The 71,665-nt window shown below is 43.8% G+C and overlaps 2 protein-coding genes across 3 annotated transcripts in view; one reads left to right on the forward strand and one right to left on the reverse strand.

The window, feature by feature from the left end:
- The first annotated feature begins 2,442 nt into the window (after positions 1 to 2,442).
- Positions 2,443 to 45,486, forward strand: RAB4A (RAB4A, member RAS oncogene family). The gene is made up of 8 exons (XM_064487856.1): positions 2,443 to 2,652; positions 25,916 to 25,996; positions 28,260 to 28,374; positions 32,293 to 32,355; positions 33,869 to 34,023; positions 35,768 to 35,863; positions 39,581 to 39,715; positions 44,044 to 45,486. Exons 1-7 carry the CDS (start codon positions 2,622 to 2,624, stop codon positions 39,694 to 39,696), a joined length of 657 nt encoding a protein of 218 aa, XP_064343926.1. The 5' UTR covers positions 2,443 to 2,621; the 3' UTR covers positions 39,697 to 39,715; positions 44,044 to 45,486.
- Positions 45,487 to 57,079: 11,593 nt separating this feature from the next.
- Positions 57,080 to 71,665, reverse strand: part of CCSAP (centriole, cilia and spindle associated protein) — a 20,697-nt gene continuing 6,111 nt past the window's right edge. For both annotated transcript variants that reach the window (XM_064487857.1, XM_031460840.2), the window contains 2 exons: positions 62,074 to 62,333; positions 57,080 to 60,842 (listed from right to left, as the gene is read on the reverse strand). In XM_064487857.1, coding sequence (XP_064343927.1) covers positions 60,666 to 60,842; positions 62,074 to 62,333 — 437 coding nt within the window. In that variant the 3' untranslated portion in view covers positions 57,080 to 60,665. The remainder of the gene's footprint in view (positions 60,843 to 62,073; positions 62,334 to 71,665) is intronic.

A 71,665-nucleotide genomic window follows, 5' to 3' on the forward strand; every position in this document is an offset into this window, starting at 1 on the left:
CAGTTATACTTCAATTAAGTTGTTTAAAATAAAAGCAGAATGAGCTGCCTGGACAGGCGAGAGCTCCTGTGGTCGCTGTGTTGGTCACGGGCGTTTCTGTTACTACAGCTAACTTAGCCCGTCCTGACTAAACATTCCCTAACAACACACATGTCCAATGACAGAGGTAGTTCTGTTTGGTACTAGAAGGCAAACTGGTCCAGCGGCCGCTGAGGGCTTTTCTACCTTGCAGATGTGAGTTATACGTCACAGGTGTCACCAGGCTGGGTGTTTAACTAAGGTACCTCCTGTGCCTAGGAGTCTAGATGGATGGATGCCCAGTGCCCTTCAGCCACTGTCCTTCTGCCCCACTGGTCCCTCCAGAGACAGCACTGTCCCCACCCATGTGGTTCTCTGCCCGTCCCAGTGTGCAGGAATCTCTGTGAGTCTCGCAGCTGCTGAGGCTCCTAATTGGTCGTTAAATGTGAGGCACTGCCAGGGAGCAGAAAGGAAAACACCAGGTGCTCCCAGGTCTCACTGACCTGAGGAGGAGTGGGCGGGATCTATTCTGGAAGAAATAGATCCTCATTTCCCTTAGACAAATCTCCAACGTGCTTGGGCTTTTGGAAACCACCCTGAAGAGAAAGGAGAAAATAATTGGAGAAAATACAAATTAATTTTGCAATAAATTTTCCTTCCATACAATCAATAGTACCTCAGAATCAAAGCAGGCTTCAAGAATATTTAGGAGAAATTTATTTTCCCCCAAAGATCCAAAGTTACTGAGAAGCAAATAATCTTTCACATCATGATTCAAGGAAGTTTGGCTCCTCAAACCTCAGTTCTTGAGTATTTCCTTTTCCAGTTGTGATATGTGGCTTTATATTTACAAACTGAATGGGTTCTTTGGGTGGTTTTTCCAAAGCAAATTGTCTTTCCCAAAGGCCTATCTAAGCATTCGTTTTCCTCAGAAAAGAAAACTGTTCTCAGCTTTGAAATAGTTGCTTAATTTTTATTTCTATCACCCTATCCATGTTTCACAAATTATGAGGTCCAGTATCCATCAAGAACCCACTTATTCTTTTCTTATCCACAGTAGTTTCTGACAGGAAGAAAACAAGACGTACAGAAGAGGATCTTTATTCTGAAATAGTTCTAACCAGAGTCAGTCTGCTACACTCAGGAGTGTAAATCAAATCTGACTTGCAGAAAGCCAGACAAGAAAGCAACAACGTATCCGAGCCATTGAACAAGGGATATGCACAAAATAATCCTAGGAAATTACAGGTCTCATCGTGTTTCAGCATGGGGCCTTCTCTGTGATTTAGAAGCAAGGTTATCTATTTTCTATTAGAATCAGAGAGGAGAGTAAAATGTAGAGCCAAATAGCCATAGGGGAGGAGTGGGAAAGGCCTCAGAAAAGGTCAGATGCCAATTTGGAGGACAGAGCCAAATTGACTTGGAAAAAAATGTATTTACTGGCATTTACCCCACAGTCCAAGTCACCTGGGAGCTTAGCCAAGGCATATTTTTAGTATTCCACTATGTCTTTTGAACAAGGTTGGGTCTTTTAAGATACCACATTGCCCTGATCATGTTCCAATGGAGCAAAATCCCTACCAAAATTCTCTTCCCAGTAAACGTTTATCTTCACAAGTGCAACAGGAAATTCTGAATTCAGCTGCGCTCTTTAAGTCAAAATATTCAACCAATGACTCCTACCCTTAGAAATGCATCCGCAGCCGAACGCCAAGAGATGCTTCCTGCCCACTGGCCACATTTCCCCAAGGTGGGGGGCAGAGGGGCCGATGTCTACAGGCTTCTGTCAGGTTTCCCCAGGCACCAGCTCCGCGCCACCGGAGGGCCTGGCAGGTTCAGGGTGGAAGCTCAGTCTCCCGGCAGGTAAGCCTGCCTCCCCGCCCGCAGGGCTGGCCTCTGCCTGCACACCTGGGGCCACTGCCTTCTGGTTACACATTGACCGCGTTCCTGGGTTGGTCATTACAGCTTAAAGGAGTCCTTTCCTGGCTGAGAGCCCCAAACAATGACGACCAAGTCTTTACTGAGTCGGACCAACTTGGCAAAGGACTGTCTTCCTCCCCAGTGCAGGCACTTTGCCTCCTCTGCCCGAGAGCTGGACCCCACTGCCCCAGCCCTCCGTCACCCGCCAGCCTTTGGACCGCCCGCCCCTCCCCGGCCCTGCAACCCGGGCTGGGCCAGCCGCACCCCTCCGCCCGCCCGGGTCTCCGCACCCGCCCGCATCCCGCCACGCCCTCCTCGCGCGCCCGCTCGGGCGTCCCTGCGCCCCCTGGTCCGACCCGCCCGGCCCCAGCGCGCAAGCGCGACCACCGGCGGGGGCCGGGCCTCGGGCCCCCTCCTCTCCTCCTCCCCCTCCCCTCCCCCGCGTCCTGACCGGCGGGGGGGGGGGGCGGCGGCCGTGCGCCTGCGCGGAGCCGGCAGTCCGGCAGGGCCGCAGCCGCTGGGTGGCCGGCAGTTGCCGTGGCGACCGCGGGCCCCTCCCTCCTCGGGTCCCCTGCCCCTCGCCGTTCCGCACCGAGGCGCGGCGGACGACCCTGGCCTCCCCTGCCGCCAGCCCGGCCACAGCTGCAGCCGGTGCGCCGGCGAGAGGCGGTGCCGCTCCCAAGATGTCGCAGACGGCCATGTCCGAGACCTACGGTACGAGGGCGGGCGGGAGGGCGGGGGCCGGGGCCGGGGGATCGGGGCGCGGGGCGCGGGCGGGGCGGGGGGGCTCGGGGCGCGGGGGGCGCGGGCCGCGCTCTGTGTAGCCCGCGTACGTGATCTGCTGCTCCAAGTTTCCTCTTGATTTTTCTTTACGCCCGTACGGTTTTCCTTTCTTAGTCTGATTTCAGTAGCTCAGGGCTTGGGAAGCCAATTCGACTTTCATCTGCGATATTGTCCCCAGCGAGGGATGTGAAGGACTTAGGGCGACGCCTGCATTTCAGTGTGCTCCTCGACTGTTGCAGTTTGGAATTCTGTTCTTTGCACTGGGATTACAGACGAGCAGTTATCGATAGGCGGTTTAACCCATTTCTTCCTCCGGAGACCTTTCCAGGTTGCATTATGGCTGTTTTCAAACATGGCTTTTTAAGATCATAAACACCTGGGAAGCAAAGCCCGGGCTGCTTAACCTTTGCTTCCTCTGTAGCACCCACACCGGGAGGTGCTCCACAGAGATTTTTTTTTTTTGAATAAACGAAAAAGCCTCCCCAATTCATAAACTGTGTGTTTTGTTTTTGCTTTAGTCCTACATGGTAAAAAAAAAAAAATAAACAATACAGTACACCTCTGCTCTGTCTCAGGGTGGAGGAGGTGTTTGCCAGTCTGGAATCACCCTTTCAGATGTGTGCAGTCTCTGATTAGGTCTGATTTGGATTTTTCCAGTCCCAAGGGGAGGCTCAAGTTCAAAACTGTGTACTTCTTGTCAGATCAGTCATGTCTCCGTTTGTCCTGGCGTGCTGCTCCTTGCCGGTCAACAGAGAGGTGTGAATGGCTTTCTGGGCCGGCATGGTGCTCTGACAAGTCGGGGTATACGACAGGCACTGCTCTGGATGGACTCAGGGAGCTTACAGTCCGGTGGGGGATACAGTGTTAATCCAGTTACGACAGTAATGACTGATTAAAAACCCAGGCAGAGTTCTGAAGGAATGTGGTCTCTGAAGGTATGTTGGAAAGAAACCTGACCCAGACCTGGCCTGGGGAGGCATTAACCAGTCAGCACCTGCCCAGGCCCTGAGGAGTTCAGAGTTCCTTTCTTGGAAGGGGAGTGTGGTTTAGACCCACAGCCCCTGGGAGAGGGTCCTTCTCCTCAGAGGGGCGCATTTGCTCCACCTTCAGCCATTCCTGGGTCTGGTACCTGCCTCTTGGTGACCCTGGGAACAGGACACCTGTTCCTGGAACGCTTAGGAAACCCTACAAAAAGTCCCTGGCCTGTAAGGGTCAGCGCTGTCAGAGCTAAAGCTATAGCGGGTTGCATCCACGTGCTCTCTCTCTGTGGAGACCACAGTCAGATTTTGTAAAGAAAACCCATTTCTCCAGCAGATTTTCACTCTGCTTTTGCTTTTTCTTTATTTTCAATAGCTCCTTACCCCATGCTTTTTTTTTTTTTTTTTTTTTTTCTCTGACCCGGATCAGGAGCACAAGGAGAGGTGGAAAGTTCAAGTAAGAAACCAAGCCTTGGGGCTGGGGAGGTAGAGCTCAGTGGTAGGGCACATACTTAGCATGCACGAGGTCCTGGGTTCAATCCCCAGTCCCTCCAGCAAAAATAATGATAAATAAACAGATAAACCTACTTACCTCCTCCTCCCCCACCATTTTTTGAAAGAAACCAAGTAGGGTTTCTAAATTAGTGAGAAGGACTGGAAAACAGAGCTTTTATGTTTCTTTTGTCTTATATGAAACGATAGCCTTGATGCAATATGGCATCTCCACTTCAGATGGAGTTCACGGAGCATCATGGATTGACTGATTCAATTCTGTTCCTCAGACTTTGGCCTTTAGTATGCTTATTTCATGATACCTTCCAAATATATTTTTACCTTTTACTAACTGAATTTAATCCTTTCCTCTAATAGAGGAAATTAAACAGAATTAGTAAAAAAAATTAGTTTTAGAAAGAGCAAGTGTGGTACTTTGAAAGTGCCAACCCAAAATAAGTCACCCCAAACCAAGTCCTAAGCTGTCACCTTCACTTACCATTGACATATTTGCACAATATTGTTTCCACAAAGTAAAACAGTCCAGTTCCCTCCTCCTGGGCGTTTGCCTGTTAGTAGCTGGTGAAGGAATGTTTGCCTAATCTTTAAACTCCTTTGTGCCCTGTGCTTATGTTCTCTCTTCCGGAAAAGGAGTCTCTGTAGCTTGACAGGGACATGATGAAAAATAAAGAACCAATGTTGACAGTGTACTGTAACGTGCTGGATCAACACTGCTTTTCAGCATTTAAAGCAGTATTTCACCTTCCATTGACTGATTAGTGTTCCACATTTTGCTGCTCTGAAACCGTGAGCCATGTGAATACTGTATGTTATGTAATACTTTATATAATATTGTAATACAAAAAGTGAAATCTTGAACATATAGGTTCCTGATTGAAAATCGTCAGTCCGAATATCCCTAAACTGAAACAGTGTTTCCCAAATCTTGTTTGATTCAGAACTTTCTCAAAGCCCCGGCCAGTTAGAATGGCTTGGGGCTTCCCGAGGGGCTCCAGCCATCTGAGACTTGGGAGATCACAGATTGGCCCTAAAGAATTTGTGATTACAAGATGTGAGAGAGAAAACTAACAAATCAAGTAGGTGATAGCAAGCAGGGACGTTCAGAAAAGAGCTAAAAAGTATAAGTGATGTAGAAGATGCTGGCAGTTGAAGAGTGAGGAAAAATCTCAGACAAATCTCTGTGCCCATTGGAATCGATGCCTTCTACAGTGACAGCAGTTTATGAAGTAAGAACACAAATTGTAGCTTTGATTACAATATACTCTTAATATTTTTATTTTGTGCTTTATTTTGAAAGTATCATAGCGCTTACCACATCATTTTGAGAACTATCAGGATATTTTCTTTTAAAAATGTATCACTGTAGGCTGCTGGGGGTTGAGTTGTGTCCTCCAAAAGGTACATTCAGGTCTAACCCCACGTAACCTGTGGATGTGACCTTATTTGGAAATAGGGCCTTTACAGATGTAATCACATTAAGATGAAGTCATATTGGATTAGGGTGAGCTCTCATTCAGTGGGGTCCTTATAAGATGAGAGATATTTGGACTTAGACACACGCAGGGAAAGTGAAATGTGAAGACAGGCTGAGGTTGAAGTAATGTAGCTGCAAGCCAGGGGTCACCAAGGATGACTGACAGCCGCCAGAAGCTAGGAAGAGGCAAGGAGGGGTCCTTCCCTGGAGTCTTCAGAGAACATGGCCCTGCTGACACCTTGACTTTGGACTTCTAGCCTAGATCCGTTGAGACAATAAATTTCTTTTTTAAGCCACCCGGTTTGTGGTATTTCGTTACAGCAGTCATAGGAAACTAATGTGTAAGCTTCTGTAGTCAAAATATGATTCAGGGAGAAATGGAGGCTTGGTAAGGCAAGGTGGAGTGAGGAGGGTATTCCAGGCAAAGGAGATGACATCTTCAGAGTCACCTGGTTCCAGTAAAGTGTAAAAACCTTGCTGTTAGGGAGTCACCTAAAGTGCCATTACTTAATTTCTTTGGACAGGGCATGTAAAAAACATCAGCAAAGGAAGCATACCGTATCAGAATAAAGGACATTTCTCTGGGTTGAATGAATGTGTCGTTTTAAATGATTGTACTCGTTTTTTTCCCATTCATTGAAAATTGGTGAAACAAGGACCAAAGTTTGGGGAACACTACAACTGTGCTTCTCCAGTGACTGTGCCCCGAGCCCCCTGGCGTGCAGATTCCGGTTCAGCACGGTCGGTTCCGCACCCGACCAGCTCCCAGGCCATGTGGGTGCTATTGTTCCAGGGACCACGATTGCATTCAAGACACTATACGTGGGGGGAGGATACAGCTCAGTGGTAGAGCACATGCTCAGCACACACAAGGTCCTGGGTTCAATCCCTAGTCCCTCCTCTAAATAAATAAGCAAAACCCAGTTACCTCCGCCTCCAAAAACAAATAAACAACAACAAAACAACAGCAACAACAAGAAAGACACTATACTATATTAATGCCTCCATGCCATAGAACTAGGAAAACGTTGTTCTTTGGAAAATCAAAAGTTTATGATCATTTCTCTTGAGCATTTGAACTACAAAGCCTTCCAGTCCTTGCCTGTCACTTGCCTTTCTCTGAAGTCTCCTAAATATGTTAGTCATGTCAGTTCCTCAAGATAAATATCTTGTCTTCAGCTTCCTCACTATTCGTTTTGGATGGCCTAGGGGTATCCTAATATATGTCCCAAACCTAGCTGATTACCCACTGCTGCTTTCTGATCTCCTGTTGTTCTCATGTGCCCATTGCCTGAGAGAGGATCTCTTTTCTAGTGAAGTATAGTTGATTTACAATGTTGCGTTAGTTTCAAATGTACAACAAAGTGATTCAATTATACACATATATATACTCCCTCAGATTCTTTTCCATGATAGGTTATTACAAGATATTGACTACAGTTCCCTGTGCTATATGGTAGGGCCTTGTTGTTTGTCTATTTTACGTATAGTAGTATGTGTATGTTAATCCCAAACTCCCAATTTATGCCTTCTCCCCTCCCTTTTCCCCTTTGGTAACCGTAGTCTGTTTTCTACGTCTGTGAGTCTGTTTCTGGTTTGTAAATAGGTTCATTTGTGTCATTTTTTTTTTAAAGATTCCACATATAAGAGATATCGTATCTTTACTCTGAATATTTCTTTGGAGTGAGAAGGGAGCTGCTGCTGTTTCTCTCATTTCTTCTCTTAAACCATCCTTTAGAGATTAGTCAGACTGATGTAATTAGGGTTTATTTCCCATTCTAATAACTCCATTAGAATATTTGCCAGTAAAAATAATTTGAGGGAAAACCTTTGGCTCTTCTGCATCCTGTAACTTGCCTTTGGACGTCACTGCTTTCTCTGCCAGCCTAATCTTGGGAACAGACTGAATTCCGTTTGTCTGAAGAACACTTGACTTCTGCTTCTCTGCAGCTGTGAATATGGATCAAAAGCTAGAATGACGTGCAGGGTATTATCATTTAAAGGCTGGGTAAAGTAAGGCAGATGTAAAGGGTAGCTCACTGCAACGCAACACGTCAGTCAAATTAACGCTGTCTGCAAATCACCTTCCCTTGTAATCCCTGCTAAGCTTTCTAAGCAAACGTAAGTTCATGTTGAGAGAGATTTGGCCAATATAAATAAATCCCTGATAGTGCCGATATGATACGTGGAGGACTCATCCTTTGTTATTCTGCCACAGCCAAATGCAACCCTCCTCGACTCAGATTGGTGAATGCTTGTATGACAACACTTAGTAATCTTTGTCTTTTAATACTTTCTTTCTCATGGGCTGTGTTTCTGGCATTTAAGAAGTCTTAAAAAGCAGCTGATGATAGTTAGATATGGGGGAGGATACTATTCATAAAGTGCTAATAAATTATGAATAAGAGGATGAGGTGGGGGAGGATATAGCTCAAATGGTAGAACGTCTGCTTTAGCATGCACAAGGTCCTGGGTTCAATCTCCAGTCAATCCTCCAAAAAAATAAATAAATAAATAAACCTAATTACCACTCCCTAACAAAAAAAAAATATGAAAACGAATATATGTATGTGTATGCAAGACTGGGACATAGTGCTGCACACCAGAAACTGACACACAGTAAGTGACTGTACTTCAATAAAAAATGAAAATAAAAAAGAGGGTATATTTTAGAGGGAGGTTTATCATTTTTCAAATATGAATGTTTAATCTTCCAGAAAAGAAACTGGGAACTTAAAAACACAGCCTCTCTCCCTCTTTTGTTGTAATTAAAAATATTATGTAATTAAGACTATTACTAAGGTGTGCTCACTCAGTTACAGTACTGTGGCTTTAGTTCACTTGCTTACACTGGTTATTACAGGAGTCCTCATAAAATAAACACCCCATCTTTGCTGCAGGGACTTGGCAGATCTGTTTTGCACTTCAGTCAACTCCCGATTGTGACAAAGCACATCTCTTTCAAGCCTAGACCGCAAGCTCTTTGAAAGCAGGGGACCGCTCACGTGGCTTCCCGACCCGTTCCTGACTACAGCCATCAGGGAGTGCTGGGCAAGCCTTTGGTCTGATTCTGCTTGGGAGGGGGTGTATTATCCTCTCAGTTACAGAATATGAAGCAAAAAGCCAGGATGAAAAGGACACCCAACTTGAGGATGTACTTTAATTCTTGTCTTTATGGTAGAAGTCGAACAGTTTTTTATATTGTGTGTTATATAAATGCAAATCTAATGAACACCTCTCCACAGACTGTGCTGTCTGAACTAAAGCGGTCACATGAGCGTCCTTTATGAAAATGGACAGCCCTCTGAGAAGTCACATCTGAGACCAGCCCCCAGCGCAGGGCAGAGGTGCCTTTGCTCCGCTCCGGGGGCTGCAGCCCTTGACCGCTGCCTGGTTGAATGTAGCTCTGTACCTACCGAGAGAGCTGGTTGATGGAAGCTGGTCGGTCTGGGGGTACAAGAGCCCAGAGGCGAGTGTGCCCGTCAGGCACTTTGGGGAGCTGAGCGCCCTGCCCTGGGGGCAGACATCAGGCAACCTGAATCTGCTTACCAAACATTCAGATGCCCAGTAGTTATTGGTAGTTATTAAGTAAATATTTGTTGAATGAGCTCTTCTAGTTCTAAATCCATGTTTACTAAACCACCTTCTGACTATAAACTGACTCTATGTGACCAAAAATAAAATATTTTTAAAATTATGCTTCAAGGAGATTTCTGTTTGATAGATACTACATGGTTAGTTCTTGCGGTCATTTTATCAGGTGGAGGGTTTCCAGCTGCAGGTGACAGGAAACCCAACTCAAATGCTGTGGGGGAGGGCAGAGCTCAGTGGTGAGCGTGTGCTAGGCATGCACAAGGTCCTGGCTTCAATCCCCAGTACCCTCTCCAAAAATGAATGAGTAAGTAAACCTAATTACCTCTGACCCCCCAGTTTTTTTTTAATTCCGCCCACCGTAGGGGATAGCTGTAGACGAGGTTCCAGGGCTCGTTGGTGCAGAAGCTCAGCTGTGCCAGCAGGGACCTGAGGTCTTCCCGCCTCTCTCCTCTGGCAGCATTAGCCTCATCCCTCACCCTCTCCGAGTCATAAAACAGCTACTGTTTGTCAGCTGGGTGCCCTTCCTTGTTTATGAAATAAAGTCCTCCCTCCCCGTCTGTTCGGGCCGTGTTAGGTCAGATGCCCGCCCTGGGGCAGTTACGGGCCGGAGGAATGCCTCGCACTGATTAGGCCGATCCTGTGTTTCTTTCTGATCCAGGGAGGAGGGGGCTGGGAATGACCATAATTGGTTTACAGTAACCAGCACCTGTCCCGGAGCGCCGGGGGTCATGTCCCCCTAGATACTTAGGCCTCTTGGGAGAATGGCTGTTGGGCAGACAACTTCTGCAATAACATCTCCTCTAGTCTCCAAAAATGTCGGCCGCACTGCGGTTTGAACGTGTCAGCACCAGCTGGTGGTCTTCCTGGAGTAGGTGACGGACTTCGGCGGTCCTCCTCACCCCCTCCTGCAGCGAGGACGCGGTCAGCGCGGCACAGCTGCGGGCTCTCCGCCTCGGGCACGTACCGGTTAGAGTCCCTCGTCTTCTCGGAAAGATCAAAATCTCTCTTGTTATCTTGCAGACACAGTATACTTGCATTTGATCTTAGCTCTTACTGTCTTGTGAATCTGATAAAAAATATTGGGTGCTTTGAAGACTGCCATTCACAGAACCGCTTTGACCGCGATGCTGCTTTGGAGGGAAAATGGAAGCTGGTTATTTGGTGACCATTGCTCTTTCCCCACTTTTCATAAGTTAGCACCTTGAGTAGTTTTGTCATGAGTATGTACGTAAACTAGGATGCTCTACCTGTATGAGAACGAAGCCCTTATTTTGGATTCCCTTTTAATATTAAAATGCAGAGACCTTAGTCTAGATGTTGACTGATCAAACGTTATTGGTAAAATTGATATTAAAACCAGTTCCTTTAATTGTTCACAACTGTGAAAGCATGAGCTAAAAGTGACCCATCTCTGTATTTCTTCCGGTATGCATTATTGAGTAATAAAGTTAATTTTCCCTCGTTGAGCAGGGTTATTTCATGTGACTAAAGGAGCTTTCAGATCAGTATCTCTGAGTAAGAGTCTTCTGATATTTACCTATTATTCTGTTTCCGTTGTACCTGGAAATCTTCCCTTATTGAGAAACCATTGGTGTGTTGGCCTGAATTACAATGCTAATCTCTCGGTAGAGGGGGAAGTTAGAATAATCCACACTAAGTACTTGGCACCATGTTGTCCCCACAAGAGCCCCCCACTCCCCTTTTCAGGCCATGAGCTGCTCCCTCTCCGGGTGTGACACCCGCCGCCTCTCCGTCCACCTCTTCCTCCTCCTTCAGCTGCACACGCTCTGCAGATCCTGACCCCGGCCTCCCAGCCGCCCGCCTTGCCTGCCGCTGTGCAGACAAAGCTCCCTTTAGATGGCGGTCGCTGTGGATTCCTGGTCTCTGCGGCACACAGTAATACTTAGCAGTCCTTTTTCCTATCCTGGCCATCTCACTTTTTCTCCATGTCTGCTGTTTTATACTTTCACTAATCTCTTCAAGCCTTTTGTCTCACCTCCAGGACATGCCCCTTCCTCCCCTCCCCTTCTCCAACCTGTATTTACCTCCAGGCTTAACCTTAACCCTTTTCCTGTTGTCTCAGAAGAAATGATAGCGGATACAAGGACCCTGAAATTAGGAAGAGGCCCACCAAAGTGTGGGTCCTTGCCGCCAGATGTGAAAGGGCTCACAGCAGAGGCAGAGGGACAAAGTGAATGACTGCTTTATTGCTTCAGAAGAGGAAAAGGAAAGAAAACGTTGGAGCAGGGAAGAGGAAAGCGCTGGAGCGGGGAGCCGGCAGCCGAGATGGCCCGTCGAGACAGCTCCAGGCTGGGCCATGTGGACTTTCATGGGAGGCTTCTGTCCTCATGTCTTCCTTCTGGGTGTGATGGAGCCAATTGCCCTGTCTTCCATGCTTGTATGGGCTTTTCCTGTTGCTGTCATGGCGCTGGTGGGTGTGTCGTTTAGCAGCTCATACACTGCAGTGTGCTTGAGGCTCCACTGGAAGTCAGATCCTCTGCCATCTTGGGCTCAGTTGGTTCTAACCAGTTCTTGTTTCTTCTCTTTGCAGCAGCTTCCTGAGACTTAGATAAGAGTAATTGGTTTCTATTCAAAGGAGGGGTAGGGGTATAATCCTGGGGACAGCAGCCTTGGTAACAAAAAAGAAAGTTACTTTGCATCAGCATGCTGGCAATCTGGTGGACCCAGTGTCTCCCCTGCCCTCTCCAAAAAACCATCTCCAAAGATTCTGCCCAGCCAGAAACAAGAAGCAGGGGTTGGGGGCCAGAGAGGGGTGGGGCCTTAAGGAGGACCTGGACCTTGCCCCAAGGCTGCACTGCTCCTCCCCTGTCTCTGCACTCCCTCCCTTCCCAGATTAGCTCCTGTTTGAGTCTGCCCTTCGGAACTCAGGGAAGATGAAGGAGGCGGAATGAAGCCTATTTCCTACAAACAGGAAACAGGGAACACAGAACGATCTGTACCAGGGAGGACCCCTCGGGGTCCCGCTCAGTATGAGAAAGGAGGTCTCTCTTCGTTTCTGAGACTAAGGTCTACCTTCCGCCTCAGACCTCATCTCTCAAGTCTCAGAAACTCCTGTCCCCAAGCATCCCTTTCTTTTTCTGCTGGTACCTTCCTGTCTGCTGGCCGTCCGCACCACACCCTCCGTTCCGGCCCCATCTCCTTCCATCACAGCCAGGGTCCTGCTGAGAGTCGGCAGTGCTTTTTACCTGCGGCGTGTCACTTCCTCAGCTCTTGGGCTGACCGCTCTCGGCCCCCCTCGCGTGGACCTGGTTGTACTCGGGGCGCCAATGGGTGCAGCCAAGGCCTTTGCAGCCTCTGTAACTTAACCGCTCTTCACAGCCAGCCCTTATAGGAACTGCTTCCCGATCTCCCCCGTGGGTCACAGGTGTTTGATCTTTCATCTCTCTGGATCTGCGCTCAGTATCTTGTCACAAAATGGACATGTCCTCAGAACCCTCAGTATTTCTTATCTCAGTTAGCAGTGTCACGAAGGAGCTGCTTCCCTAAGCCAGAAACCAAGGAACCTTCTCAGATGGCTCCACTGTCCCTGCACCGTTTCTGCCAGGAAGTGAACTGCGTGGAATGAATCCTGCAGTCAAGGCCATCTGCCTTTGCTCCTTCTCTGACCTTTGGGAATCTTGTGGGAGAAGCTACAAAGGCAAAGGTCATCTGGTGTACTCCCTCGGACTGAGCTTCCCTCAAGGCTGAAGGTCATCGCTGACTGTCAGTTGTTGAGCAAACATACTGTGCTCTTCAACGCACTTTCTGGCCGGGTTCCCACTGTCGGCGGTTGTCGTTGTGGCTGGAGCTCAGTCTGACTTTAGCACATGCCACCACTCAGCTGGGGTCTGGGAAACTCAGCGTGGCTTGAAATGAGTGTGAAAACAAGTCAGTAAGTTTCAAATGAGGTTTCTCCCCTGGAGTTAATGCTTCGGCTTTGTGTTACCTATTTCAATGGAAGCCATTTTTTCCAGACCTATATTTTTTGTCTGTATTCCTGAATGGCTGACTTTTGCCCAAGACTGATTTCTAATTATTTGATACCATTTCTTTTGTCTCATTTAACATTTCTCATGCAGAATGAAAAATAGCGTAGTAGCGTGTAGCTGGTTTAGATTTTCTATTTGGGGATATGCTCTTTCCCCCGCCCTGAAGCTGCATTCCTTCCGAGGACACCCTCGTCAGGTGAATGTAATTATCATAATTTGGTTGCAAAAAATTTCTTGGTGATTTTGAGCAAATTAACATCCGCTATAATGAAACAACATCAAAACCAATTAAAGTAGACACAATTGTTTAAGTAGTTCATACTTAAACTATCTTATACAACCTAGCAATGTATCTTGCACAGCCCTCCATTCATTGCTCTGTCGTATGACTGTGTACCTGCTCCTCTGAAGACTTTTTGTAGCTGTTAAGCACTGTACACGTGACATATATACATGATGTGCAATGTGTATGTCATTTCAACTTCAAGAAAGGAAAGAGAAAAAGAAAGAAAAAATCCCACAGATTTTAAAAACAAAATAAGTCAGTATAACTGGTGCATTTTGTACCGGAATCACAGATGTGGGCGTGGTGTGTGAGAGCCTCACTGCTGTAAAAAACCAGCGAGCCTCACACCCCGAGGAGAGAACGTCAGGTTTTGTAGATCCGTCTCCTGGCTCTCGGTTCCAAGGAGGGCTGTGAAATCCAAATTCCCTCATCAGCAGGAGGAGTTTAACTGAACCTCTTCATAAAGTTGGATCCTTGTCACCTACGGGGAATGTGATTGCCCACTGGGGTGCTTGGTTTTATTTGTGTCAGCCAAGCTCAGATATTTCCAGACAGAAAAATACCAGGATGCACAGCCTGGTGCCTCACCTGCTGCTCCTTCCTTCTGGGTACCGTTTCCCCCTTGAAGCACATCCTTTGGTAATCCTTTCTGTTTGAATGTGTGTAGTAAACTTACAGTCATTGTCTGATAACATCACCTATTCTTCTAATTTTTGTAAAACTTTCTGAGATCATCATGGATTCACAGGAAGTTTTAAGAACAGAGATCTCATGTGCCCTTTACTCTGTTTTCCCCAGTGGTCACACTGCAGAACTGTCATGACATCACAACCAGGATACTGATGCTGCCCCGGCTACTGACACAGATCACTTCTATCAGCACAAAGATCTCTCCTGTGCCCTTTTGGAGACACATACTCTTCCTCCCTGCTCCCCCCACCTCCTTAGCCCCGGGCAACCACTGATCTGTTCATCATTTCTGTAATTCCTTTGTTTCAGGAGTGTTCTGTAAATGGCCTCACGCAGTGCGTAATCTTTCAGGATTGACTTTTCCACGCAGCGTGATTCTCTGCAGAGCCATCTGGCTTACTGCTTGTATCAGCAGTTCACTCCCTACTCACTTATTGCCGAGTATTATCATTCTTTGGTATGAACGTACTCATTTGTTTAACCAGTCACCTGTTGCAGAACATCTGGGTGGTTTGCAGTTCGGGGCTATGACAAATAAAGCTACTGCAGACGTTCATGGGCAGGGTTTTGTGTGATCGTTAAGTCTTCAGTTTTCTGGGATAAACGCCTAGGGGTGCAGTTGCTCAGTCATGGTGGTTGCATGTTTAGTTTTTTTTGAGAAACTGTCAATTTTCCAGATTAGCTATACCATGTTATATTTCTACCAGCAGTGTAGGAGTGATCTAATTTCTGTGCATCCTCGCCAGGATTTGGTGTTGTCACTACTTTTTATTTTAGCCTTTCTGATAGGTGTGTAGTGACACCTCATTATGGTTTTAAATTACATTTCCCTAATTTATTGGCTAACATTTTTTTTAGTTGGCTAACGATCTTAAACATATTTTCACATGCTCATTTGCCACATGTGTTATCTTTTTCAGTGAAATGTCTCTTCATGTCTTATGCCCATTTTCTACTTGGGTTGTTTGATTTTGTAATTAATTTTTTTGTTGAATTACAGTTGATTTACAATATTTTGTTAGTTTCAGTTGTATAGCAAAGTGATTCAGTTATATATATATTTCAGATTATTTTCCAGTGTAGGTTATTACATGATATTGAATATAGTTCCCTGTGCTTTACAGTAAATCCTTGTTGCTTTTCTATTTTACATATAGTAGTTTATATCTACTAATTCCATACTCCTAATTTATCCCTCCCCCTCTCCGTTTCCCCTTTGGTAAACATAAGTTTGTTTCCTATGTCTGTGAGTCTGTTTCTGTTTGGTATATACATTCATTATATAATTTTTTAGATTCCATATATAAGTGATATCACATAATATTTGTGTTTCTCCATCTGACTTAATATTCTCTATGTTGCTGCAGTGGCATTATTTCATTCTTTTTTATGGCTGAGTAATATTCCTCTGTGTGTGTGTGTGTGTGTGTGTGTGTGTGTGTGTGTGTGTGTGTGTATCCCACATCTTCTTAATCCAGTCATCTATTGATGGGCACTTGGGTTATTTCCATGTCTGGGCTCTTGTAAATAGTGCTGCTGTGAACATTGGGATGCATGTGTCTTTTCAAATTAGAGGCTTTTTTCATCTTTTCTGTATATATGCCCAGGATTGGGATGGTTGGATCATATCATAGCCCTATTTTTAGTTTTTTGAGGAACCTCCATACTCTTCTCCATAGTGGCTGCACTAATTTACATTCCCACCAGCAGTGTAAGAGGGTTCCCTTTTCTCCACACCCTCTCCAGCATTTGTTATTTGTAGACTTTTTTGATGATGGCCATTCTGACCAGTGTCAGGTGGTACCTCACTGTGGTTCTGATTTGCATTTTCCTGATGATCAGTGATGCTGAGCATCTTTTTGTGTGCCTGTGGGCCATCTGTATGTCTTCTTTGGAGAAATGTCTATTTAGGTCTTCTGCCTATTTTTGATTATGTTGTTTGCTTTCTTGTTATTGAGTTGTATGAGCTGTTTGTGCATTTTGGAAATTAAGCCCTTGTTGGTCACATCATTTGCAAATATTTTCTCCCATTCCATAGGTTGTCTCTTCATTTTGTTGATGGTTCCCTTTGCTGTGCAAAAGCTTTAAGATTGATTAGGTCCCATTTGTTTGTTTTTATTTCTCTGCCTGGGGAGACTGCTCTAAGGGAATATTGCTGTCATTTGTGTCAGAGAGTGTTTTATCTATGTTCTCTTCTAGGAGATTTATGGTGTCATGTCGTGTGGTTTTGATTTGCATTTTCCTGATGAGCAGTGATGCTGAGCATCTTTTCATGTGCCTGTTGGCCATTTGCAGGTCTTCAAACCATTCTGAGTTTATTTTTGTATGTGGTGGGAAGGCGTCTAATTTCATTGATTTACTTGTAGCTGTCCAGCTCTTCCAACCCTACTTGTTCAAGAGACTGTCTTTTCTCCATTGTATATTCTTGCCTCCCTTGTCATAGATTGATTGACTGTAGGTTTATTTCTAGTCCACTGATCGATATGTCTGTTTTTGTGCCAATACCATGCTCTTTTGATTACTATAGCTTTATAGTATAGTCTGAAGTCTGGGAGGGTCATGTCTCCAGCTTTGTTCTTTTTCCTCGGGATTGCTTTGGCAATTCTGCGTCTTTTGTGGTTCCATATAAATTTTAGGATAATTGTTCTAGTTCTGTGAAAAATGTCCTAAGTAATTTGATAGAGATTGCATTAATCTGTAGATTGGATAGTATGGTCGTTTTAACAATATTAATTCTTCCAGTCCAAGAGCATGAGATATCTTTCCATTTCTTGTTATCACCTTCAATTTCCTTTCCAATTTTTTGTGTTTTTCAGTGTATAGGTCTTTCACCTCTTTGGTTAAGTTTATACCTTGGTATTTTTTTGGATGCAATTTTAAGTGGGATTTGTTTTTTAACTTTCTGATATTTCATTATTATTGTGAAGAAATGCAACAGATTTCTGTATGTTAATCTTGTATCCTGCTACCTTGTTGAATTCATTTATTTGTTCTAGAAATGGGTTGTTTAATTTTTTTTTACTGTGTTTTGAGAGGTTTTTTTTAAAATTAATTTATATATATTCTAGATGCTAGTCCTACATTGGATATTTTGCAGATTTTTCACTCAGTCTGTAGCTTGTCTTTTCATTCTCTTAACAAAGTTTTCTATAAAGCAAATGTTTTCTATTTTGATGAAGTCCAATTTATCAATTTTTCCTTTTATAGATTTTGGGGGTGGGGGGCATCCAATCCAGTCTCAGACCTCTTTACTTTGTCCTGAGGATCTTCTCCTATTTTTCCTAAAAGTTTTATATTAATGTTGTACCTTTTAAGTCTGTGGTCTATTTTCAGTTAATTCTGCATAAGATATGAGGCTTAGGTCAAGGCCCTTTTTCTTCCCCCTTGTGGATGTCCAGTTGCTTCAGCACCATTTGTTGAAAAGGCTAACTTTCTTCTATTAAATGGTTTTTGCACCTTCAAAAGCAGCTGGACATATTAATGTGGGTCTGTTTCTTAGTTCTCTGTGCTGTTCCGTTGATGAATGTGTCTCTCCCCCTGCTCACCCCTCACAGTTGTGATTACTGTGTCAGATGAAGTGATTCCTTCCACTGTTTCTTTTTCAAAGTTGTTTTTGCTATGCTAGTTCCTTTGTCTTTCCATATAAATTTTAGAATCATCTTATCTGTATCTACCAAAAAGTCTCTTGCTAGAAATAGGAAATTTTCTTAAACATAGGCATCAATTTGGAGAGAATTAGCATCTTTGCTTTGTCCAGTCTTTAATCTATGGACACAGTGTGTCTTTCTATTTATTTAGAGGGTTTTTTTTTGTTTCTTTCATCAGCATTATGTCGTTTTTAGCATAGAAATCCTTCCCATGTTTTGTTAGATTTATGCCATTTTTTTCAGTGATTATAAGTGGTATTATATTTTAAATCTTGATGCTGATGTGTTTGTTGTTAGTATATAGAAATACGATTGATTTTTATATCCTACAGTCTTGACCTTGCTTAACTCACTTACCAGTGATAGGAGGTTTTATTTTTTTTTTAAGAGTCCTTCAATTTTTCTTTGTAGACAATCATTATCTGCCAATAGGAACAATTTTATTTCTTCCTTTTTGATCTGTGTACCTTTGTTTCCTTACTTTGTATGCCTTACTCTTATTTAATATCAAACAGGGATATTAAATAAGAGTGGTGGGATACGATCCAGCAATCCCATTCCTGGGCACATATCTGGAGGGAACTCTAATTCAGAAAGATACATGCACCCCAGTGTTCACAGCAGCACTGTATACAACAGCCAAGACATGGAGACAACCTAAATGTCCATCGATAGATGACTGGATAAAGAAGTTGCCTATATTTATACAATGGTACTCAGCAATAAAAAAGAATAAAATAATGCCATTTACAGTGACATGGATGGATCTGGAGATTGTCATTCTAAGTGAAGTAAGCCAGAAAGAGAAAGAAATATACCATATGGTATCACTCATATGGGGAATCTAAAAAAAGAGGAAAAAAAGAAAGAAAAAGGATACTAATGAATTCCTCTACAAAACAGAAACAGACTCACAGACATAGTAAATGATCTTATGGTTACTGGGGTGGGGAAGGGGTTGGGAAGGCATAAATTTGGGGGGTTGAGATTTGCACATGTTAACCACTATATATAAAAACAGATTTAAAAGAAAAACAGAGTGGTGAGAGCAGATAGTCTTACTTTGTTTCTGGTCTTAGGGAGAAAGCAGTCTTTTCACCATTCAGTGTAAGGTTAGCTGTAGAAATTTCTAAATGATCATTATCAAGTTGAGGAAGTTCCTTTCTGGTTTTTTGTTTCTGTTTTTGAGAGTTTTTATCATGAATGAGTGTTGATTTCTGTGAAATGCTTCTTCTGCATCAGTTGATAGGACCATGTGATTTTTCTTTTTAGCCTGTCAATAGAGTAATTGCATTGATTGATTTTTCAGATATTGAACCAGCCTTTCATCTCTGAAACAAAGCCCACTTGGTCATAGTGTCTAATTTATATGTATATATAAAACTGAATTCTGTTTGCTAATATTTTGTTAAGTGTTCATGAGAGATACTGTTCTGTGGTTGGTGTTGCTTTAATACTGTCCTTTTCTGGCTTTGGTATCAGGGAAATACTAACTTCAGAAAATGACTAGGGAAGGGTTCCCTCCTTTTCAGTTTTCTCAAAGACGTGGTATAGAATTGGTGTTGGTTCTTTCTTAAATGTCTGTAGAATTCTCTAGTAAAACCATCCTGGCCTGAACGTTTCTTTTGTGTGAGTTTTAGAATTACAAATTCAGTTTCCTTTATAGTTATAGGACTATTTAAGCGATCTGTTTTATGCTGGGTGAGTTGTAGGACTTTGCGTTTTCAAAAAATGGGTCCATCTCTTGTAAGTTGTCAAATTAAAGTGTGTGGAGCTGTTCTTCCTCCTCCTTTGTCATCCTGTTGGGTCTGTAGTGCTGCACCTTGACATTGGCTATTTGTGTCCTCACTTGCTGTCTTTTTTTTTTTTTTTTTTTTCCGGTCAGTGTTTGTTACATCGCTGAGTTAACAGTGGCCCCTGCACATTGGCGCCTCTGTGGTTTTCTTCTCCCCAACAAGCTGAGACGTTAGTTCAAAGCCTGCCAGCGCCAGATTCAAATTCTTACATACTCAGTTGCTTTAAATACGGCCCAGAGAAGCACATCATCATTTTTAGCCATAAGTGGCTGCCTGCTTTGAATACCCGGTGAAGCCGCGCTCACCGTCTGCTCACCTCTGATCAGGCAAGCTCTGGGGCTGTCACAGACCTCCAGCAGATGCTGCCGAGCGACGTCACCTGGACACGTTAAGCCCCCTTGGAGGGGGTGCTCTTCTCCCCAGGTGTCCCCTTGCCCTGTTGCCCGCCGGGCACCTTGTCGGCAAGGCCTCCTGCCGTGAGGGACTCCCCTCCCACGCAGCCTGTCTAAGTTGTCACGGTGCTACCCGGACGAAGGTAGGTGTGTGCCGTGACCGTCTCAAGGTCATGCCCTTTTCCTTGATCAGCCCCCACATCCTTCAACTCACCAGTTTTGCTAGAGTTTGTCAATTTTATTGATCTTTTCAAGGAATCAGCTCTTTGTTTTTCTGTTTTCAGTTTCATTGATTTCTGCTCTTGGTTTCCTTCTTTCTGCTTGTTTTATGTTTATTTTGCTCTTCCTATGCTAGGTTTTGAGGTGCTTCGATAATTGAGACTTTTCCTCTTTTCTAATATATGCATGTAGTCGTGTAGTGCTCTGAACTTTCTTTTCAGCACTGCTTTAGTTGTAACCCACAAATCTTGATAAGTTATATTTTCATTTCCATTCAGTTCAGTGTAGTTTTCGATTTCCCAGGAGACCCTCTTTAAATCATGGGTTGTTTAGAAGTGTCCTGGTTAGTATCCGAGTAGTTGGAGATTTTCCTTTTGTCTTTATGTTACTGATTTCTAGCTTGATGCCATTGTGGTTGGAGAACACATTCTTTGTGATTGCAATCATTTTAAATTTGTTAAAGTTTATTTTATGGCCCAGGGTGTGGTCTACCTTGATACACGTTCCATGGGACCTTGAAAAGAATATGTACCCTGCTCTTGTTGGGCGGAGTGTTCTATAAACGTTGACTCAAACCTGTTTGTTGACTGTGCTGAGTTCTTCTGTATCTTTGCTGATTTCTGTCTAGTTCTGTCAGTTGTTGAGAGAGAGGTGTTGACGTTTACAGCCATAATGGTGGGCTTGTCTGTTTCTCCTTTCGGTTCTGTCAGGTTTTAGTTTGACTTATTTTATAGCTCCATTTTTTAGTGCACACATTGAGGATTCCTATATCCTATTGGGGGATTTACCCTTTTATCATTATACAGTGACCCTCTCTGTCTCTGGTCATTTTCTTTGCCCTAAAGCATGTTTTATCTGATAATGATAATGATTGACTTTGATTAAAATTTGCGTGATATTATTTTTTTTCATTCTTTCATTTTCAACCTGCCTGAAATCATAATTGAAGTGAGTTTCTTGGAGGCAGCATGTAGTCAGGTCATGTTTTTCCATCTGACCTGCCAATCTTTGTCTTTTAATTGGTATATTTATATGGTTTATGTTTAATGTAAGTATTGAGCTATTAAATTTGTTTTTTCCATTTTATATTTTTACTTTCTATTCTGTTTTTTTATTTCCCTCTTTTCTTTTTCTAATCTTTCTGTGGTTTATGAGAATATTTTTTAGAATTCCATTTGATTTACCTATTTTTTTATTGAAGTACAGTCAGTTACAATGTGTCAATCTCTGGTGCACAGCACAATGTCCCAGGCATGCATATACATACATATATTCATTTTCATATTCTTTTTCATTACAAGACATTGACTATAGTCCCCTGTGCTATACAGAAGAAACTTAGGTTTTTAAATATATTTTTATATACAGTGGCTAACATTTGCAAATTTCAAACTCCCAAATTTATCCCTTCCCACCCTCTTTCCCCCATAACCATAAGATTGTTTACTAAGTCTGTTATCTGTTTCTGTTTTGTAGATGAGTTCATTAGTGTCCTCTTTTTTTTCTTTTTTTTCCGATTCCATATATGAGTGATACCATATGGATTTACCTGTTTCTGAGTATGACCTGTTTCCCTGATGTTCTGGGGTCTGTCTCTTCGCATAGTTGTTTTAGTGGTCGCTCTGGGCATTAGACTGTATATACATACCACAGTCTACTGGTATCATCATTTTACCAGTTTGAGTGAAATATAAAACCCTTACATCCGTTGACAGCCATGCCTTGTGCTTCACAGAGTGCATTTTTCACAAATTGAAGGTTCACGGCAACTCTACATTGAACAAGTCTGCTGGCACCATCTTTCCAACAGCATTTGCTCACTTCACGTCTCCGGGTCATGTTCTGGTAATCCTTGCAACATTTTAAACTTTTTCATTATTATTATAGTTGTTATGGTGATCAGTGATCTTTAATGTTACTGTGGCCGAAAGATTATGACTTGCTGAGGGTTCAGATGATGGTTAGCGTTTTTTACCAATGAAGTATTTTTTAATTAAAGTATGTACATTGGTTTTTAAGACATAATACTACTGCACACTTAACAGACTACAACGTAGTGTGAACATAACATTTATATGCACTGGGAAGCCAAATCCAATCCTCCATGTTACTTAAACTCTCATATTTTGTTTCTCTTCAATTCTCTGTTCTGCCTCCTTGTAATGTTCTTCATTCTCTATTCCAGTTCACTAATTTTCTCCTTAGTCATGTTAATTCTGTTCTTTAACTCATTTATTGACTTCTTAAAATTTATAATTCAGTGATACCTAAGATTCATAACGTCAGCATTTGTTAAAGGATGAGACAGATTTGTGGAACAACCTCAAAGCGCACGTTTTGCTTGTGGTGTTTGTGTTTTGTTTTGTGTTGTTTTAATGAGGAGGAGGTAATTAGGTTTCTTCATTGATTTCTGCTTGGAGGACGTACTGGGGATTGAACCCAGGACCTCTTGTGTGTTGAGCATGGGCTCTACCACTTGAGCTACACCCTGCCCCCTATTGACTGTTTATTTTTAAAGACTGCAGTTTTTATTTCTAGACACATTCTAGAAATCTACCTCTTTTTATATCACTTTATTCTTTTCTTATGGATTCAATTCTTTTTTACAGTATTAATCAGCTTGAGTATAGTTTCTTAGGTTCTTTTTTTAATCAGATTCTTGAAAGTTTAATGTTTTGGGATTGCTGACTCATTCAAGATGGAATGTTCCCTTGAGTGTTTTTTAATTTTAGATTGTGAGCTCATCTTCAGAGGAGCTGTAAGTGTGGGAATCCTCTATACCTCGGGCTGAGGGTGTTTCTTTCCAGAGTGATCTGCATTTGCTTCTTCCAGGCATCCCATTATTTTAAATTTCTTGACTTGAAGATTCATTTTCCACATTTTTTTAAACATTTTTTATTGATTTATAATCATTTTACTCCACATGTTTTTTAAATTTGAACTTCAGACTCACATGATAAACCTTCAAAGTGGAATGTTTTTCTGCTGAGAGGCCAGGCAGAGTCAGAGAGGGCTCCTTGTCTTCCTGCGCTGGGGAGAGGATTTTTCCCCAGCCTGTCCTTTCACTTCTGGCTGAGCCCTGAAGAGAGTTCCAGTTCAGCTCACTACTCCTTCCTTCACATGGGCACATAAGAAACATTCCAATTTGTGTACACAAATAATTTTTTCTCTCAAGGCTTACTTTTGCCTACATAGTGACAGCATCTTCACCTGATTTTCATCTTTCTTTTATATATTATATATATATTTTATATATTATATATATATATTGATTGAAGTATAGTCAGTTTACAATGTTGTCAATTTCTAGTGTACAGCACAATGCTTCATATAGGAACATACATATATTCATTTTCATATATTCACCATAAGTTACTGCAAGGTATTGAATATAGTTCCCTGTGCTATACCATATAAACTTGTTGTTTATTGGATTTTGTGAGAATCCTCCTGTACTTCAAAGCGAGAGACACTCTGCCACAGTTCAGTAGGCATCTGTGTGATTCAGTTGGTTTATAGATGTAATTCTTGGTGTATTCATGGGAGATGGTGAGCTATGAGTCTCTCTACTCTGCCATCTTGGTTCAACCTCTGATTTTCATCTTTTTTTTATGCAATGTTTTGGGCTTTATTTCTTAAATAGAAGGAGATATGGAACCAGAGTGAGAAATTCCAATATTTCCATTTTAACCTGACCATCTTAACCAGCTTCCCTTCAATTTCTTGGTTTGTAAAAGCTGTTTGATGAAAATAATTAGACTTGGCACATTTTATTTTGTGTGTGTAGTGAAACATACATTACATAAGATCTGCCATTTTAACCCTTTTTAACTCTACAGTTCAGTGGCATTAAGTACATTCACATTGTTGTACAACCATTACCACCACCATCCATCTCCAGAACTTTCTCATCTTTCGTATCTACTGAATGCAAACTCTCCATTTCCTCTCCCCCATCCCCTCCCCAACAATCACCCTTCTACTTTCTGTCCCTATGAGTTTGATGACTCTGAGTACCTCATGTCCTGGAAGTGGAATCTTCTGGTATTTGTCCTTTTGTGCCTGGCTTATTTCACTTAGCACAATTTTCTCAGAGTTTATCCATGTTGTAGCATGTGCCAGAAAGTTCTTCCTTTTTAATGTTGAATAATATCCCAATGTATGTATATACTATATTTTGTTTATCCATCTATCCATCAATGGATATTTGAGTTGGTTCCATCTTTTGGCTACCGTGAGTAATACTGTTATGAACACTGATAGACTTGCTTTTAAAACGGGCAGTGGGAAGCATAAAACTGTTGACATTTTTAAATGCTGACAATTCGAATAGCACTGCCCTATAAGTTTAATTGCCTACAACCATTTGAAAATCATGAGAGGCTGACAGCTTAATCTTGGAGTGATAATGAATGTAGTTCTTAGGAAACAGGGCTAGCCCAGGCACCAGCAAAGAAATAGACTATTTGGGCTTAACTGGGGGAGGGAAGGAGCCAGGGCCAGCAGTGCTTGGTCTGGGCTGGACACAGGAGTGCAGAGGTGACACCTGCAGGGGTGCACACAAGGGAACCAGGAATGTGGAGCAGGGCCTGCAGGGCCAGGGGATGAGCCTGGCAGCCAGGGGTGAGCAGTGGTGGGTCAGGATCAAAGGGTGATCGTGGGAGACGGGGTGGGTGCTCTGCAGGGCCTGGACTGAGCAGAACGAGAGTTCTTTCCTAATAAAAAGCAAAAATGAATCTCCAGGGCCGTATGAGGCTCCTAATGCTACATCACTCTAATTTACAGACTCCGTGCTGGAAAGCCTCTTTTTCCGGTTATAGAAAGTAGGATCCCAAATTAAATGCATTCCAAGTGGGGGAGGGTGTAGCTCAAGCGGTAGAGCACATGCTTAGCGTGCAGGAGGGCCTGGGGTCAGTCCCCAGTACCTCCTCTAAAAATAAGTAAATGAATAAACCTAATTGCCTCCCTCCCTGCCCCCCCAAAATAAAATAATAAAAATAAATAAATAAATTCCAACATGTAAAGAAGAAATGAAGAGCTTTATCTACACTGAATGAGACAGACTTCTCACGTGGAATACTGACCCCAGCTGGGCTTAAGCCAGCCTTCCCACAGGTCACAGATGAGGGGACAGAGGCAAGGCCACAGAAGTCTGCAAGTACGGGGAAAACTGACACCTATTGTTTTTTTTTAAAAAAAAAAAAAAAAAAAAGGAAAGCGACTTCTCAAAGCCTCAAAGTCTACCAGGTTTTTTCTTTTCTACAGAAAACACTTGAAATTTCTAGGCGACTTTCGCTCGTCATTGTGTGTGTGTGTTTTTTTTGAATAGTGTAGCAGAGAGACAGATTTTAGTCATTATAAGAAGTTTTCCAACTTTTAATATCAAAACAAATTGTCCCCAGTTTGAAATGGCGCTGAGTTAGCACGCAAGCCAGATACAGAAAAGGTGGGAAGGTAAGTCAATGTGTTTATTGCCGTTTTCACAAAATACTGTTACCTCTTTTTTTCTGTTATATTAGCAACTAATATTTCATTAAATTTTTATGATTGTAGCGTAAGAATAAATTCATAGCACCTGTTTTAAAGTTGCTTTTCACAATCTCTTTTTGTCTTTCAGATTTTTTGTTTAAATTCTTGGTTATTGGCAATGCAGGAACCGGCAAGTCTTGCTTGCTTCACCAGTTTATTGAAAAAAAATGTAAGTGATGCCATGTGGTCTGTGTTCACACACGTCTCCTTCTGAGAGCACACTCCTGCTCGGATTTGTTTACAGCTGGACTTATGAATAGTTTTTTCAGGAAAAAACTCGTAGTTTAAAAATATTTTTAAATGACATTTAAAGTCTGTTATTAAACTTTTAGTAATCTGATTTTTATTTAGCAGTTCAGCCTTATAATGGTTCATAGTTCATTACGTAGTGTACCGTCTGTACATTTTCCAGATACTGAAATACAGTGGGATAATGTGGAATTTCATTTCCCAGCAGGCTCGTTGTGCATTTTGAATGAAATAACATCTGTCCTCGGCAGCCTTGTATTGTCATTAAGGCAGTTGTAATCTTCAATTCTATTTTGCAAGTAAAGAAACAGAGGTTCAGAGAAGTGAGTGTGTACCTCTTCATGGTGACCTCATAATTGGTGAGACTCAAACCCAGACATTTTGACCAGAGGAAATAACTTTTGCAATTGACTCACACTCTTGGTAAAGGGGATTGAATTTTGTATTCCAAACTATTGTAAAAGGTGGTAGGTTTGAAAGGCCCTTAAAATAAGTAGTGCTTTTATAATAATGGAAAGAATTGTGGAGAATGGCCTGTCTGTTTGGTAGTCAGATGAAGGAACGGAAACAGAATTAATTTCATTTAATGAAGTGCATCTCGGGGGGAGGGTATAGCTCAAACGGCAGGGCACATGCTTAGCATTTGCAGGGTCCTGGGATCAATCCCCAGTACCTCCTCCAAAAATAAATAAATAAGTAAACCTAACTACCTCTGCCCTGCCCCCAAAATTTTTTTAAATTTTTTAAAAAATGAAGTGCATCTTAAATATGTATGAGATACGTCAGGTGGTAGGTAAAATGGGAAAAGAGGCAGCATAGTGTGTCTTGGAAAAGAGCTTGAAGAATAAAATTCTAGAAGTGCATTTTGCTCATTGCATTTTCATCAGCCAAGAGCTTGCTGGAACCTCTGTATAGCGACACGGACCCAGCATGGCTCAGTCACGGAGCCAGTCCTTACTGAATTGAACACGTCTTCACTCACCGGGCGGTCCAGGCTTCTTTGCCAGTTACCAAGGCTTTTCCTTGCTCCGTCTCAGAAGCGAGCATCCGGACAACAGTGGACCAAGCGCCCAGCCTGCTGCTCTCCCCCTCCTCTGTGGGGATCTCCCCCTTGGTCGCCCTCCCTGTCACTCCTCACTGTCACAGTAATGTTGTCACAAGGTTTCACTTTATCTCTCGTGTAGCCATGACCTAGTCAGGATGCCCTTGGCCTTCGGTTATGGCCCTCTGAAGGCTTTTACTCCAAGGTGTGCGCAGTGGCTCGGTCTAGCAGGATGTCCAGTTCTGCACTGTCCAGGCGTGAGACAGGCTGCTGGGGTCCCTGTTCCCCTCCCCAACCCCCACGCTCCCAGGCAGCAATAAACATAGCTGTCAAGTGGCATTCCTGACTTCTGGTACAATTAAATTTTATCCTGTGGTTATAAAATATAAGCCAGCTAGTGGACCATATGCCCACGATATCCATCACAGAAATTTTCTTTTATAGACGGCTTATTCCAGTTGAGTTTAGCAGGCTACTTCGCCCGCCTCCCTGCCCATTCAAACAGTATTGATTTCTCCAGAGGATTCATTCCAGATTAGCGCCACGCAGTGCTAAAATTCATGAAATCCCAGCAGCTGTAGATGCATAGAGTTTTTGTTTTTTGGGTTTGTTTGTTTTGTTTTTCACACTATCTTTTCCTCGTTTCCCCTTAATCTTTGATGTCCATTAAGTTTCTTTGTTTCTTTCTTGGGCTTCAGTGCCTTTCCTTCCCTTTACTTTTATTTCTTTAGGAGATTTGGCCGAATAGTTAAAACCATTACTGGCCAAGTTGCAGGTCTGCCCCTGGGTGGTGAGGCCTCCACGTGGTGCCCAGGCTTCCGTGCAGCCGCCATTCATGAGAACCTTAACAGTGGACGGGGAGACACCATCTCCTGTGGTGTGGCCTCGTCCAAGCCCCGGCTTTAAAATACATGGTTTGTTTAGGATTTTTGAGGAAAGCTTTTATTGTCTCTTTAAGAACAGGGATTGTATGTGCTCTCTTTAAAAGAACAAGTACCTGTTATCATCTGACTGTTGGAGAAATGAATGGCTGAAGTAAATTGCATTTTCCATTGACTTAACTCTTGATTTTAATGTTACTCGTTTAAATCTGAGCCTGTTTCCTTAGTGTTCTAAAATGAAATTTCTTTCTCTTTTTCAGTCAAAGATGACTCAAATCATACAATAGGAGTGGAATTTGGTTCAAAGATAATAAACGTTGGTGGTAAATATGTCAAGTTACAGATATGGGACACAGCCGGCCAAGAACGATTCAGGTAGCTTTTTCTCTAAATTAAGAAAAATATTTGAAAATTGGGTTTGAAATAATCAGTTATATTCTCCTAATATATATATAGTCCTCCCCAACTCCCTCCCCTAGATTTTAGAAATTTTGCCTCTGGAAGCTATAAGACAAGCTAGAAGTCAGTTTTTCTCCATGCAGCACTGATTTATGAAAGAATGCATTAGAACCTCTTCCAAGTGAATGCGCCCTAATTTGGAGGCTAATTTATTCTTCGAGACTAGTGAGTGCATTAGGAGGGTGTGGCGTTGCCTGTTCCACACTGTACTTTTAGATTCAAATCAAAGCAAAATAGTAGCACAAACAATTCTTCTCTGCATTTTACTTTAAAAGGAGAATTTTTTAAAACTTCTTTGGGGGCTGGTTTTGTTTTACATTAAAACATTCCACAAAATATTCTCTCTTCTCTCCTCAACACTTTCATTGCACTATAGTCACCATCGATGTTTGCAATGATGGCCCCAGATCACTGCGGATAAGGTTACAGGTTTAATATTCTGTAAGTACTAAAGCAAGAAAGTAGATTAATATTTCAGTTGTGCTTTTTGAACAGATACCCAAAGTCAAGCAGAACAGATAGTCACAATTTCAAAATTCAGTTAAATAAAATTTAATCCCAGTGCAGGCATTTCATTTAAAGTCAGGTATATATTCTCTGCAGAAAGATGAATAGCCCCAAAGGAAAGGCTTAAGGATGCTAATATTTTGGTTTCCCCAGTGGAATAGCCCAATCTCTGTCTAGCCATTTCACGGTAAAGCCTCCAGCCCACACATAAAGGGGTGGGGTTTTTTTTAAGACTTTTATAATTCCTTGTTCTTGAATATAATTGATCAACCAAGGATCACCAGACACTTGAAGGAAGTTTTTAAAATAAAAGAAAGAGCCCAAAATAAAGAAAATAGAAACTTCCAGGGAATAGGAGAAAACTAAAACTACAAAAGAGCGATCAAATAATATATTAAGTAGAGTAATGATCTTCCTGAAAGTTAAACAGCAAACTTGAGATGGGAAGGGGAGGAAACAACAAAGAATCATCCAGAACTAATTCAGGAGGTCCAATGCCTGACTAATTAGGCATTCCCGAAGAAGGGAAAACAGAGGAAACACTAAAAGAAACAATTAAAGAAAATTTTCCACTGAAGGAATGAGATTCCACATTTATTGGCCCACCTTGCACCAAATACAGATGAATGGGAGAAATTCCAGACAGGGGTGTGCCATGTAAAATTTCAGAGCATTATGGATAAAGCGAAGATACGGAAAGACTCCAAGAGGCCAAAACAATCCCAATAAAGGATCAGGCATGGACTGTTCAACAGCAGCATTTGGAAGCTAGAAGATAATTGAAGCATCACCTTCAAACCTCAACATGAAAAAATTTTTTTCCAGCCTAAAATTGGAAACTTGGCCAAACTATCCATTAGGTGTGAGAAGAAGAATCAGAATATCTTCAGTTATGCAAGAACGGGAGAGAATTGTTGTATTCTTTCTTAGAAACTTCAGGAAGCCACACCTCACCAACACAGGGGAGAAAGCCAGAGAGGGAGAAAGCAGCCCTGGGACCCGGCCCTGCAGGACGGGGAGGCAGCAGGGGCAGGCGCCACAGGCCGGTGCCTCTCTGATGCTTCTTCTCTGGGAGCTGGAGCTAAAATAGAGAAGAGTTGCCTCCTACTACATGTGGAAAAGACCTGCCCCCGGGGGGTCCCTAGGGGAGAGCTGACAGCTGGCCCCCCTCACCCCGCTGCTCTGCCCTCTGCGGTAGCGTCTGTAAGGAGACGGGGGAACGCTTCGAGCCTGGGAAATTTAAGGGCTAAAAAGTAAATTTAAAAATAGCTGCCCTTTTCAAAATATCAAAGAATAATGAGCAATTCTGTTTGTTTTCTGTAAGTTCCACGGTTTTCTTTTTCCCCAGAGGTAGGCACTGTTTGTTTCTTTGGTGCCTGTTTTTCTTTTTTTTTCTTTTCTTTTTTTTACCTTTTTGTTGAAGTGTAGTTGATGGTGGTGCCTCTTATCTGACCCCAGGTGAGTGGCCTTTTTCCACACCACTCTGTGACCGACAGCCCACTTCGATGCTGACGGTACCCGGAGTGAGCACCAGACGCCGCAGGTTCAGGGCTCAGGCCCCCGACTGTCCGCCCTGCACACACCGGTCACTCTCGCGTCTGCCCAGCAGTCAGTGAATTCAGGGCTTCCACGGCCCTGCCCCCAGGCTCCCAAATTCACTGGAACGACTCACAGAGCTCAGGAAAGCACCGCATTCGATGTTACCAGTCTATTATAAAGGGTGCAAGTCACAAATGGCCAAATGGAAGAGGTGCAGACGGCATGGGTGTGGGGACCCAGCGCTGGGCTCCCCGCCCTCTCCGCACCGCCATGTGCTCACGAACTCGGAAGCTGTCTGAGCCCCACTGCCTAGGGCCTCTTACGGAGGTTTCGGACTGCAGACATGATCGATTAAAGCGGTTGAGTCACTGACCATTGCCCCATTCCGGAGCACAGGAGCCTTGTAGACCTTGAGGAGGACTTTTGTTGCTCTGGAGGTCGCAAGTGACAGCGGGGACACCAGCTGTAGGAGCCTGCAGGGGTCCAGGCAGAGAGCTGGTGGCGTGGATTAGGACAGTGCTGGTGAGGATGGAGAGACATGTACATTGTGGGGCATGAACAGTTGGTGAGACAGGTCAGGACCTGATGGACTCAGTATAGAGATGGGCATGAAGAGGCGTGGAGGCTCCGAGCAGAGATTATAAACAGATTATAAACAGAGTGGATGGTGGGACCTCCTCACCCCTCACCCCACCCCCCGCCAGGAGGGACCTGAAGGCTGGGAACCAGGGTTCTCTCTTACAGGTGTTCATCATGTGGTCACATGGAGATGCTGGGGTAGCAGCGGTTGGATCTTACAGATGTAGTCTGAGCTGAGGATTAAATCTGAGTCAGGACTGTTGGTAGACAAGAGAGCCAGAGCCCAGCCCTGGGGAAGGAACTCTGGTACCAACAGGGCAGATTCAGAGGAATGATTCAGCGTAGCTGGTGAGAGAGGAGGAGGCCGGGAGAGAGGGGGCTGCAGCAGCGGAGCGGGGCGGACAGGTGCACTGGGTCTGGACCCACAGAGCTGCGTGACCTGGACCAGCTGTGTGGGAGGAGCGGCAAGGCAGGGCGGCGGTGGGGGGAATAGGAAGGGAGGGGCACTGGTCAGGCAGCTCTGGGGAAGGTTGGGTGTCAGAAAGAGAAAGCGATGGAACAGTAGCGGGGGATCAAGCCTCCTACTTTGTTCTTTAAGGTGGGAGGTGCCGGAGCAAATTTGATTTTGCTAGTGGGAAAAATGTAATGAACCAGGGAGGGATTCGTGCTGCAGGGGAGAAAATGTGTTACTGAAAGAAAAATCCTGGAAATTGTGGACCCGGACAAGATACATTTGGGCACTGTAGAAACAGGTGAGGGGCGAGAGGAAGGTCACGCAGGGCAGCGCGGCTGTGGAGTCCGGGAGGAGGTCCCCTCTCCCCGGGGGGAAGACACAGGACCCCCGCGCCAGCAGAGGGGGACTGCCGAGCGCCCAGGGCCCACTCAGCTTCTGAGAGGGCTCCCTCTCTGCCCGCCCTGTAAGTTCTCAAAGATGCCCTTGGCTCTGCGGAAGAGCTTCATCCACCCTTTAGGGAATATCATACTTGTCCCAGCTGGACGTCCCCACCTCCCTGCCATTTCTGTGACACGATTTCAGGTGGAATAGCTCATCATGCATACTTTCAGGTGACCCTGAATCATTTCTCTGAAAGCAACGTCTGCCCCTGTACTGTGGTTTTCAAGGCAAAAACAGGTGCTTTCACACGAGCGGATGGTGCTCAGGAGTCCAGGCTCTGGCTGGTTGAAAGTAAAAGCGTGTAACTCTTCCAGGTCTGTGACGAGGAGTTACTACAGAGGTGCAGCGGGGGCCCTCCTTGTCTACGACATCACCAGGTAACAAGCCCCCGGAAGAGGCGCCGCCTCTGCTCCCTGGGTCCGCGCCTCCCTGCAGGGGATGCTTTGTGCATCAGCAGTGGGGGGGGTGGGGGGCGGCGGGCATGGCTGGGGGTCCAGAGCCCCACAGCCCTTTCACGGGGAGTCTTGGAGGTTCTTGGACCCGCCACTACTTTACCACGTAAAGAAGGATGTCCCCAAGGTTTTAGATGAAGCATCCATGGTGTTTCACTGTGTTTCTTAACATGATGTTTTGACACTGAAGGCTTGCAAAAAAACCCCAAAGAACAAACAAAAGAACTTAGAGTTTTCCTTTGTGGTAAATCATTAGAAGTAATTGCCGTCCATCAAGCACAGGCTCTAGGTCACGTCTGGTCACTGTGTGGCGTCCTCAGACAGGGCACTCTGACTGGACTTGAGCTTCCTTGTCTGTGGAGTAATGATGATCGTGTGAGACTCGTGAGGCTGCTGGGCGGTCAAGTTGGTTAGTATAAAGCTCTTGGCACACAGAAGGATCTGAGTGCACTGTCCTGTGTGTAGCCATCACCGCAGCTATCGCAAATTAAATTAAATTAAATTTTCAGCTGCCTGGTCTCACTTGCCCCATTCCCAGTGCTCAGAAGTCACCTGCGGCTGGTGGCCGCTGTATTGGACAGTGCAGGTCATAGAAGGTCCCCGTCCTCGAAGGAATCCCATCAGTCTGTGCTGATCTCAGTGTTCGCCAGCACCACCTCTGAAACGTCAACTGAACTGTGTCATCTGGGGGCTCCTTCTGGGAAGACGCTTGTGAGAGGGCGTCTGTTGCACACCCGGCCTGTATTCAGAATGAGGGGCTCTGGCGAGGAGGCGGGCAGCCCTGCCGCCCTTGCCTGGGGGTGAGGGGCTCCGCCTGCCCGCGTGTGAGGCCGCCCCGTCAGAGTGTGCCAGCAGAAGAAACTGGCCCTAGACAGATGAGGGCCGAGAACGGTCCTGAAGGCGGACGGACCTGGTCAAATCCTGGCTCTGCCACTGGCCCAACGTGTGACTTTGGGCAACTTAGTTTCTTTGGGCCTTGGGAGTCTCAGAGAAAAGGGAGATAATGAGAATCTATGCCATAGAGTCCCTTACCAAGAATCCAGGTGATAACTTCCTGGGAAACAAGGTACCAGCAGGTTGCAGGGATTCACTGAGTGGCAGAGGCGAGCTCTCAGGTGTCCCTCATCACCTTGCATGTACTGAGAGCTCCATAAATACTGTAAAATGAAGGGAGCAACTTCTGTTTCCTTTTGTACCCCGGCTGGGCAAACAACAGACCGCAAGCTGTCAGACTCCCCGTCTCATTCTCCTGGAAACAAAGTGAAACAAACGGTGTGGGTGTGGAGCACACTCGGGGCATTCCGGTTGTCTGAGTTCCCTTCAAGGTTGCTGGCGTCGCCCCACGTGTTTGAAAGTGGTGTGAGTAGTGTGAGTGCCTGGAAAGAGTTGCTAGCTTTATAAAATACATGTACTATTTCCACAATCTTATATTACGCAGCCGAGAAACCTACAATGCGCTTACTAATTGGTTAACAGATGCCAGAATGCTAGCGAGTCAGAACATCGTGATCATCCTCTGTGGGAACAAGAAGGACCTGGACGCCGATCGGGAAGTCACTTTCTTGGAAGCCTCCAGATTTGCTCAAGAGAACGGCAAGTGACCTCTCACCTGTTACCTCTACTGGAGTTTTAAGATGAAACTATATTTAGGAAATGTGGAACTTCCTCTTGTTCTTACTGTAAATTTAGACTTATTTAGTATATTTTCGCTGTATTGCATTCTGCCTACAAAAGTTACTATAATGATAAAAGCAGATGTCTTAGTGTTCTGCAATGACTTTTCAGTCTAGGATTTCTGAATGTTACAGGTCTTGGTTTCAAGTGAAATTTATCACAGTAATTTTCAAAGGCCTTAATCAGATGGTGTCATCTTTCTTTTTTAATTTTTTTTGAATGGGGAAGGTAATTTCATATTTATTTCTTTGTTTATTTTTTTAAACGGAGATACTAGGAATCGAACCCAGGACCTTGTGCATGCTAGACATGCACTTTGCCACTAAGCTGTACCCTCCCCCCAATGTCATCTTTTTAAAATGTGATTTGAAGCTAAGTTGGTGAAATACTAGATCTAAATAGAAAGGGAAGCAGTAGAAGAAATACTGGACTTACTGGCTTTATTTTACTACATTAATTTTAAGTCATTTGGCTATAGTTGCCTTTGAAACTTGTCTGAATTTCTCTATGGAATACATTAGAGTGATACATAAAATTAATAGTTGCTTATAGATAGCAGAGTAAGAATTCAGACATTTTAAAATTACTTTAATCTTTAGAACCAGTCAAGAACTAAAAATATCCTGATATCAATTTTTAACTGGACTCGGGCTGCCAAATTATACTCTCGCAGATTAACTGGTTTTCTGCTAAGAAAATTAACACGTGGGATAAAAACATGAGTTTACAGAAACAGACTCACAGACATAGTAAATAATCTTATGGTTACTGGGGGAAAAGGGGTGAGAAGGAATAAATTTGGGAGTTTGAGATTTGCAAATGTAAGCCATTATATATAAAAACAGATTTTAAAAAACCAAATTTCTTCTGTGCAGCACAAGAAAGTATATTCAATATCTTGTAATAACCTTTAATGGAAAAGAATATGGAAACGAATATATGCATGTATATATATGCATGACTGGGACATTTGTGCTGCACGCCAGAAATTGACACATTGTAACTGACTGTACTCCAGTAAATTTAAAAAAAAAGAGTTTGTAAAGAAGCTATTTAGAAGCATGCAAGCTTAGAATATTGAAGCTCAAAAGGAGTTTATCTGTCATTTAAATGAACCTGATCTTTACAAGTAAGAAACAAGCGTCTAGGGAGCTTGTGTTTGCTCACAAAAGCAAGGAGAGTGGGCTTTGTACCGGGTGAGTGACCATCTGATGGTCAGAAGAGCGTTTGTTCATACAACATTCCTTCACTGTGAGGACGTCACACGGCCACGTAGTCCCCCCAGAGTGTGAGCTCCTGTAGGTTGTATTTGTGGTGACGTGAAGGTGATTGGAGAAGGAAGTTGCTAGTTTATTTCATATCGACCCCTGGGCGGTTTCAGCCAGCTTGCTTCCTTACTCAGCGTTGCTGCCTGCTTAGTTTCTTCAAAAGCTTTAAGTGCTGGCACAAGATACTGGTTACTTTTTGGGAAAAGTTAGAATTCTTCTAATATTTAAAAACATTTTTGACATTTATTGATTTTATATTTGCAGAAATAATGGTTTTAAGTAATAATTCTATTTCGCCCGCTATTCCAGGAGAATACTAAACAGGCTGTTATTAATTGAATAGTTGTGGTTGTCTTCTAAATATGGCTTCATCTTTTGTTTGATGTCAATTTTAGAGCTGATGTTTTTGGAAACAAGTGCCCTCACAGGGGAGAATGTAGAAGAGGCCTTTGTACAATGTGCCAGAAAAATACTTAACAAAATTGAATCAGGTAAAACACTTTCCATTCATAAACTTTTCTTCAGCATCTTTCACTCCCTGGCTCAATAGTATCCATTTTCAGTATTTCCAGGAGCAATTTGGTCAAAGAATGTTCTCTCTACACCTGCCAACCTACAGTTGCCAGTTATGGGTTTGAAGGTCTTGTCCACGTGGCTGAGGGGAGAGCCCACCCCTCTCTTCCAGTGGCTTCCTCAGTCCCACTGATGCAGGGGGCGGGCCTTCAGGGTGTCAGGCTGTGTTTGCTTTTAGAACCACAGCCTTTTTTGTATCCATCACTTAAGGAAGACTGGACCTTTGTCCCCGCGCTTGCAACACCTCGCTGGCTTCGCTGGGCCAGTGGTCGTGTGTCATGGCGGGGGGGTGAGCTGTGTGATGTTAAGTGAGTTACAGGTACATTGCATGACGATGCTGGCTGTGGATGGGGCATTGTGGAGAATTTTTTTTTTCTTTGGTGGAGGTAGTTAGTTTACTTGTTTACTTATTTTTGGAGGAGGTACCAGGGATTGAACCCAGGACCTCATGCGTGCTGAGCATGCGCTCTACCACTTGAGCTATACACCCTCCCCACCGAGAATTTATTTCTGAAGCTAACCGAGCATACCTCAGTAGTACTCTGTCTCATTACTGTTGTATTTGTTGCTTCAGTAAAAATGAATTTAAAATAACCCTGATTTAGGCAGCTGACAAAATAATATGTAGTTGTCACTTATTAAAGCTGATTTTTATTTAAATATCACCAAAATTGTATGTGGACATTCAGTTTTTAATTGATTCATTCAAATATCTGAATGCGTATTCTTTATCAGGTCCAGGGATACAAAAATGAATTTAATCACAATCCTTGCCCTCAAGAAACTGTCTTTCATGGGAAACAATCAAAAGATAATTCTAATACCGTGTGGTTGATACGAAAATTGAGCAGTGCGTGGGATCTGGGGTCACACAAGGACGGGGAACCTGCCTGTCCAGGAGATGGTGTCAGGAGGGGCTTCCGGAAGGAGGTGGTGACTGAGCTCGGGCTTTTGAAGTGTGAGGAGGGGCCGGGCAAGGGGGTGAGGAGGAGGGTTAGACCCCAGAGGGCCTAGCATGAGGGCCTAGCATGAGTTGAGATTGGGATAAAAGTTGAAGGAACAGAAGGACCCGGCGGGGAATGGTGGGAAGGAGGATCGGAGAGAGGCAGCAGCCAGGCCAGTGATAGTGACCCGGGGTCTGGAACTCGACCTTGTGGGCGACTGACTCCCCACCCTGGCCAAACGCTTGAGTCATTGGGGTGCATGAAAATTTGAATTCCAGGGCCCACTTCCAAGATGCAGAGTTAATTGGGCTGACATACGGTCAAGGCATCAGCATCTTTAAAAGCTTCCTCACGTGACTGATCCTGGTGTCCATTGAAGCCTGAGAGCCCCTGCTGTGGGGGCGGGAAGCCCCAGGGGTGGTCGGCAGCGAGTGACGTGGTCAGGGTGTGACTGGAGACAGATCGTGGTAGGCGGTTCTGTCAAGGACAGACTGAAGGAATAACAGGGCTGATGGCCAGGGTACCGATGAGGGCGTGTTTGAGAACTCCAAAAACCGATGACCGATGAAAGCCTTGACAAGGATGTGGAAGTAGAGATGAAGAGATACAGATGGATTTAGGAAGAATTTTGGCGGGGGCATCATGATGGTCAGTAAACAGCAAAGCAGGGCAGTTGACCTTGGGGAGGAGAGAGAAGTGGGGGCAGGAAGGGAGGAGGAGCCACACTTGAGGTCACATTTGAGTAACTCAGTAAAGAGATGGCAAAGCCAGAGGATAAGTCAGTTCCAGGGAATAAAGGTGGTTCTGTGTGGGGCATGTTCCCTTGGTGATCTCACTGGAACAAACACGTGGAGGTGTCTGGTCAGCTTTGGGGAGAATTCCGGGCTGCCGGTACCCATTTGGGAGCCATCAATACATGGGACTAGTTGAGACTCTGGGAGGAATGTGGTCACCCAGAGAGCAATGGAGACAGAAGAGCGGTGACCCAGAGCGAGACCCCGGAGAATGAGGATGAAGGAGAGAAGGATGGAAAAGGTCAGAGATGTGTGACAACAGCCAGGAAGGTGGGTGTCACTTCAGCCGAACTTGAGCCAAAGGATCGTTCGTTACCACATGCAATAAAGTCTCATCAGCTAAGACCTGAGCTGAAAAATATCCCTTGGGGTGGGCAGGAGGAGGCCACCGGTCATCTTTGCCAGCAGAAAGATGAAGGTAGAGGACAGAGAGCAACTGAGCGCAAGGAGGCGGTGAGGAGGCAGGAAGTGTTGGCCCCGCCCTGGAGGACGAGGGTGCAGGTGGTTAACTCAAAGTGAGAGGTTCCAGTAAGGGAAGAAGTTATGAAGATGCTGGGAGAGGAGAGAGGCAGGGAAAGGAGGGAAGGGCGGGAGGGGGGCTGACAGAAGCGGGGGCCGGGAGAGGTACCCGGGAGAGCCTAAGGCCCAGACAGAGGGCTGGTCTCTGCAGGAGGAGGGACTCTGCATCCCTCTGTGCTCTTTTGATCTGAAGACAACAATAAAAAACCTACTCAGCTTGGTACAACACTGATTTTTAAAGACTCTAGCATAAATGGTTATCATTAAAATTGGCAAGGTCTTGAGTAGTAGTAAGCTCAGCATGAGGTTTCATTTGAACGACCTTCCTACTTGAATATTGCATCTGTGAAAATCATGCATGGAAGTGAGCTCACACAAAACGTTCGAGATCTTTTTCTTCTGGTGTCATCAAAATCATAATGACATCTGGTGAAAAACTGTAAGAATATAAATTAGAATTCTTCAGTAGTACTTTTTAATTTTAAATTTCTAAATAGGCAGTATATTCACATGATTCAAAAACCATTGCTTTTTCTCCCCCGTTTTTTAAACAAAAGTTAGCATACTATAAATTCTGCCTTTACTATACCTACCGATCATTACAATTCAGTATGCAGAGACTTCCATCCACAGATACATGCTGACACACACATATACACGGTGTGTGTGTACTGTTCAGTTGTGTGTAGTGCCGTAATGTATTTAAGCAGTCTGCTTTGGACATTTGGGTTGTTGCCAGTGTTTTGGTGTCACAAACAACATGGCAGTAAATGACCTTTTTTATGTATCATTTCACCTGCGTGTGACTGTGTGTGTAGGGTAAATTCCCAGAAATGGAATTGCTGAGTCAAAGAACATAAGCATTTGGAATCTAGGTAGAGCCCGTCAGATTCCTCCGATCAGGACTATAGCAATTTATCGCCCCACTGGTAATGAATGAAGGTGTTTATTTCACTGAAGCCATGCCTTCGGGGTTTGTTATCATACTCTGGCTTCTACCAGTCTCATAAGTGAAAAATGGTATTTTTGTGGTTTAATTCTTAAATTAGTCTTTGTATACATAATATGTTCACATAATTCCAAGTTCAGAAAGTACAGAAGAGGATACAGTGAAACTCACCCTCCATTCCCCCGTCTCCTGTCCCCTAAGCCATCTAGAACTCTTTCTTGAAGTCAGCCATAATTATCAGTTCTTTATGTATGTATCCTTCCAAAGATGTGTTTATGCCCTCACAAGCAAACGTGTACATTTTTTTTCCTCTTTATGCAAAATTGTGGTGTCTGTACGCAGTGTTCTGCACTTTGCTTTTTTCACTGAATGTGTTCTGGGGCTCACAGAAACATGAAAACTTTTTCTAAAGACTTGCTTGGTCCTCAGGTGAGCTGGACCCAGAACGAATGGGCTCAGGTATCCAGTACGGAGATGCGGCCTTGAGGCAGCTTCGGTCCCCACGCCGCGCACAGGCCCCGAGCGCTCAGGAGTGCGGCTGTTGAAGCAGCGTGGGAGCGCCAGGTAGGTGCCACCTCGCAGTGTCCCTGCTGCCCCCGGCCTCGCGCTCTGGTCACCGCCTGGAGCTCTGCGGCTTTAACCGTGGGGGTTGCCATTGCTTTTTGCAGCAACATTATGGAAAGGAGAGGGGACTGCATACTTAAAAGTTAGATATTCTTAACAGCGAACTACACATTCTTCTCACGCTCACGTGGAACCCTTACCAAAATAGACCACCGTCTGGGCCATAAAACACACCAGAACAAATTTAAAAGAATAGAAATCATACAGTGTCTGCTCTCAGACCACAGTGGTATTAAACTAGAAATCAGCAACAGATAACTGGAAAATCCAAAATACGCAAGGGTTAAACAACACACTTCTTAATAACAGTGGTCAAAGAAAAAAATCTCAGTAGCAATATGAGAATATTTTGAATGAAAGGAAAAAACACAATTTATCGAAATTTGGGGCGAATTCAACAGAAACAGTGCTTAGCATGAAATACATAGCATTGAATACATATATTAGAAAAGAAGAAAGATCTAAATGTAATCATCTAAGTGTCCACCATAGAAAACCAGAAAAAGAAGAGCAAATTAAATCCAAAGTAGGCAGAAGAAAAGAAATAGTAAGAATTAGAAATGAATGAAATTGGGGGAGGGTGTAGCCCAAGTGGTAGAGCACGTGCCTAGCACGCAGGAGGGCCTGGGTTCAGTCCCCAGTGTCTGCTCTAAGAATAAATAAACCTAATGCCCTCCCCCCAGCCAAAATAAAATAATTAAATAATACAATAATAAATACATAGATTTTTTTTTTCAATGAATGAAATTAAAACCAGGAGATCAACAGAGAAAAATCAATAAAACCAGAGCTGGTTCTTTCAGAAAGACCAATAAAATCAATAAGACTCTAGCCAGGCTAAGGAAAAAAGAGATAAATTACTAATATCAGAAATGAAAGAGGGGACATCATAGCAGATTCTATGAACATTAAAAGGAAAGAAAAGGACTACTGTGAATAACTCTGTGCCCAATCCTTCAAAGACACAGTTGGCCAAAACTCACACAAGGAGAAGCAGACAAGGTGAATAGGCCTCTATCTATTAAAGAGAGTGGGCCGGTAATTAATGACCCCCCAGAACGGAAAGCGCCAGGCCCACGTGGGCCACTGGCGAGCTCTATCAAGCACTGAAGGAAGAAAGTACATCCGTTTTCTGCCGTCTCTTTCACAGAACGAAAGCAGCACAGGGAGCCAGGTTCTCCCTAACACACTCTGTGAGCCCAGAATCACCTTCATTCCCAAACCAGGCCAAGACAGTACGAGAAAAGAAAACTTCACGCCAGTATCTCCCATGAACATAGGTGCAAAAATCTTCAACAAGGTACTAGGTTGAATCCAACAATGTACACAAAGAATTACATACCACTCCCAAGGGGGATTTGTCCCAGGCGTGGAAGGCTGGTTCAGCATTCCAGAATCACTTAGTGTGATTCACGGCATCAACAGGTTCAAGAACAAAAACCATATGGTTACATCAAGAGATGCAGAAAAGTCATTGGGCAAAATCCAACATCCATTCATGATGAAATCTCTCAGTAAACTAGGAACAGAGGGGAATCTGTCCAACTCGACAAAGAAAATTACAAAAAACCTACTGCTAACATCATACTTAATGGTGAGAATGTGGACGCTTTCCTATTAATATCAGGTACAAGGCAAGGATGTCCCCTCTCACTATTTCTCTTGAAAATCATACTGGAAGTTCTAGCCATTGCAATGAGAAAAGGAAATAAAAAGTATGCAGATTGGGAAGGAAGAAATTAACTTTGTTGCAGATGACATGAATATCTATGCAGAAAATCCTAAAGAATCCACAAACTCCTATGTAAGTGATTATTTAGCACACTTGCAGGATACAAAGCTAACATATAAAAGCTCATTGCTTTTCTATATACCAGCAATGAACAAGTGCAATTTGAAATTAAAAAAACACAATACCATTTACATTAGCGCCCCCCAGAAAGGAAATACTTAGGTAGGACTCTGACAATATATGAGGAAAACCAAACTGATTCTAAAGTTTACGTGGAGAGGAGGCAAAAGAACCAGGATAGCCAACACAGTGCTAGAAGAACAACGTTGAAGGACCGTCACTACGCAACTGTAACACACTGTAAAGCTGCAGTAATCAAGGCGGTGCGGTGTCAGTGAAGTAACAGACGCGTAGCTCAGTGGGACGGCACAGAGGGCCCAGAGGTACAGCCACACGCACACGGCCAGCTGATGCTTGATAAAGGGGCAACGGCATACAATGGAGCAAAAATAGTCTTCTTAATAAATGGTGCTAAAACAAGTCATACACCAAAAAATATATATATAGATATATACCAGACCTTATATCCTTCACAAAAAATAACTCAGAATGGATCATAGACCTAAATGTAAAATACAAAACTCCTAGAAGTTAAAATAGGACAAAATGTAGGTGACCTTGGGTATGGTGCGGACTTCTTAGATACAACACTAAAGACACGATCCGTGAAATAAATAATGGATAAGCTAGACTTCATGGAAAGTAAAAACTTCCGCTCTGCAAAAGACAGTGTCAAGAGAGTTAGAAGACAAGCTACAGACGAGGAGAAAATATTTGCAAAAGACATACCTGATAAAGGACTGCTATCCAAAATATACGGGGAACTCTTAAAACTCGACAGTAAGAAAACAAACAACCCAGTTTAAAGATGGGCTAAAGATCTTAACAGACCCTCACCAAAGAACATACCCAGATGACAACAACTGTCTGAAAGGAGGGTCCACATCATATGTCACCAAAGAAAAAGCAAATTAAAACAATGAGATCCCACTTCAAACCTATTAGACTGGCCCAAATCCAGTACACTGCCAACACCAAATGCTGGTGACCACGTGGAGCAGTGAGAATTCTCGCTCACTGCTGGTGGGAATGCAAAATGGTACAGACACTTTGGAAGACAGTTGGGCATTTCCTTATAAAACTAAACATATCCCTACTGTATGAGGCAGTAGTCTCACTCCTTGGTATTGACCCAGAGGAGCTGAAAACTTACGTCCACCCAAAAACCTGCACACAGATGTTTACAGCAATATTCGTAATTGCCAAAACTTGCAAGCAACCAGGATGTCCTCAGAAGGCAAATGAATAAACTGTGGTACATCTAGAGAATGGAGTATTTTTCAGCACTAAAGAGAAATGAGGTATCACGCCATGAAAAGACATGGAGGAACCATCAGTACTTGTTACTAAGATAAAGAAGCCAACCTGAGAAGGCTACATACTGTATGATTCCAACTGTATGACATGGGAAAAGGCAAAACTATAGAGAAAGTGAAAGGACCAGAAGTGCCAGGGGTTGGGGATGGGAGGGGTGAGTAGGCAGAGCACAGAGGATTTGGGGGACAGTGAAAGTACTCTGTATAATACTGTAATGATGGATATGTGTCATCACACATTTGTCCAAACCCATGGACATCCAACACCAAGAGTGAACTGTATGTAATTCAACTATGGATTTGGGGTGATTATGGTGCATCAGTGTAGGTCCATCGCCTGTAACAAACACATCAATCTGGTGGGGTTCTTGATAATAGGGGAAGCTACTTATGTGTGAGGGGAGGGGGTACATGGGAAATCTATGTGCTTTTCCAGCCTCAATTTTGCTTTGAACCTAAAATGCTCTTAAAAAAAAAAAAAATCCTAAAGCAACCAGTGAAATCACACAACAGAGAGTTTGGGCTGTTAAGCCAACATGGGAATTAAAATGGAATAAACACCTGATTAATCTAAATAATTCAAGAGTAGGCAGAAAAAGAGAGGGGGGAAAGCTTAAAGAACAGGTGGGAAAAATACAAAACAGTAAGCAAAATGCTGGATTAAACCCAGCCTCGCCAGTTAAAAAGGCAGTTACATACTCTGCTTGGACTATTTATAGGAAATCCTTATGTTCTTGCTCTGAAAGAAGGGAGAGGTGGTAGCTGATGGGAGTGACTGAGTCAGACATTCCTCTGGCTCTTCTGCCTTAATGGAAGTGAGGAGTCTTCCTTGCGTTAACTGAAGTCTAAACGAATGTGCCTGTAGCTCAGGCTCATTTATAAAAATTGCAGATGGAGATTTTAACTTTGTAAAGCTGCCTCCTTTTCCCGGTTTACCACAGTGGACCTTGTATGTGTGGTCAACATTATCTAACAGGCATAGGTAAGTTTAAATAAAAGCTGGCAGCAGTCCCTGATGAATTCCCTTTGTGACTATAAGCTGTGTTTGCTTGTACATTTATTGTCATGCATATTTCTAAATTATTCTTAATATTTTTTAGGTGTTCAGACAGTGGTATTTGGGACACAATTGTTGGAGCTTGAAGAAGAAGTTTTTTACCACCATCTTTTTCTACTTTATACAGAAGTAGATCTTTGTGCGAAAAAAATCATTTGGGGTGTTATGCAAGCTAGTAGATGTGGTACAGCAAACCGTATAATAAATCCAGGTCACTGGACAAGACCATTAAGTGTGTACATGTATGTAAAAATGTTCCGTTCTGTATTCTCCCTTCCACCTTTGGTTTGACTCCTGGCTCTGTACTGTATATATGCTAGTCCAGTACGTCTCCACAGCATGGTTTCTGATGTATGATATGATAAAAAGTTGCATTGATGCAATCTAATATTTTATTTTTTTTAATCATATGAACTAAAATCTGTTAACTGTGAGGTGTGCTTCGATCATCAAGTCGATTATATTGCACAGTTGGTTCTATTTGTAACCTGATACTCAGAAACTGGCAATTGGTGGCCAGTGCAGTGCTTAGCTAATTCCGTTGACCACAGTCCACAAGGCGTTTACGTGAGCTACACTTGAAATATTAGATCGGTAGTTACTCACAGGCTGAAATAAAATGAAGCATGGAGTTTTCCCATGAGCCTTACATGCTCCTGATTTTAAGGCATCTTCATCCAGATCAGTTCAGTAAGTCCAGCTGGGTACCCGCTCTGTCTTAGGCGCCGTGATCAGCAGCGAGGACTCGGTACCTTTAACCAAGCTTACGAGGCAGCCGACGCTACTCTCAGTGGCTGGTAAATGCAGTAGATAAACCACGCCACTGGGAGCTGCTGGCCTGTTCCCGGCTTGCTGAGCTGTATGGTCTCCCTGTCAGAAAACACGCTGTTGGCCACTGTGCTTTTTCTGGGATCCAGTATTAGAGCATCACTGCCTCTTTTTCAGTCTTTTATCGTTTTGTGTTCATTTTAAGGAAACCCACTAAATCAAGTTAATATCAAAGGGATGCCACTGAGGAATTCTGTATAGCTGTTGCTGAGTACTTAAATGCCTTACTACAGTTACCAAGTCGACCTGTTTTTAATTCACATGAGGTATATTGAAGTCTAATATATATTGTATTACAAAGACTTGTTCTAATGTCTTAAAATGTTAATGCAAAAAATATGTAATAGCACTTTTCTTTAAAGTTAAAATACAGTACTATTTAAAGCTGAAAGGTTAAAGAAAGCATTCTTCACCTTTTATATGTTCTTCCACTGTGACTTCTTAACTGCATAAATTCCATTACCTTTTCATTAGAAGCTGCCTGTTGCTTTTTAATTTGTTACTTTAATCAACAGAGCGCAGCGGCACGTAGACTCCGGGAAGTGACTGGATAAAAGCATCAGAATGTTGTCCTGTTAGGTATTTTAATTTTGCTTTTCTTCTGTCTTGAATATTGGATTTGGAGAAGTTAGAATATGAAGCAGGTTCTCAGACCGAACTACTCCTTGGACCTCACTGGGAGAACATTTCATTCGGTGTCTCATTGGCAGTAGGTCTGCAAGCCGCTCAGTTTCGAACAACTTTTTGCATGGGTTAGGAGCATGCCCAGTCGACCACATCAGTTTATTCAAAAGCAAACAAGTTTCAAATAAGATAAATGTTAAGTTGGTTTATAACGAGCCTGTTAATGAAACCACAGGTACTGCATATAATTCCATACCCCTTGACCAATAAAAGTTGCTAGAGAACCAAGCCGTGGTGGTTCTTATCAAGGCCTTCAGGGAAAATGGAAGAGGGGACATCACGTGGTATTGGTCCCTGGGGTGTTTTCCACCACCGCCAACCTGGCTCTGATTCTTCAGACACCAGATGGGTGTTCTGCGGTCCTCTTCTGACACAATCTACCTGGAGATGGCATCAGCTCCCGCAGGTTACAGGCTAAATCTGCACCCCCTCCACCCCCACCCCCACCACCAGACACACACATTTCAGGTGCCAATCACGAGTCCAGGTTGTCACCTGTGCTTCTGACCAACCAGCTGTAGATCAGACATTTTCATGAGCCCCTACCTGGGTTCAATTCACTTGCTAGAGCAGCTCACAGAACAAAGAGAAACAATTTACTTATGAGATCACTGGCTTATTACGAAGGATGTTAAAGGGTACAAATGAACAGCCAGATGAAGAGATACAAAGGGCCAGGTCTGGAAGGGTCCTGAGCACAGGAGCTTCTGTCCCCATGGAACTGGGGATGCGCCACCCTCCCAGCACACGACGTGTTCCTCTTTACCAACCCAGAAGCTCAGAAGCTCGTCACATCTTGCTGTTGAAGAATTTTCCTAGAGCTTAGTCTTCTCCCCTGAGGTCAGTTCCCACCCTCTAATCCTTTGACCTTTCTCACACCCGGAGGCTTTCCAGAAATCAGCTCATTAGTATAAGTTCTGCTTAAGAGGAAATCATCACTCAAGGAAATTCCAAGGTTGTTAGGAGCTTTGTGCAGGCGCCAGAGACAGAGACCAGATACATCTCATAGCAAATGCTCTGTGTCCATTTCCCACAGCTTAGTACGTTTTCAGGATGCTCTTAACTTGCATTTCTAGAAGAGCATTTTTCAGTCTTCCTAAAAAGAGATTCTAGACTGCATCTAGACTTGAGGTGGCAATTTATTCTTTCACAGTCCAGCGTTTAAGTGAAAAGAAAAACATCACAATTTGGGAAACTATAATGGTTTTATTGGAAACACATTACTTGTGACTTATGTAAGAGGTTCTGAAATCTTTTAAGAACATTGACTCCTAGCAGATCAACATTTTTCAGAGTGAAGAATCTGATGCTTAATTTAGTGACTCAAATGGTTTGTAAGTCATACTGTGACACAGCACATGGTTCTTCATTTTCTGTCAAATTTGTGCTCTTCCTTTTTCTGGAGGGGAAAATTGGAGGGGCTTTAAAACACCTGTGAATTTTAAATAATGGTTTTGCTCTGGTTATAAAGTGATTTCTCTTACTAATCAACCTACCTATTCACATGTATACAGTCTGAGTTTGTCCCAGTTGTTGCTTGGTTACAGCCTGACTGTATTAACTTGAAGGAGTTGTTTTTAGAATTTTAGAGAGAGCTATTTATCTAGGAACACTCAAGTTGCCAGATCAGGAAGAGGAGTGACTGAGTGGGCAGCCATCGCCCTCTAAGGTTGGAAAACACTGCTTAATGCCAGAAAGTAATGTGATCAGGGAAACTTTGTTTTTTCTTTTAAAAAAGCATTGAAATTCTTTTCTTTTTTTTTTTTAGTATGGAGTTTTCAAACATACACAAGTATGGAGAAAAGAACACACAGAACCCCTGTATCAGTTAGCGTCCACAATGTCTACGGTGTGCCAATCTTGTTTTAATCTGCCTTTACTCCACTTGTATTATGCTGTAGTATTTGAAAGCATCCAAAACATCTGTCATTTCACCCAAAAATAGTTCAGTGTGCATCTCTGACAAGAATATATTTTTTTAATTTTATATAATCAACATACCATTGGGAACTTCTTAAAAGATATTATTACGAGCCAAGAATGTTCTTTTTTGTTGTTGTTCTTGCAATTATATAAAGTTTTTCTGGCATGTACTGAAAAAACAAAACGCAGGGGGAGGGTGTAGCTCAAGTGGTAGAGCGCATGCTTAGCATGCACGAAGTCCTGGGTTCAGTCCCCAGTACCTCCATCAAAAAAAAAAAAAAGAAAAAGAAAAATGCACAGCTCTCATACAGTATTATGAAAAATGATTTCCCAGTATGTGGCTAACTGTACCAGAAGTTCTGTCCCCTGGCGCAGGGGACAGTGGTACCTGCAGCAGGGACACCGGGGCAGCCAGCCAGTGTCCCACTGACGGCTAGGTGTGCTCAGTGTCACCCCCACCGGTGCGGTAACATGGGCGCACTCGGTTTCAATGATCTCAACATGCCTGTATGAAGAACGTATTTAACTTTGACCCACGCACCTCCGGAACTTAGGCCAACCGAACACCAACCGAGTGTGAGGCGGGCTCAGCCTGCAGTAGTCTCAGCATGTGCTCCTGGACCTGTGGGAAGGGCCTGGAAAGGAGATAAGCCTGTGCTCTGACGGCACCTTTCTCTAACGTCTTGATGTCTGGTGTAAATTTCATTTTAAAGGAAACTAGCATTTTAAAGAAACAAACACTAAATTTCCGAGTATTTGATAGTCCAAAATACCATAGAGACCATTAGGTTCACCACGTATTTAAGGACCAGCTACCTCTGTGTGAGAGTAAAATGCTAATTTCTGTGTGTTGGGTGGGGAGCCCTTAAATCCGCTTACACTGAATAGGGAATGTTGTGATTAATTCAGGGTAAGTCCGCCACATCACGTTCCTTTCCAGAAGGGTCATTCTGTTGGTTTCTCTGGCCACAAGCGAGTGTCACGTGCCCTCATGCTGTGTCTAGTTCCTGAGGAAAATGGTGCTTTTACCAGTCACTCTCGTGTTTCTCTGAGTGCCCCTTGCTATCTCATCGCTTCTGAGCCTTTGCGTGGACTGTGTTTTGTTTCCCTCACCTGCAACGCACCCTCTCGGCTCTCCAAGTCTGCCAGGCTGCAGCCCCTCATCCTGTAGGGCGCAGCATAAAACCTGTCCACTGGGAGCCTTCAGTGACCCCCTCCCACCCCGACATACACAGACACACAGCCCTCCAGTCACGTGCTGTCCTAACCTTTCTTTTGGTTCTGATCACATTGATCTATATATTGTCTTTATTTGTCTTCTGTCCTGGGCTAAGACTTCCCTGTAGGGAAGGGCTGCCTTCTGATCGCCCAGTGCCTGACACATGGAAAGGACTCCAGGGCTTGTGGGAAGGACAGACGATCGGAGTCAGTTGTGTCCCCAGGTCTTTCTAAAGTACCTGGAGATCAAGCCTGTCCACTGCAAGATGCCTGTTTTGCAAAATCTCCCAGAGGGTGGTCATATGGTCTTGCTTAGTCCTTTCCTTTCCTAACTCCAAGAGCCCATTTTCAAGCAACATCCCCAAGATGGCAAGGTGGAAGACACCAGCCTTCATCCCCCTCAACAAAGATCGACAGGGTATCCGCAAAGAGACACATCTCTGGGAGAGCTCAGGAGCCCACTTAGGACACTTCGGCAGCACAGTGGACCAGAAATCTGAGAGTGGTCACACAGAAAGGGAAGCAGGAACAGCTTCGTGCTGCCTGCATCATCCCATCCCCCGGGCTGGCACTGCTCAGCACCAAGAGGGAACTCCCCCATTAAAAGAAATTGGAAAGGGAGAAGGGGATGAGTGACCAGCTCCCCCAGCCTTGCAGGGCTCTGCGCCGAGGACCTGCTTCAGTTTCACCCCAGCTGGAGACCAGCAAAGCTGACAACAAGCTGGGAACAAGGAAGAAGGGACGGGGCTCTGCCAAGGAGCCCAGCAGCTTTCACTAGTTTTCCCTCCCCCTCCCCCCCGGTATTCCCATTCGCAGGCTCCAGATGCCTGAGTCCCTCCCACCCTCCCCCTGTCCTCACCAGAGCCCCGGATCTGCACTGGCAGCCTGCCCAGGCCTCTGCAGCCACACACTGCAATATGCCAGCCTGGGCCCCCACGGCTGACCCCCCCACTATGTGTACACGTGTGGCCAGCCCCTTCCAGCTGTGTAATTGCAGGCTACCAGCCTGGCTCCTCAAGGCCATGGGAGTGCACGCTGAAGCCAAGGCCCCCACTGGGCTCAGTTGTAGCCAGCCCCCCAGCTGTGCACCCAGACCAATCCCCGTCACCAGCCTCCACTGCTGTGTACAAGCCTGTGGGGAGATTCTGCAGCCCTGGGAGAGCGCACCAACAGCCAGGGCCCCCCAGCCACTGTGAGCCACGCGTGGCTGAGGCCCCTGCTGCTGGCCCTGTCCCCCACCACTGTGCCTGTCTGCAGCTAGCCACAGCCACGACACAGGCATCTGCAGCTGGCCTCCACAGCCGATTGTGTGCACATCACCGGCGCTGGCCATCACTGCTTCCTGCCCTGGTCTCCAGCCACTGGACCTGGAGGTGCCACCAAGGAGCCCACCAGCTCTTGCAGCCACTGGAGACCCCCCCACAGTGCTTGCCAAGAACCACACAGTTGATACTGTGAGCCTCAGCAGCCTGAGCCAATGACACGTCATCCCTCCCACCCCAGACCACCACATGCCCCTGCTCTTGGTACCCAGCACCACCAGGCCTGGGTCACAGCATGCTCCAGCATGCCCCCGCATGCCCCCACCTAAGGCTGGAGTCTTTGCTTGCCAAAGGCAGTCCATAAAGTCTGGAAGAGGTGACTGCTGCTTCTAATGCACAGACACCTATGCAAGGCTTCAGGAATCATAAAGAATCAGGGAACCATGACACCACCAAAGGAACACAGTAAACTTCCAGTAACTCTCTCCAAAGAAACAGAGGTTCATGAGTTGCCCAACAAAGAATTCAAAATAATTGTTTTAAAAATACTCAGAGAGCTACAAGAGAACACAGAACAATTTAACAAAACCAGGAGAACAATACCATAAGAACAAAATAAAAAGTTCAACAAAGAGAAAACAAAAAAGAACCAGACAAATTCTGGAGCTGAAGAATGTAATGATTGAACCGAAGAATTTAGGCAGAGCTTCAACAACAGACAGGATCGAGCAGGGGAAGAGTTGGTGAGCTTGAAGACAGATCATTTGAAATTATCCAGACATAGAAGCAACCAGAAAAAAGAATGAAAAGGAATGAAAAGCCTACAGAGCTGGAATCATCACTGGAATACCAGGAGACGAGACGGAGGGAGGGCAGGAAGTTTATTTAAAGAAATAATGGCTGAGAACTTCCCAAACCTGGGGAGACATTTGGACATCCAAGCACCAATCCAAAACTGTCTTCTACAAGACATGTAACAAAACTGTCTGAAATCTTAACTGCTAGAGCAGCTTCTGCCTTTGTGACTCTTGGCTTCAGCGCACAGTTACCCAGTGGTCTTGTTTTACATTCTAGGGTTAAGAGCTTTACTATTTTGGTCACAGAATTTGCTGTTTGGATTAGCATTTCTTGGGAACACGTCTCTGCCCTCTCAGTTGGCTTCCTGACACCTCGTGGTACAACCACGGACAAGCAGGTGTCCAGACTGCTGTGTTCCCTGTCTGCACCGACCTGTCGCTGTAAGGATGGAGCTTTAGGCTTAAGGTTGTGGGAAGAAACTGCGGATGTGTTTGTCGATAAATCTCTGCTTTCAAGCCTAGGCATGCCCAGCTGTCCAGGAACTGCAGGATGGGTCCTAGATGCTTGGGGTGAAATGTGTTGAATCTCTCAATCCAGTTAACTACACACACTCCGTTACAGTTGACAAGTCCCCGTGCTGAAACAGAAGCCAGTGCTCTGAAAACCCAGTAACTGCTGCCTTTTCAAAGCCGTAGTAGAGAAATGGCAAATACTTGTTTTCCTGCTCTACTTTTAAGATGCAATGATTTTACCTGAAGCTTTTAAATTCTGTATTCTATTTCAGTTGTTCACACATGTTTTTTGCCTGAATTTTCACACCATCTGAGCCTTGAGAATTATCCTTTGCATTTGGAGGAATCCGGTGCCCTGGGGCTTCTGTCATTGTTCACTGTGTCTGTGATCAAAGCATAGGATTTCAAGCCCACTTTTCTTTTTCTTTAAAAAACAGTTTATTGAGAAATTACTGGAGGATTTTTAGTTTCACAGACTCCTCGTTTTTAATACTGTCATTTGAAATGTCCGTAATAAAACCTTGAAGGGGCATCGCAGTTTTTTCAACTTAGTAGTGTTCTTACATTTAACATCTCCTTTAACCTTCAAAACGACCCTCGGCAGTGGTGCAAAGCGGATTAGGCCCGTCTCACAACCCAGGGGCCCTGAGTGCGGGGGGCTGGGGCTGCCACCTCCAGTAAGCAGCCCAGGCCTGGGTGCGGCCCTGGGGGTCCACTGGTGCACCGCGACCGGCCAAGGCACTGGGATTCCTGTTGGCTGGAATCCTTTTATTTTTTTCCAAAAGTTATGGAAATTTTAAACACCCATGTTGATTGGAATTTCAAGAACTATACAGAGTTCTAACTGGTGAGAGTATTTTCCACATGTAAAAATACTTTTAGTGTTAAATTGTTAGAGGTGAGACATAAGTTGATTTCATCACTGTGAAACCATGTTTTGATTTAAAAAAAAAACTTGCAAGTTTGATAACTTGCTTTTTTGTGCCTGCCTTCCGGAAACTGAAAATATTCTAAATTAAACATGCAAACCTGCAAATGCGTGCCAACTGCTTTTCAGAGCTCTTGTCAGAAACCTTCTTGTCTTTGTGGTTAAAGCTGTCCTGAGGTTGCGTGTGAGTCAACTATTTCCCTCGTGAAGGGAGGAGCGTGCCCGTGGGTCTGTGCTAGTGGCCAGGGCCCTCGCCCTGCGGGGAGGGCGGTCCCTGCCTTACCTGTCCCTCCCTGACCCTGATGTCCAAGGAACGCATCCACTGCGGCAACGTCCCTGTGCTATCCGCCAATAAACCCTCCACCCAGACTGGCCATCACCTGTTCTGCTCTGTTTATTTAACTTAGTCCTTGAGCAAGAATAAAAGAAAAATTTCATTACGTACTCAGGAATTTTTTTTTTTTTTTACTTGATCTGTAACCATCAGGTTATTCTACTCTGGCCATCCTGTTTTCCGCTTTTTATTTCCCGGAGCAATGTTGGCTTTAAACACTAGCCTGTAACTTCAGATTTTTACCAATTGTAGGTATGATTTGGGCTACAGGGAGCAGCCTCCACTTGAGGACACGTCTGGTGTCTGTCCTCAGGGATGTTTCGTCAAGATGGTTGTTGGAGGTGTTCTCACGGGTGACGTTGTGCAGCAGAGGACTCAGCTGGGCACAAGGACCAGTCTAGTCCCACAGAAGGTGTCACAGCAGGCGGTGTTGGGAGCCACCAGAGGCCCCAACAAGATGAGCTGTGCAAGGGGGGCTCTTGGCAGGAAGCAGCCATTTAGTCCTGACCCCCGGGGCTCCTCCCAAAGACCAGAAGGCAACACAGAGCCAGGAGAATCCCCTAGTTCTGCCGAAACCCTCAAGTGAAAGAGAAACAGTCATCCTGGCTGGGTCCTAGTCAACACCTAAGTCATAAAAACAATAAAGGATGGATTAATGGGGATGTTCGTTTTCACAAATAGTCACCTTAACCGGTTCAGACTACCTGTCACGGTCAACAGAGCCAGCATTTTAGGTTGAAACTGAAGCCACACACACAGCAAGATCCCAGGCAGCGGGGATCCCATCCCAGATCCCTTGTGTCCCCTTCCCACAGGCAGCCAGACTGCTTCCTGAACCCTGTGCAGACATGAGCAGACAGCTTCCACCGCGTCTTCCAGATGCTCAGGACCGCCCTGCACTTTCCTTTCCTCATTCCACCCCTGTAGGTAGCTCCTGATGGGGGCAACGTGCGAATGCCCCCGCCCTGCCCCGTCTGCCCGAGATGCTCCGCTGTCGTGAACTCCCTCAGCCAGGACGTCTGCCCACGTGGGTGCACTGGCAGACGCTCAGGAGTGAAATTGCCAAGTCAAGGGTGTGTTCCTGGTGAAGAACATACACAGCCATTCATCAAAGAGATAGATGACTGATGAACATGAAAAAGATGCTACCCTCACTAATCGTGAAGTGCAGACTCAGAGAACCACATTTCCTTCCTGACATTGCTAATGTGAGGCTTGTTCTTTTATGTCAGACTTGCTAGAGGTTTATCTATTTTACTGATCCTTTCAAAGAAACAGCTTTTGGCTTCTTTTTGTTTGTTTTTAATTCCATTGATTTCTGCTTTTTCCTTCATTCTCTAAGATGTGGGTTCGTTTTGCTCGTTCTCTTCTAGTTTCTTAAGCTGGAAACTTAGATTATTGATCTGCGATTTTCTTTCCTAATATAAGCTCTCAATGCTATAAATTCTGCCCAAGCACTGCTCTAACTGTGCTCACCAATTTCAATGTGTTGCAGTTTCATTTTTCTTCCATTGAAAGTATCTTCAAATTTCTCGAGACCTTCTTTTTGGTGGATTATTTATGAGAATGCTGTTTAATTTCCAATGGATTTGAGATTTTCCTGTCTTTACTGATTTCTGGTTTAATTCTATTATAGTCAGAAAAATACTTTGTATGATTTTAAATTTAAGCTTATTTTAATAACCAGGATATGAACTGTCTTGATGAATGTTCCATGGGCACTTGAAAACTCTGTGTTCTGCTTTTGTTGGGTAGTGTTCTATAAATATCAATTACAGTGATTTGATTAATGATGTCATTTAGCTCTTCTGTATCGTCACCAATTCTTGTCTACTGGTTCTGTGACTGATAGGAAGGAGTGTTGAAGTCTCCAACTGTATTTGTAAATTTGTCTAGTTCTCCCTTCAGATGTCAGATGTTCCTTCAAATACTCTGCCTGAGGACAATCTTCTTGGCAGTTTTAGCCTTTTCCTTGAAGATCAGCTTAATCTTCCCAGCATGGCCACTGTTTGCTGTCATAGTGCTGCTTTCCCTGTGCCTACAGAGAACCCTTGCTCATCTTGCATTCTGTCATTTTGTAGGGTTGACGCCTGCCACACTTCCTATAGGGGTCTGCCAGGTTTTACGAACATTCACATGCTCACGCTCAACCACTCTTAGCACAGATGCTTGTCTATTTGGAAACTCTGTTGTTAGGTTCCAAGGAAAAGCCCACCCCCACGTGAGTCTCCTCTACTCTCGACACTCCACTACTGCACTACTCCACCTCTGACCCCAGATGAGCGCAGGCTTTCCACACATCTAGTAATTCTTTGACACCAGCTGCGCATCCTACAGTTCAATTCAATTCTGACACTGCCTACCTGGAGATAATGTCGGGTCGTGTGGGTTAAGGGCTCAGTGCCATAAGACTGCCCTCTACCCTACTTCAGATGCCGATCACAGGTCCAGGATGTTACCTGTGCTTCTGACTAACCAGCTGTAAATTGGAGGTTCCTGGGACCCTCCAACTTGGGTTTGATTAATTTGCTAGAGCAGCTCACAGAAATCAGAAAAACAGTTTACTTGCACTTAGATGAGTGCTTTATTGTAGAGGATGTATCTCAAGAAGAGCCACGTGGAAGATAAGTATAGGGCAAGGAATGGGGAAAGAACGCAGTTTCCAAGCTCTGCGGGCACACCGCTCTGCGCACATCTCCACCTGTTCACGAACGTGGAAACTCTATGAGCCCAATCTGCTTGGGTTTTCGTGGAGCCTTCTTCACATAAGCACCAGTGACTAGGTCACTGGCCAGTGATGATTTACTCAGTCCCCAGACCCTCTCTTCCTGCCCAGGTGGGACTGAAACTTCCATCCCTCTCATCCCAGGTGGCTTCCCTGACAACCAGCCCCACTCTTAGTGGCTTTCCAGAGTCACTTCAAAAGGTGTGTCTGAAAGGGGCTTGTTATGAATAACAAGCCACTCCTTTCACCTTTATGATTCTGGAGCTGTTTCAGGAACCGAGGACAAAAAACCAAATACCAGAACTGTTGTTTTCATTCAGAGTTCCCAGTTTCCCTTTGGTACCACTTCTCTTCTGCCTGAGGCGCACCCTTTCTTTAAAAGCAGATCTCCTGGCTGTCAATTCTCTTCATCTGAGAATGTCTTTGTTTTGCCCTCATTCTTGAGGGATATTGCGCTGGGTATAGAATTCTGAGTTGACAGCTGCTTTCTTTCAGCCCTTTAAGAAATGTGCCATTTCCTTCTGGCTCCATAATTTCGGATGAAAACACGTACTGGCATTTAAATTGTTGCTCCCCAGAAGGTAATCTTTCATTTTTCTCTGGCTACTTTCAAGATGTCTTTTAGTTTTCAACAGTTTCTGAAGTTATGTATCTGGGCTTGGATTTCTTTGGATTTACCCTGTTTCAGGTTCACTCAGCTTGGGAGGTTTTTAGCCATTGTTTCTGCAGATGTTTTAAAGCACTACACTGTCTCTCATCCTTCTATGACTCCTATGACACAGCCCAGAAACTTTTTCCAGTCCTTTTTCCTGCTGTTTGGGCCGGATGATTTGTGTTGGTCTGTATCTTTTGTCATCTTCAGTGCACTCTTGACTCTACCCAGTGAGGCGCCCCAGCACTGCCAAATGGAGAGGAGGTCCCCTCCCTCAGACTCCAGGCTCCTGCAGGCTCCCACCTGCAGCCTGGGGAATCCCTGGGGGCTCCTACATGAAAAGTGGAGAAAAGGAGAGGGAAGAGATAGATGGCGTCTCCCCCACGTGCTCTGAGCTTTATCTGTTCCTTTCGTGTTTGTCAAGCCAGGCTTTTTCCACGATCTCTGCACCACTGTGTTCACTTGTTTGTTTTATGTGAGGAAAAAGAAAGTCTTTATTGGTACATAGGTTACAGAGATGGTTTTTAGGGGAACTGTTTTGTGTTAAGGCTGAGAGAGGAATTTAAAACTGGTAAACACCACTTCAGTGGTCCTTAGAATTCTGGTGTTCCTCCCCAGCCTGCATGTTGCTCTTTAATTCTTGGAGCCCTCGAATAGCTGTGCCATTCATCCTGTCCAGATTTTATAGTTTGGTGAGAAAAGGAGGGTGTGTGTTAACCCCATCTTACCCAGAACCCAAATCTTCCCTTAGCTACTAAACAAAAAAACGTACAGAAGCGTACAGCGTTATTTCACATCTGTGGGGGATAAAACAGTATATATGTACCTCCACAGATAAGTGCCTAGAAAAAAGGTCTGGAAGTTTACACGCCAAACTTAACACCAGTGTCCTCTAAGAAGGGGTACAGAATTTTGGTGAGGGAGTGGTATTGAAAGAACTTCCACTTTTTACCCTATACTTCTGAGTTATTTTAACCGCGCAATACTACTGTGGTAATTTTCAAAACAGTAAGGAGTGAGGGGAAGACTGGGAGCAACGTGGAGCTAACTCAAAGCGTATACACGGAAGGTGTCTTTCCCTGGGTGTACCTAATGCATTTTGTTAAATGTTCATCTAGTGTAAAATCCACTCCACAGTCAATGCGATCACCCATTTTCTTCAACCGCTGATGTACTAATCAGAATTATTTCCCACAAAACAGAAGTTTCAGCCCGTAATATTAATGAACTTTATTCACATTTTTTTCACCAAGTAACTGCAATATTAAACATAAGTTAAAAGCAATACATAGTTTTAAGAAAATACAACCCCGAATTTCCACTGCCTGAGCTTTGTGGTTACAAGAGCCCAGCCCTCGTTCCTTCAGAATGTGAGAGTGAATGAACGGTCAAAATAAATGTACGACACGGGCAGACCGGCCCTAAGTACAGTGCTGCTCGTTACAAAAGAAATGCAAGAAGAGACCTGTCCTGTCTTCCTTCAGGCGTCCCGACTTTCAAAATGGAAATACATACTAAAGCTACAACTCTTCCCCGATCTCATTCTAGCCGGCTTGAAGGGAGCAAATCTGGGTCAGAAATCTAGGCAGAGCCCCTCGCACACCGGGCAGCCCCCCATTCATGCTATCGTACAAACATCCATGTCAAGTGCAAGCATTTGGAGAAGACCGGGCCACACTCTGGGTCACTTTTTAAATATTATGTAACTGATCACAAGACTATTGTAAGGACCTTACGAGTCAAGCATTGGCAGTTTGATACCAAATCAACTACACAATCAGACCACGTAAATATTAGCACCAGTTGTTTTTGGTTTTTTTTACCTAGTCCAGTGAAATGTAAAACTATCCACCAAACTGTTTTTCACTGAAGCCAAGAAAAGCTCCTTTTACTCCTAACACATGGTTGGCCCCTCTCCTCCGCCAGTAATATCTGAACACTTCAATGACCTAGTATGTTCACCCTTCTTCCATGCAATTCAGTTAGCTGAGTTTGACCCCGCAGACACACCTTTCAAGTCACTAGTAATTTCTCTTTGATGCAACGATGACAAAGCTATTACATAAGAGCCATAAATGTGTGCTCACTACATTGTGGGCAATTAAGACAACCTATATCCTTTTTTTTTTACCAAACTTTAAGAATGTGTGTGTGTATGTATATGCATGTGTGTGTGTGTATGTGTGTGTGTGTATATATACACAAATATATGCTTAGAAATTTTACAGCAGTGAGGGAGTACACATAGAACCAGATGTGACCCGGATTTTTACACCTTCTAAGTAAGAGCAGTCTGTTAGATTTTAAAAGAAAAACAACAGATTCCTACTTACTCTCCTTCACCTGGGACTAGCAGAGCGCTACATGTTACTCAGTACGCTACTGCTGCTTTTAATAATGTAACACAGAAAGCATGTTTTTGGCATATTGTTTTACTTAAGAACTTACAACCAAAATTTTTAAGAGAGTCTCATGTAGCGATTTTTTAATTCTATATTTTAAATATCACTGGATCTTCAGTTTCCAATTTTTCAACATGAAAGGTAGCTTTAAACTAGTTTGCTGTCTCGTAAGTTGTCCCAAGAAATGGGAGCATGATCACGACCACATTAGTTCCCAGAATGAGAAGGAAAAAGGAGGACATCAAATTGTTAAAACAAAAAAATTCTGTGGGCTCAAGAGGTAATTTTTACCCCCAAAGGGAAACAAAGGAAAGAAACCCTAACTAATGACTTGGACATAGGAGGGGGACTCAGCTAATTCACAGTGATTCATTCATTGCTCATGCACATTAAAGGTGCTTTGTAAATCTTGTTCATCTGTCCTCTACTTAAAAAGGGAAAAAACTGGCCAATATTGCCTGCTAGCTTCTCCCAGATCTCTGCCTAGAGTTCGCAGTAGTAAAGCACATTAAATACGAGTCTCTTGTCCAAAGGAGAGTGAGTCTAGCTCATTCAAAGTCTAGAGGGAGCTGGCTTCCTAAGGCAGCCTGTCAGTGTGGGGCCTGAGCTACTCCGCAGGGCTGTCTTCTCTTAGATTGTCAGATGCAATGCTGCGAACACTGGAGGCGGGTGGTTAAAACTGAACATGCAGGAGGCGGTTTTAAAGGAACAGTTTCCACAATCAGCTGCACCATCACAACGCCAGGGTGGTTTCATCGGTAAGTACCCGTAACGTTTAAGGACCATAATAACAGCAAAATTCACCAGAATTACTAGCAAGTTTGTTTGGGACAACATATAAAACTTCCTCTTATTAAATATACATCTCAGTGACTAGGAGAGCTCTCTACATAGTCACTTCAAAACAATGCAAATATTTTTAAAGTTAAAAAAAAGTTCATGATTCTTCAGTATGACTCCACAAAGCTTTAATACAGTTGTGTAAGATGATACTGTGTGAAGGTTTAATGAGGAACAAAAACATGTGTTCCAAAAATCGACCATCAAACTTCAAAGACCCAGAGTAAAAACACCAAGGAAGTGCTCAGTCTCACAGTGACCACCAGGGTTTCACGCACACGTCTCCACGTGCTTCATTCCCACATCTCCACGTGCTAAGTTGGCAAAATACCTTTCTTCTCCTCTGTAAGGAGTTTAGCACTCACCCTTCCTCTGGATCCCTCCCTCTGCTGGATGGAAACCAGCGTTTTGCAAAACCACTTTTTACCTCAAAAGCAAATGTCTGAACGAGAAGGAGCACGTTATTTACATACTTACATCTGTGCCTGTTCCCACACCACCATCCTCTCACACGAAGCTCTACCCAAGATCGACTGGCTAGGAAGCTAGGAGAAACATATTTCAACCGGAAGTCTGGACAATGTCCATCAATCAAGGCTGTGTCACAAGTGCGCTCTACAGAGGAAAATGCAGACAAAGCAGGGGTGGTCCACCTCTATAAGGGGTGTCTTCATGCTCGTCCTCCATCCCCAGTGAGCAAGACAATCTCCATGTATTAAATGGAACTTCAGATTATCAGTTCTAAATGTCATTGCCAAGCTCTTAGAGAAGAGGCGAAAGTCCAGAGCGGGTGTGTGTCAAAAGGCCAGCGCGCGGCAAGTGACTGACGCCCCAGGGTGTGTTCTAAACACACTGTGCCGGCACTTCGCCTACTGGGATGCACCTGAAATATTAAACTACTACTCACGGCCTAAGTGATCATTTAAAGAGGAAAGAGGATCTTCGACCAGCCCGGAGAACTCTTAGACATCACAGGCTGCGTGAAGTGGTGCTGAACTGAAATACAGAAAGTTTGATTTTCTAGGAGCGACCGAGGTTCTAGTTTGACTGTACGTGGAAGCAGTGTTAGTGCTGAAACTCACTTTTAACTTGATAATCTTTCAAAAAGAAAACTACACATAAGGAAAATGAGTCTTACGCTGCAAGCCGGAACGATCTTAACCAGCCACGGAATCTGAGAAGTTACCTAGAACAGGATGAAAATAAACGTAGGAAAGAACACTGCGTGTGAAGCATCTCTAAGCCATTTAAAGGCATTTGGTGTATCTTAAAAGATTAAGATGCTTTAAAACAAGACCCTTACAAGAATATCAAAGATTTAGGGAATTCCCTTCGTATATAACCAAACGTCTATGGCTTCAGCTGTCACTCTGCTGCCGAGGTAGATGACCAGGATTCGTCACAATGGAACAATCTTCTGGAAACTCCCTAGGGAGAACCCTGCATAATCAGCTGGTTTCTTGAACCTGTGTCCAGTTTCCTTTGTTTTGTTTTATTTTGCCTTCTTTTCATTTGCACTGTTGAAAAGAGGCTGTCGGAGCAGCTGCTGCTCTCTTCCTTTAAGCCCTCGCCGAGTAGCATCTCATATACTCTGTCATCCACGGGTTGTCCGGGGAGGGCGGCGGTACCCTTCTGGCTTTCTCCACGTCTGCAGAGTGAGCGCCCTGCCTCTGAGCCACCAGTCTCCTTTTCTCCACCTGCCTCCTGTTCCTGGCTCGCAATGCTGATTCGTGAATCTGAGTGGAGTCAGAATAAAAGTACAGTCAACTCAAGTGGCTTTTGCACTAATTTTCACAACATTCACAATGGAGCTTCCTGCTGGTCACCTGGAGCAGGGCAGAGGCAAGCCGGCCTCACTGTTGTCACGACTTCTGTGCATAAAAGCTTCTCCAGAAAAGCCACTCCCCCTGGCTTCTGTCTTACCCAAATGTCAGCCGTAAAGACACTAAGCAACAGAAAATGTCCACTGGACTAAATTTCAGATGTAAATGAAAAAGGATGTAAGCAACTAATCTGCATGTGTCTTGAGAAACTGGCCCTGGAAAACTACTGGAACTGCTTAGCACAAAGGATGGATAAGTATCCCACTGAAGAAATTCAAATGCTTGACAGCAAAGTACTAAAGTGAGCCTCAAGGGCTTTTCCCACCTAAGACCTTCAATGAACCCTGTACAGCTTAATCCCACGGCGTTGCCAGAGGCCAGCTCCGTTGTCTCAGCCATCACTCCAAACACCACCACCTGCTACAGCTCAGAAGTCTGTTCGGTAAAAATGTGATCAGAAATCAAACAGTTTGCACTTCCTGCTTCTTTTCATTCATTCTTGTCTCTGGGCTGTGGTGGCAGTGTTCACGCTAACACCGTCACTGTTGTGCGGCCCCGCACGCGGGACATGGCACAGGGAGGGGCCGGGGCTGAGCCAGAGAACCAGAGCTCGGAGGGGCAGGGTGAGCAGGGGAAACAGAAGCCCTCCTAATGCAGCCGGAAGAGGAAAGGGGAGTCTAGACAGATGCTGGGAACTGCAGGAGATGCCATCTAACCAGCAGTAACAAAGCGGCCAGCGGTGAGTACCAGCTATCGCGGCTGGCGGAGCCAGGGCCTCTCAGGGCCGGGGGCAAACCTAGACCGGCAGCCTCCAGCCTGGGCTGCACCTCCCAGCCCCCAGGAGCTTGAGAACCCCAACTCCCACTGCTTCTCCCCCTGGCTCGGTGTCCGTACACCCCCCAGGTACCAGCTAACTCCCAGCAAAGCCCCTTGACCTCCCTCCAGGCAGCAAACGTCCTGAATCCTGTTTGCAAATCAGGTGCCCAGTTCTCGGCTGTCCTTGGCCCACTCACTCTATCACCCACTAAGACCTACCCTGTCTCAAAGCATCGCAGTGACCACAGGAGATGCCAGCCAGTGACAGGAACGTGGCCAGCCCTCCCCCTCCCCGGGAGAGCAGAAAAGCCGGGTCGCTGGAACCCACCTCGTGCACCGGGGCAGAAGCACAGACGTTGTGAGTTTTCTGGCTTCCCGTATCTGTCTGTTTCTCTCCCCACCCGTAAAGAGCAAATGGATGCTTGTTTTCTCTTATTTTACTTGATGATCTCTGAGGGTTCTTGGCTGCTTTCCGACTTCTTCTAGCAAGTAAGGCACTTGGTCGCAGCCGAGGCTTGGTACTGCTGGGTAATCTGACAGTCTCTTTCGTCCTGAGCCGTTTTTCTTTCACGTCTTTCACTGGCAGTGCTTTTTCAAAAAGGAAATAAAACAAGATGAATGCTTTAAAAGTAGATTTGCATGTATTTACTTTAAATATTTGGGATGAAAAATTCATAATGCTTCATTAAAGTAGCTTTTTCACTTATAGCTCAATTCACAAGTTTCACTTAAAACAGAAGTACAGAAGCCAAGTCAGTATAATAATTTTCAGTCTATCCCATTTTAAAATCAGCAAGCTTTTAATATTTTCGAGAAGCTTAATCTAGAATACGAGTGATAGTTGTCTCGCGGGTGACAGGGGACCACGGGGTGGGAGGACCAGGTCACAGCAGGCTGCAGAGTGAGGAGCAGAGAACCCAGGCCAGTAACAGTGGGTTAGTGGGCCCACAGTCCTCACTATGGATTATTAAAAGGGCGGACGTTAAAAACAGTAGTGTTAGGAGAGGGGACAGCTCAGTGGTAGAGCGCATGCCTAGCACGTATGAGGTCCTGGGTTCAATCCCCAGTGCCTCCGTTAAAAAAAGAAAAAATTTTAAATAAACCTAATCCCCTCCCCCCTCAAAAATTTGAAAACAACAACAACAAAAAACCCCTGTAGTGTTCAGAGGCACCCAATCCAAGAAACTAAAATCCTCTCTGGGGATCCTAGGCCTCAGATTATTCCTACAGATAATTTCCCAAACACAGTCACTGAGTGTCCTGCAAACGATGACCAGGCCCACAAGGAGACAAGATAGGACCAGAAGACTTGAGATAAGGATCATCACCGAAAGACCGTCAGTGATGCAACTGGGTTTACTCTCTGTTCTCAAAGAAAATACAAGAGCTCAAAAATACCTGCAGCAGGAGACAAAAGACGGAAAACACAGAAGAAACAGAACTTACCACTATAAAATATTTATAAACCTCTTGAAATAGTGCCTGGTACAAGCTAAGTGTACATAAGTATGTGTTTCCAAAATCCTACTCAGAAGAATGAAGTTTCAAATAAAGACATTTTCAGACAAACAAAAACAGTGTTCACCACCAGTTCCTGTGGAAGATCATATTACCCCTCAGTAACTGACAAAAATAAACTAAGTCTTGATTTAGGACTATGCTACTCAATACAAAAGCCACTAACCACATGTGGCTAATAAATATAAGTTCAAATTAACTAAAATTAAGTAAAAATAAGTATTCCGTTCCCTCAGTTACACTCATCAGAGTTCAGGTGTTCAGTACCTGCATGTAGCTAGTGGCGACCATGCTGGATGGGACAGAGGACCTGTCCGTCATCACAGAAAGTCTGGTTGAACAGACTCATCTTTTAAAGTATTTCAACAACAGAATTCACGTATTTGACTCAATGGGTATATACAGAACACTGCGCCCAGCGACTGCAGAATATACGATGCTGTCAAGCACGTGCGGAACATTTACAAGAATTGACGTATCCCAGGCCATAACGCAAATCTTGACACATTTACAAAGTTAAAATCATATAGGATGTATTCTCGGACCATCGTGTAAAGCAAGATACAACAACAAAAAATTACTTTTTAAAATTTCCAGTTTTTTTGATTTTTGGTTTTTTTAACTATAGTTGATTTACAATGCTATGTTAGTTTCAGGTGTACAGCACAGTGATTCGGTTACATATTTTTAATAGAGATATATATAAATCTATTATTTTTCAGATTCTTTTCCATTATAGCTTATTACAAGATACTGAAGATAGTTCCCTGTGCTGTACAGTAGGACCCAGTTGGTTATCTAATTTATATATAGTAGTGTGTATATGTTAATCCCAAACTCCTAATTTATCCCTCCCCACCTTCCCCCTTTGGAAACCATAAGTTTGCTTTCTATGTTTGTGAGTCTATTTCTGGTTTGTAAATAAGTTCATTTGTGTCATATTTTAAGATGCCACATAAGTGATATTGTATGGTATCATATGATATTTGTCTTTCTCTGTCTTACTTAGTATGATCATCTCTAGGTCCATCCATGTTGCTGCAAATGGCATTATTTTATTCTTTTTTGTAGCTGAGTAGTATTCCATTGTATAAATATACCACAACTTCTTTATCCAGTCCTCTATTAATGGACATTTAGGTTGCTTCCATGTCTTGGCTGTTGTAAATATTGCTGCTATGAACATTGGGGTGCATGTATCTTTTCAAATTAGAGTTTTCTCCAGATATATGCCCAGGAGTGGGATTGCTGGATCATATGGTAACACAATTTTAATTTTTTTAAGGAACCTCCCCATACTGTTCTTAAAAGTGGCTGCATCAATTTACATTCCCACCAACAGTGTAGGAGGGTTCCTTTTTCTCTACACTCTCCAGTGTTCCGTGTGAGGTGATACCTCATTGTAGTTTTGATTTGCATTTCTCTAATAATTAGCAATATTGAGCATCTTTTCATGTGCCTGTTGGCCATCTGTATGTCTTCTTTGGAGAAATGTCTGTTTAGGTATTCTGCCCATTTTTTGATTGGGTTTTCCTTTTCTTTTTGGATATTGAGCTATACCAGCTGTTTGCCTATTTTGGAAATTACTCCCTTGTTGGTTACTCTGTTTGCAAATATAAAATCTCTAGTTTTGAAATTAAAAAAAAATTTTTTATAACTGAAGTATAGATGATTTACAATACTGTGTTAGTTTCAGGCGTACAGCAAAGTGATTTCAGTTATACATACATGTATACATATACACGTGTATACAGATTCTTTTCCATTACAGGTTGTTACAAAATATTGAATATAGCTCCCTAGGCTGTACAATAAATCCTTGTTATGTATCTGTTTTATATACAGTAGTTTGTTCATCCCATGCTCCTAATTTATCCTGCCCCCTTAAAAACATTTCTAAATAATGCATGGGTCAAAAACAAATCATACAGTTGCACAAAAAGAGTGAATATATTCAATATCACTGAAGTATACACTTGAAAATGGTTAAAATGATAAGTTGTTTTGTGTGCATTTTACAATTTAAAAAAAATTTTTAAAAAGTAGTCTTGGCATTCCTTTCTTAATCCTGCTTTTATTTAGAAATGTTTCAAAAGTTTCCTCATTAAGCACAATGCAGCTAAAGCAATAATCAGAGGGAAATCTATAGCCTTAAAATCAATATATCAGGGAAAAAAAAGGCAGGGTAAAAAAAAAAAATCAAAGGTAAGCATCCATCTTAAAAAGTTATAAAAATAAGCAGAAAAAAACTAGAGTAAGGAAAAAAGATCATAAATTAATAAATATATAATTTTAAAAACCCAACATAGCCAAGGGTTTGTTTGGGGAAAAAAGTTAATAGAATTCACAAACCTTTAGCAAGACTAATAAAGAAAGAAAAAAGTGAAAAATAAAAATAAGTAAAAATAGAATAAACGAACCAACTGGGTTACATGTGCACTGGCAACATGTGCATATAGTGCCTTCCTCCCAAAACCTCACTAAAGGACCGGAAAAAGGTATAAACCCACAGGAGAAGGGCAAGGGAGGCAATGATGCCAGACACATTTGGGAAGATAAAAAGTAGAAGCAGAAGTAACTTACTGGATTGAGCAGGATGAATGCCAGCTCCCTGCAGGAGAAAGGCCACAGGACATAGCTGAACCCCAGAAGGAATGGGAACCAAGGAATGCGAATCCCCAGAAGGCCAGTGGGACAGACTGCCTTTCCAAAGGTGCGGCATCCCCCAGTGCCCAGCCCACGTGCTCTCTGACAACATAACGTGAATGTGCCTCAGCTGAGGACCAGGGTCCGTGCTTCTTCCCCTTGAACCTGGGCACAGAGTGGGTGAAAGAGGGACCACGTGGCTCCTGGTGAGAAGTCGTAAAGTCCTCTTGGGAGGAGAGCCAGCCTGCATGTTTTGAGGAAGGCCAGGCGCACGAAGATGTCACATGTGAGTGTCCTAGAAGATGGCCCCAGCCCTGGAGCTGTCAGCAGATGCCGCAGTTAGCGGGCAGCAAAGGCACATACGCCCCTGTGCCCAGGTCAAATCTCACCCTACAAAAACCATGAGCAGTGAGAAGTAAGAACTGGAGTTTATTTAAAACATTCGTTTTCAGGGTAATTCTGTTACGCAGCAATGGATATTTGTTCAGTAGCCCTTCCTCCAGTCCCTGTGCCAGGTGGTGGCACCTCTCTCCTCCAGAAAGCAGGTGGGTTGCAGTCTGGAGAGGGAGAACTAGCGTGGGTATGGACTTGGGGCGCCCAGCACAGTGGAAGTAAGAGGTGACACCTTCCTGGAAATAGGCTTACATGGTAAAGAACGGGATCCCTCCTCCCTTTCCCCAACTCTGCTCCCAGAAAGCTGACAGCCAGGCCTGTTCCCTCCCAGGCAGGAGGATGGAGGAGCACTGTCTGGAGAAGTCACACAAGAGAAAAAACGGGCACATGTGAATGTGGGGAGCCCCTAGAGAAACAGCTGGGTCCTCATGCAGGTACAGTCAACAAGCTCCCCTGTGAGTCCCCAGAAGCTCTTCAAGCCTCACTTTTTTTTTTTTAATAGACTTTATTCTTTTAGAGCAGTTTCAGGTTCACAGCAGAATTGGGCAGAAAATATGGAGAGTTTGTACATAGCCCTCCCCACCCACATGTATATACTCCCTTGCCCTCAACATCCCTCATCAATGTGGCAAATTTGGTACAATTGATCAACACATTATTATCAACCATAGTTTACATTAGGGCTCACTCTTGATGTTGTACATTCTATGGGTTTCGATAAATGCATCATGACATGTAGCCACCACTATAGTATCCTACAGAGTAATTTCATCACCCTAAAAATCCCTTGTGCTCCATCTGTTCATCCCTCCCCTTCCTCTCCCCAAACCCTTGGAAACCACGATCTTTTTATTGCTTCTGTAGCTGTGCCTTTTCCAGAATGTCATTTGGTTGGAATCATACAGTTTGTAGCCTTTTCAGGCTGGCTTCTTTCATTTAGTATTAAGTTTTAAATTTCTTTCATGTCTTTTGTGGCTTGATAGATCATTTTTTTACTGCACATTTTTTTAAATGTACATATATTTGCTGTTCATTGTTTCTAAGAACGTTTAGAGCTTTAGCTTTTTAAACTTACATAGTTATCAAAGGAATAAAGCCAACCACAAAATAAGAATTAATTCAAAAAGATACATACACCCTACTGTTAACAGCAACATTATTTATAATTGCCAAGATATGGAAGCATCCTAAGTGCACATCAATAGTTGAATAATGAAGATGCAACATATATATATGTAATGGAATACAACTCACCCATGAAAAAGGATATTTTGCCATTTGCAGTCTTTCATTCACTTTTTTTTCACTTCAAAAACCAGAATTTTATAACTGGCAGAAACATTTCCATTACATAAAAAACAACAAAATACCTAGAAATAAACTTAACTTAAGGAGGTTACCTATACTCTGAAAACTGAAATGACACAAAGAAATGGAAAGATCTCTTGTGCTCTGGAATTGGAAGAATCAACATTATCAAAATGGCTGCACTCCCCAAAGCAATCCACAGATCCAATGCAACCCCTATCAAAATACTCACAACAGTCCTCAGAATAGAATAAACAGAACTAGAATAAACAATTTCAAAATTTATAAGGAACCACAAAGACCCCAAACAGCCAAAGCAATCTTTTGTAGGTCTCTCTTTTTCTCTCTTTCTTCTTTTTGTTCTCTTGTCTTACGATTTGATGACTAGAAAAGGTCCTTTAACATTTGTTGTAAAGCTGGTGTGCTGGTGCTGAAATCTTTTTTTGCAGGGGGGAAAGTCTGATTCAACATTTTAGTGAATTATTTAAATAATGGAGTACACAGTGAACTGGCAAAACAAGAATAAACAACTGAATGTTTTCTTGAAATATAGAGAGAAATTTCATAGAAGCTTAAATATAAACAAATACAAAATAATAATTTAATAGAAAAGTATGCATATTTTATTTATATAAACTTTGATTCACAGGTTGGAATCCAAGACTTGCCATATTTATTAGGTGAACTGTTATCCAAACCCAGTACTGTTGTGAAGTAAGTTTTCAGCACTCTCCTCTCGATTGCCTTACTAGAGTAGGGCAAGAGGGGATGTGAAATAAAATGAAAAAAAAAAGTATTTTCTATGTAATATTATCCTGTCAAACAATAAAGTGTCTGAAGTCTTGAACATGGGAAATACATTTATTTTAAAAAGTCAACTGGTTCATTTTATGTGATTTGAATTTGAAAAAATGAGTGTTACGAAGATTGCTTTTTGTGCAGCTAGAAATATGTCAAATTAGCTTATGTAACAATTTAAAAGGGAATTTGTTTACTGATGTAAACAGGAATCCTGTGGAAGATTCTTCTTTGTTGATTAGACAGTGAGATTCCCTGTGGCAGGAAATACACTTCCTGACCCCTAAGCTTCCAGCTTTGAACCTGCTAGAAAAAGCCTATTCTTAAAGTCTAGAAAAAAATCTTCGTGGCAAGTCGTGGTGGGAATGTGTCAGATCACGGGCCCAGCACCGAACCAATCACCTAGCTGAACCAGGTACCGAGGGCACCGTGTTGAGGGCCCAGCTCTCCTTCCCACATCTCTGACTGGTGGAGAGGGATCAGTGCCCCCCACGTGGTATGTAATTGTTTCCCCTCTGAGAAATGCATCCTTTTGTTACCAAAGTAAAGCATGGTATTGAGAACTTTTCAAATAAACAAAATAAAATGAAAAACAAGCAGCTAAAAACTAGAATGAATTTCCAAAATGATCCAGGTAGAAGAGCCTTAGATGGTGAGCAGTCATGAAGAAGGCCTCATGCACTTTTAAAGGACCTTCCAGGATTAAGCATGGTTTGCAGCCAATGATGTGAGGATGTGACCAGGAGGCCTGAGAGAGGAAAGGTTTTCTGAACTGCTTTGTCTGCAACTGTGGATACTCCAGAGCTGGGGGTGGGGAATGCCCTCTCTGCCCACATTGTCACATGACTTCCCAGAGGTCAGCTTATTTATCACTTTCTCAAAAATTCGGGGTTCTTGACAACCCAAATCTATTATCTTCACAGTATTTCTTTCAATTATCTTAATAAGTAAATAAATGCTTATTTTCTTACCGTCTCCCCTCACTATAAAGATACAAACATAATATGATAAGGGAATTTCTCTTCCTGCTTTTACTTTATTTCTAGAGCTGAGCAACATGGTTGAAAAATAATAGGTAAAAAACAAAACAAAACAAAACATACATTTGGGTCACAACACTGATCCGAGCTGCCAAGTACCTCACAGCTCCACAAGTGGTCCGCAGAGCGAGCAGCTCCTCCTGAGTAGCTCTGATTTAACGCAGGGGTCAGTTGGGCCACAGTCTTTAAATGACAGCGTAGATGCATTGTTTAGAGCCCTGCTGTTGAAGTTGCACTTCAGAGCAACCTGAGAGGTACCTTTCCTGAACAAAGCGTCCTGTGTATATACATCAGCTGAGCTAAGAATCAGATCTCTGACTCAGAATCTTTCATTCTGTTGAAGAATCTCCAGAAGCCCAAGTACAGAAATGTTCACAATGCTTTGCATATAATACAGCCCTGCTTAAGAAACGTTTGTTTACTGAACAATGGTGGTGCTGAAATCTTTCAGCTTTTGTTTATCTGTGAAGCTTTTGATTTCTCCATCAAGTCCAAACAGGAGCCTTGCTGGATAGATATTCTTGCTTGTAAGTTTCCCCCTTGCATCACTTTAAATATACCATGCCAGTCCCTTCTGGCCTGTAGAGTTTCTGCTGAAAAATCAGCTGATAACCTTACGGGAGCTCCCTTATACGTTATTTGTTGCTTTTCCCTCGCTAATCTTAATATTTTCTCCTTATCCTTAACTGTTGTCAATTTCATGACTATGTGCCCTGGTGTGTTCCTCTTTGGGTTGATTCTCTGTGACACTCTCTGCACTTCCTGGACATGGGTGACCATTTCCTTTCCCAAGTTGGGAAAGTTTTCAGTAATTATCTCTCCAAAAATCTTCTCAGGTCCTTTCTCTCTCTCCTCTTTCTGGGACCCTATAATGCAGATATTACAGCGCTTCCTGTTGTCCCAGAGTTCTCTTAAACTATCCTCATTCCTTTTCATTCTTTTTTGTTGTTGTTGTTCTGCAGTCGTGATATCCACTAATCTGTCTTCTAGCTCACTGGTCCCCATTCTTCTGCCTCATTTAGTCTATTCTTGGTTCCTCCTAGTGTACTGTTTATTTCAGTGATTTTATTCTTCAACTCTGTTTGGGTATTCTTTATATTTTCCAGCTTTTTGCTAAAAACTTCACTCTCTGCATCTATACTCCTCTTGAGTTCTCTGAACACCTCGGCCATCACTACTTTAAACTCTTTGTCAGCTAAGTTGCCTATCTCCTCATCACTTATTTCCTCTTCTGGGATTTTATCTTGTGCCTTGGCCTGGGAGATAGTCCTTTGTCACCTCATATCGTCTATCTTCCTATGTGTTTGTGGATTCCTTCCACAGGCTTTGAGATTATTGTTTTCTTATTTCTAGTATCTGCCCTGGTGGATGGGGCTGGACTAGAGGCTTGTGCAGGTTTCCTGGCAGGAGGAGCCGGTGCCTGCCCACTGCTGGGTGTGGCTTGGTCCTGGACCTCTGGTGGGCAGGGCTGTGTCTAGAGGCTTTTGTGGCTTAGGAAGTCTGCTGATGGGTGGGGCTGTGTTCCCACCCCGCATGTTGTTTGGCCTGAGGCTTTCCTACAGGCTGTTGGGTGGCAGGTCTTGGTGCTAATGATCTAATCAAGATGCCAGCCTCCAGGAAAGCTCATGTAGATGAACACTCCCGGAATGTCCTGTCCGCCACCAGCTTTTATGTCCCCTGAGTGAGCTGCAGCCGTCCCCCACGTCCCCAGGAGACCTTCCAAATCCAGCAGGCAGGTCTGGCCCAGGTTCCTATGACATCACTGCCTCTGTCCTTGGACCTGGTGCACGTGAATTTCCATGTGTGCTTCCCAAGTGAATGGAGTCTCTGTTTCCCCCAGTCCCATGAGGCTCCCAGAGCCAAGCACCCCTGGCCTTCAAAACCAGATGTCCTGGGGTCTCTTTCTCTTCCCAATGCCAGGACCTGAGCTGAGGAGCCTGACATGGGACTTAGAACTCTCACTCCTGTGGGAGGGCCTCTGTGACACAGCAAATCTTCAGCTTGCGGGTCACCCACCCAGGGGGTATGGGGCCCAATTATATCGTGAGCACGCCTCTCCTACCATCCTGCTGTGGCTCCCGCTTTATGTTACCAGTTGCAGATCTTTTTTCTAGGTTCCAGTCTTTTTTTGATGGTTGTTTAACATTCAGTTGTGGTTTCGTTGTAGTCGTGAGGAGAGGCAAGCTCGTGGTCCTTCCACTCTGCTATCTTGACTGG

This window comes from Camelus dromedarius, chromosome 8 (genome assembly GCF_036321535.1).
Source record: "Camelus dromedarius isolate mCamDro1 chromosome 8, mCamDro1.pat, whole genome shotgun sequence".
NCBI lineage: Eukaryota > Metazoa > Chordata > Mammalia > Artiodactyla > Camelidae > Camelus > Camelus dromedarius.

Excerpts from the sequence above, each read along its gene's own strand:
- RAB4A (XM_064487856.1), top strand. The coding sequence starts at position 2,622 with ATGTCGCAGACGGCCATGTCCGAGACCTACG. Across the intron at positions 2,653-25,915 it reads GGCCATGTCCGAGACCTACG|ATTTTTTGTTTAAATTCTTG; the intron begins GTACGAGGGCGG and ends TTTGTCTTTCAG. Across the intron at positions 35,864-39,580 it reads ACTTAACAAAATTGAATCAG|GTGAGCTGGACCCAGAACGA; the intron begins GTAAAACACTTT and ends CTTGGTCCTCAG.